The following is a 72,089-nucleotide window of genomic DNA, read 5'->3' as shown; positions in this document are numbered from 1 at the left end:
TGCACATTGTTTCTATTTAAATAATCATCTAATGCCCTCTTGAATGCCTTGATTGAACCTGCCTCTACCACACTTCCTTGCAATGCATTCCAGACCTGTGTGAAAAAGTTATTTCTCACATTGTATTTGCTTCTTTTGCAAATCACTTTAAATCTGTGCCCCGTTGTTCTTGATCGTTTTACGAGTGGGAACAGTTTCTCCCTATCTACTCTGTCCACCCACCTCACGATTTTGACCACCTCTATCAAATCTCCTCTTAGCCTTCTTCTTTTCTCCTCTCCCCTTTATAGGAACTTGCTGTGGCCAAATAGGTTGCTGTGTATTTTGTTGGCCGCAAAGTGCTTTGGAGCATTGTAAAAGAGGCTATGTAAAAGGAAGTTCAACTTTGACAGTGATGTGCATTTCATCTGACAAGAGGAAACAATCAGATGGAACTATTTTCATGGTTTGGCTCCTGACAATATGTAACGTCACGGCATCTTTTTGATGTTTTAAAAGAAAAAATGCTCATTGAGGTTAATGCTGCAAAATGCAGATCTTCCCATTTAGACACCCAGTGTTAGCCCTCCGTCCCTCCGTTTGGGAGGATGCACCTCCCAGATCAGGTGTAGCATAGCGAAATGTAGTTTCACTTAGGCGGTGGAAGTTAAAGTTCCATCTTTTGTCCTGCTTTGAGGCCATTTGTCACCAGTTTTTGAAGGTGTTTAAATGAAAATAAATTTAAATGTTTGCATTTCAATTATGCTTGCATGTCCCTGGACACAATGATATGAAGCAGAAAGATAAAATTAATATGAGAAGGTAAAAATTCAGAAAAAACAGCCTTAGTTCTATTTTACATGTTAAAATATCTGCCAGAACACATTGAGAGGAATGAAAATTACTATGGTGTTTGTGTTGCACCATGTAAACATAGTCATAAAGATTTCCTGTGAATGGAGATTCTAGTGAAATTGGAAAGAATACATTTAGAATTTTACTATAAACTTTAACCAAGAGAATTCTTTCCCCTTAAAGGAGAATCGATAATTAGAGATTGAGTTTCACAATAAGAGGTTGTCCATTTAGGACGAAGATGAGGAGGAATTTCTTCTCTCAAAGTCGTGAATCTTTGGAATTCCCTGCATCAGACAGCTGTGGAAGCTAAGTCATTGAACATATTCAAGGCTGCGACAGACAAATTTATGAACTATAGGGATGTCAAGGTAATAAGGAGCAGGCTGGAAAGTGGAATTGAATCAGAGCAACCATTGTTTTATTTAATGGCAGAGCAGCCTGAGGGATCATCTGGTGGTCTCCTGCTCCTAACTGTAATGTTAAGCCTTGAAGCTGTACTGTGTGATAGTGTGTAAATGATTTAATGTATTTATATGAAATAGACCCACCTGAATACACTTAAAATGTTGCTGCACAGAGCAACCAGCAATTTTCCTCACCCATGACCTTGTAACAGCTAAATCTCTGTGTTTAAAGAAGATTGCATTGTCACCTTTTAAGGAAGGCATGATGAACACATGAAGAAGGGAATAGAGAGATATTAGGTCGGATGGGAAGTGGGTTGTTTTGTGTATAAACACCAGCCTAGACTAGCTTGGCCGAATGACCTGTTTCTGTGCTGTGGATTGTGATGCTGGGTCTTCTATTGAAATTGGCAATTATTCTTGTTGAAACAGTGTTCTGGAAAAAAGTCATAATTAGTTTAAAATTTTTCTTGATCCCAGCTAATACAAATTGTATCCCTATATTCCCCCCTAACAGTGAACACGATGAACCAGAGCCAGACATTTTTTTAATTCAGTTATAGGATGTGAGCATCACTGACAATATTTATTGCCCATCCCTAATTACCCTTGTGTGGGTGGTGGTGAGCCGCATTCTTGAATATAGCAGGCTTTCTAGGCTATACCAGAATACAGAATAGATGGTTCCTTTACACTGGGTCTTGAGTCACATATGGACTAGCCTGGGTAAGGATGCCAAATTTCTTTTCATGAAGGACATTAGTGAACCAGATGGGTTTTTATGACAATCCAGGAGTTACATGGTCACCATCATTGATTCTAGATTTAATTAATTAAATGAATTTAAGTTTTCCAGCTTCTGTGGTGGTATTTCAACTCTTGTGTCTGGATCATTAGTCCATGCTTATGGGTTGCTTCTCCACTATACGACCATTGCTCATTGTCCCAGCCTGCTGCTTTGTACCATTGAAGTACAGATCTCAGATGATGTGTACTGAGGGCCACAAGACAGCAATAACATGGCAATTTGTGGATGGTAATTATGAAAAATTAAAGTTAGAGTGAGAGTAACTGGGAAACACGGTTGTCTCACTATCCCACCAATTGTTTTCAAGTCACCAGAAAGCTACTTGTTAGTGGAGGTCAGTTGATGATGGTCCTTCATAAGTTTTAGTGTGTATGAGAACTCTGCCTTCCACATTTCACAGTGACATGAGCAAGCAGGGATAACTTGCTGACCAGCAGCTTCACTGTTTGATGCACACTAATTCTTGCAGGACAAAGGGGTCTTAGTGCAGATAACCTAATAAATAAAAGATAGAATGAGTTCCCATTGGCAGTAACCTCATGTTTTTCCTACCTTTCTCCTCCCTCCTCTTCTAAGAGACAGACATCTACCACATCACCAGTACCTCATCGACATGTACGTTTAGACACTGGCTGTCACCAATTATTTAACCCACAGGAGACAGGTAACTTATTCTGTCCTCTCAGGTGGTCGTGAAAGATTCCCTGACACTTTTGAAAGAAGAGCAGGGTAGATCTCCCAGTGTCCTGGCCATCATTTATCTCAACTAACATTACTGAAACAGATGAAGTAGTCATTTATTTCATTGGTGTTTGTGGGACCTCGCTGTACACAAATTGGCTGCATGTTTCTAACATTATTACAGTGACTACACTTTAAAATGTACTAAACTGGTTGTAAAGCACTTCAGGATTGACCGAGGGTGTGACGGATGCTTATATAAATGCAAGTTCTTTCATTAAGCAGGATAAATAGAAACAAATGGATGTCAATAATCCTAATTATTCATGTGATTTCCATATAAAGAGTTAAAGATTCAACATTTGACTATTGAAATATGTGCAAACAAGATATTGTAGCAAGAGTTCAAGCAATAAATACATGTTTAAAGATCTACCTTGTTCAGCATTTTAAATTGAACTGTGTTCTTTACCAGCATATTTATAATTTCTTAGGAAATAGGAGCAAAAGTGTTCACAAACAGTTATGAAGTTGTTGCTGCATTTTTGCAAATGCGTTTCCCTCAGTGTAACAATCTTTTATTGCTGCTTTATCTTGGACATATCTTTTTAAAAATTATGCTTGGGGGAGCTTTATTTTGATCTAGACCAAGGCAAGTGCTGCAGAGAAGAATATTTTCTTTGATAGAGCTTCAAACACTTCTGAATCCAATTAAGAACACACAAACACACAAAATAGGAGCTGGAGTAGACTATGCAGCCCATTGAGCCTGTACCGCTATTCAATATGATCATGGCTGATCCTGTGCGTCAGCTCGACATAACTATGATGCAGAGTAAATGCTTTTAACCCCATCTTTATGAGAGCACCATCAATTATACCTATGGCATTTTTTCACTCCTATTAGCCAACCTTATGGATTATTTAATTGATATAACCTATTATTGCTAACCTGGACTGAATCGTGGACAGTTTTAGCCCACACTAACCAGGAACAAGTTTGAGATTCTTGCACTCATTACACCCCACGAAGAGTAAATTTATGGGTTTGACAGTCATGAATCAAATCCGTTACGGCCCAAGAGCAGTAATTGGAATATTGGGTGTGAAGACTGGTGTTCTGTATTTGTACAGGAAGCATAAATTCATAACATCACCCATCTCGAGCCTTCAGAATGAGCTAGGTTTTGAGAGGTAAATTAAGAACCTGCTAACATACTGTACCATTGTTTCCTTCTGAAAGTGAATGATTATGTTTTCGTTTTGCATGTGTCTTGCAGAAAATGACTCCAATCCCACTTTTCCTTGGTGGATCTACCTCTGTGGAGCAATAGCTTTACTGCTTCTGATTATTGTACTGGTACTTTGTTGTGAATTCTGTTGTTGCAAAAAATCTAAAGGTAAGGAGGAGCCAGCTCACTACATTTATGGTTGGATTTCTTGAGTTAATATTCATCAATTATACAAATACATAAATGATAACAGATTGATAAGATATGTGAACTAATTTATTAATCTGCAATAAATAAACTTTAGGACAAAAAATACTACTTCAATTCTTAGATGATATTTTATACAATTTACTTTTGAGCTCATCACGGTGAATAATGTTAATTTTGCAGATCGGAACACTTCCATTCTAGGCACTAAGAACTTCCAGATTAGGTATAGCATATTTAAAGCCAGATAAAGCTCCTCCGACTCTCTACAGAAATGTGGTACAATTCAGAGGGTTGGATTTTGAATCGCCCATGGGAGCAATATTAGGTGCGGGTGCACTTTGAAAATGGTACTCCCAGCTGGTGTGTCAATCTTCCAATGCCTCAGGATTGTGTCTCAATTTTGAAAGTGAAGGTGAGGGGGTGAGCAGCCAGCAACCCACAGGCCTCCAATTAAGAAAATGAAAGAGGAGCAGGAGGCACAAGTGTGGACAGCTGACTGGGAGACTCCGCAAAGGTCACCCACCGACCCCTGGAAGGAGCCAGAGGCATAGAAGTTGAGGGCAGCCATGACCTTCAATGCCACTGGCATGAGGTGTCCACCCACACAGTTGGCGCAGACCTCAGGGCCTATCAGCTGACAGTTGGTGATGACTGTCTCCCTTGAGAGATGGAGCCTCCTTCGACACTGCACCTCAGACATATTGAGGTAGCTGCTTCACCGCCTGTAAACCCTGGCAGCAGGATAGTGGCGTCTCCTGCGGCCCCTTCCACCTTGGACTTCTTGTTGGTCCTGCGCCCCTTGTGCCTGCACCTCTCCTCCCAAAGGTGGCTCCCCTGGAGGCTGAATGTGGACTCCTAGCCTCCTCCCCCTTCTGGCTCTCCCTTTCTCCTCAGAGGAGGTGCCTCCAGTGGATAGCACAACTCCCATTCCAAGGCTAAAGGAATACTTCCTGAAACATGCAGGCCCCAAAAATGATCTTTACTGCAGAGTCCTGACCTGAAGCCTGTTACTCCTGTCCAAGCAGCTGTGAAGTGTTTTGAAGTATTCCTGCTGACACAGGCAAGTGTCAGTAACTTTCATAATTAAATATCTAACACATACCACTCGTGACCCTGCTCACCCCTTTTATCCCACCAGTGGATGAGGTTTATACAAATGTCTCCTACCCGCCTGCCCGTTGCGCCCATGCGATGTCCTGAAGATTGCACGGGCCCTGAAAAATTGCAGTAAATTGCTGCCTCAAGGGCCTTAACTAGCTGATTAATTAATGGTGGGTGCGCATCCGAGAACATCGCGTGCCCGCTCACCTAAATATCGTGATGGCACGTTTCTAGGTCTTGGTGGTTGTTTCCTAATTTATGAGCAAAACATTTGATTATCAGCATTATTTTCTTAGTGTTTCACTTTTTCCCCTTTACTGTTCAGGTTTCTTTGTACTCCTTACTCTTCCTGAACCAAGAATTCACCTGCTTCCCCAGCTCTAAAGGCTAATGCTCCCTCCATTTAAAAAAAAAATCAAATTTCTTGCAGATAGGTTTTGAACCCCACTCAACATTTCTACATCAGCACACTGTGAAGATAATGCTGAGATAAGGATTGCACCACTAGAAAACTATGATACACCACACGCTTACATTGAACTGTTGTATTGCTCTGCACATTGGCACCTGTGCAAATTTTCATTTAAAATTCCTGACAAGATGCTGAACAGATTTACAAGCATAGGCTGGAGTTTCCCTTCATTCACAATTGATGAAAAAGTGTTCTGACCAACAGAGTCTGGATAAGAAGCAGATTTGGAAATAAGGAGCATTGAGCAATTGAGGCCCTATATTCCTAAATTCAAACTTAAAGCATAAGTCATAATATTTTTTTTTTCTGTTAAAAAGTCATCCATCTAGAAACATCTGTACTATTACTGCACCAAAATTTAAAAAACATGTTGAGAAATCTATTTAGAGGCTATTATGTGATTTTATATGTTCAACTTCAGAAACATAAATCTACAGAAGGGCCTTTTTCTGTGCTGTAGACCTCTATGACTCTATACCATACAGCCTGTTGAGCCTGCACTGCTATTCAATATGACCCTGGCTGATCTTGGGCTTCACTCTACTTTCCCACCTGCTCCCCCTATCCCTGGATTCCCTGAGAGACCAAAGATCTGTCAACCCAGCCTTAAATGTATTCAATGTTGGATCATCCACAGCCCTCTGGGTAGAGAATTCCAAAGATTCACAACCATTGGAATGAAATAATTTCTCCAAATCATAGTCCTAAATGATCAGCCTCTTATCCTGAGACTGTGCTGCTCGTGTTTTAGATTTCCTGACCAGTGGGAAAAAATCTCTCAGCATCTGCCCTATCAAGCCCCCTTCAGTTTCTTGTATGTTTCAATGATTTGCCTCTCATTCTTCTAAACTCCAGGGAATATAAGCCCAATTTACTCAATGCCATATCATAGGATAACCCTTCATCCCAGGGGCTAATCTAGTCAGCCTTCCCGGTATTGCCTCTAATGCAAGCCGATCCTTCCTTCAATATGGAGATCAAAACTGCACAGTGTTCCAAATATGGTCTCGCCAAAGTCCTGTACAATTGTAGCAAGACTTCTTTATTCCAATACTCCAATCACCTTTCAATGAAGGCCAATATGCCATTTGCCTTCCTAAATGCTTGCTGTACCTGCATGCTAATTTTCCACATTCCTTGTACAAGCAGACCCAGGTCTCTCTGAACATCAATATTTACAAGTTTCATATCTTTCAAAGAATATCCTGCTTTCCTATTCTTACGACCAAACTTCTGGACATTATACTCCATCAGCCACCTTGTTGCTTACTCACTTAACCTGTCTTTCTCTCTTTGTAGCCTCTCAGTTTAATTACCTTCTTGCCTGGCTTTGTAACATCGGTGAACTTAGATACGTTATTAATAACTGAGATGAAGAGAATGTAGATTGTAAATAGCTGAGGGCCCAGCACTGATCCTTGCGGTACTCATGAGTCAGTCTGCCAACTTGAAAATGGCCCATTTACACCCATTCTTTGCTTCCTGTCCATTAACCAATCCTTTATCCATTGCCATGTATTGCCCGCAACCCCATGAGCCCTTGCCTATTAACCTTTTATGTGGCACCTTATTAAATGCCTTTTGGAAATCCAAGTATATGACATATACTGGTTCCCCTTCATTTACCCTCCTAGTTACATCCTCAAAAACTCTGATAAATTTGTTAAATCAGATTTCCCTTTCGTAAAACCACATTGACTTGCTCTAACTACACTACACTTTGCTAAGCGCATTGCTAAAATTTCCTTACACTAGATCCAAATAATAGATTAGCTGTGACCTGGTAGAGGTCACAGGTTTGGAAGGTGCTGTGGAAGGATCCTTGGTGAGTTCCTGCAGTGCATCTTGTAGATGGCACACGCTGCTACCACTGTGTGTTGGTGGTGGAGGGAATGAATGTTGAATGTTGTGGATGAGGTGGCAATCAAACAGATTGCTTTGTCCTGGATGGCGTTGAGTTTCTTGAGTGTTGTTGAAGTTATACTTCTCCAGGGAAGTGGAGGGTATTCCATCATAGTCCTGACTTGTGTCTTGTAGATGATGGACAGGCTATGGGGAGACAGGAGGTAAGTTACTCACCACAGAATTCTCTGTCTCTGACCTGCTGTTGTAACCACAGTATTTATATGGCTCATCCAGTTCAGTTTCTGGTCAGTGGTAACTTCCAGGATGTTGATAGTGACTAGCAGGCTGATCAAGACTTAGCATTGGCCAAACCTGCCAAATTGCTACTAACCTTTCTGCAGGCCCTGGTACACATACCTGGCAATGATTATGGAAGCCAATCTTTTTAAGGTCTTGGCCAACAGGCAAATGCAGAGCTGTACCATCATCTACAAATACATTCAGCTTGAAACAGCAACACACAAGGATAATAATGGCCAGTTGTTTCTCGAAACTTGGCTGAACCTCTTTGCAGACCTGTTTGCAATGCTAGTCTATGGAAAGATGCTACAAAAGAGTGGTACAGAGGGCAACTACCTCTTCAATATCTCAAGCAGCATCACCACAAGTTACACTAACATCAGACAGTAGAATATTATTTAAATGGAGAGAAGCTGCAGAGTTTTGCTGCACAGGGGAATCTGAATGTCCTTGTCCAAGAAGAAACAAAAGTTAGCATGCTGGTACAGCAAGTAATTAGAAAGGCGAATTCAATGTTGGCCTTTATTGCAAAGGAGATGGAGATACTGCAACTGAACAGGGCATTGGTGAGACCACATCTACAGTACTGTGTATATTTTTGGTTTTCTTACTTAAGGAGGGATATACGTGCAGTGGAGACAGTTCAGAGAAAGTTCACTAGCTTTATTCCTGGAATGAAAGGGATGAAGGTGTAGTCTTATGAGGAACATTTGAACAGTTTGGGGCTTTAGTCAATGGGGTTTAGAAGAATGAAAGGTGGTCATAGATGCTGAGAGGATGTTTTCTCTTGTTGGGGAACCTAGAACTCGGGGGCACAATTTAAAAGCAATTGGTCTCCCAATTAAGATGGAGATGAGGTGGAATTTCTTCTGCCAGAGGGTGGTTAATCTTTGGAATTCAGTATTCCGGAGGGCAGTGAAGACTGGGCCACTGAATACATTTAAGGTTCAGTTAGACAGATTTTTGATTTACAAGGCAGCCAAATATTATTGGGGGCAAGCAGGAAAGTGGAGTTAAAGCCACGGCCAGATCAACCATGATCTTATTGAATGGCAGAGCAGGCTCGAGGGGCCAAATGGCCTACTCCTCCTTTTTCTTATGAGGTTGGGTGTTTATTACCCCATCTTTGTTCTACAGACTCTTACAGACTCCTAGGATTCCATTTCCCTTTCGTTTTGCAGTGTGTTTTTAAATCCCCTTTCCCTACAGCCTTGGCAAAGATTGCTAAGTGCCTGAAATGGCTTTTGAACTATCTCAAGACTTTCTGAATTGTTGTTGCCTATTGTGACACTGCCTTTAATTGTTCCCATCCCCTTAACTCTGAGTTGCATTCAATTTTTCACTCCCACCATTACTGTCCTTTTTAGACCTGTTTGACTCTACGTATTTTCTAGTGATTAATTATGCAAATTAGTTTACAACAGAGCATTCAGTGCGACCAAAAATTTGTTTGTTTCAACTATTTAGAAACAGTTTTTTTATGTTGCTTCCAAATTATCTGACAAATCTAACCGCTGACCTTTTGTTCAATATTTAGACCTTCATCCACTGGATTATTTATCTACATTCTCCACTGAAACTTTATATTACACCACTAAAAGTTGCCTCCAAGATTAATATCCACTTTAAGACTGAACACATGTTTTCAATTATTTTTAAGGTTTAAATCCTGCTATATCAAAAGAGGCTTTCTTGTGACCATTCTTATCTCTTAGTTCATCCTTCGCTCCCTTCTTGTCTCCAACTTCTCTCTACCTTTCCTTGTCTATCTTTATTTTGAAGATAGCACAATGGTCATTTATCCATTGAATTTCCTCTCTTGTTTTGTCCAAGTTCAAAATAAGTCATCATAACACTGTACTTCCTCCCTGTAACCTCACTTTGCTGAAATGAAAATTCATGGCACTGTCTCAGCCACTAATTGTGAAACGGCCTACCCCTGGCAGTTTTCACTTCCTCTAAAAATCTACAGGGATTTGAAAGCCAAGCTTGACATTGACTAATTACTACTTCCTGAATCAGATTTTTTCCATTTTACTTTCTTCAGCTTTAGTTGTATCCTATACTGAGTCTTGGTCTGTAACGTAGTTTCCCCAATTTGTAATGAAGTCTGTCTACTCTGAATATAGTGATAAATTATTATTTGCATTCATTCAAATTATGAAAGAAGAATCGCTTTGTGAGCATTTCTCTGAAGAGAGCAAAAACAGAAACCAAATCCCAAGTTTGTCAGTCATTGCAGATGTAAATTAATTTTCAGCCAGCATCTGTACAACTCACAAACAACAGATGCTCCATGGGCCTTTGGCCCATAGCTCAAAAGTCTCAATTTAATTAGGAAGTGCTGATTCAGTATTTGAGACCTCTTTTTGCATTTAATTTTTCTTCTGACACTATTGCAACTTCCAAGATTTCTTTTTATTGTTATGAAGGTTGCTGGATGAAGCAAGTATGGTATGTTATTACCTATATTTCTCAGTCAGAAGGATTAATATTCTATTGTATTTCAGCAGTATACTGTTGAAGTCTTAAGCTAAGCACTGCCATAATAAGTTTCGGGCGGGGTGAATTTCTACATATTTTCTCCCACGTGAAGCTTCCACTGCAATACCATGGAAACGCTAGTAAGAAGGCATTTACAAAGTTGTTCCAGGGTTCCCATTGCTCTTCTGCTGAAGTTACAGTGGCTGAGTGAGAGAACATATTTGATGCTTTACAAACTGGGAGGCCACTCTCATTTGTCGTCTTGATGACATTAGCTGGCAAGTTCTCAATGAACTAGCACACACAGGGAGACCACATTTCGATTGTCATCAAGATGCCCCTGGTATTGATGTCCCTCAGGGCTCAAGTGAATCTGGACTGGGCATGGATGATGCAGTTACCTGCTCTGAAAGTGGACTTGGAGGGGTGACCCAAAGTGCAATTGTGGCTGTTCATCGCAGAGCATGGAACACATCACATCAACCTGCTCACTGAGGCCTGTTCACCATCTGGCATTTCAGGAGGCTATCGAATGGATAACCAAGCTAGCCATCACATGACAAACTTTTCCCATCAAACAAAAGTAGTTGTGGTAGTGGAGAACCTGAGGGAAAGTAACCCCATTAGTTTTCACTTACATTTATGGAAACCTTAATGCTTTAAAATACTTTAGAAACAAATTGTACAAACTTTTAAATAATAGGTTATTTTAAATATACATAATGTTACTTTTTTATCCTTTTATGGGATGTGACCACCATTGGCAAGGCCAGCATTTGTTGTCTGTCTGAGAGGTGATGGTGAGCCGCCTTCTTGAACCACTGCAGCCTATCTGATGTAGGTACATGCACTGTGCTGATAGGAAAGGAGTTCCAGGATCTTGACCCAACGACAATGAAGCAACAGCAGTTTAGTTCAGGATGGTGTGCAGCTTGGAGGGGAACTTCCAGGTGGTGGTGTTCTCATGCCTCTGCTGCCCTTGTCCTTATAGATTATAGAAGTTGTGGGTTTGGAAGGTGTTGTCGAGTTTCTGCAGTGCATCTTGTAAATGGTACACTCTGCTGCCAGTGTGTGTCGGTGTCGGAGAGAGTGAATGGTTAAGGTAGTGGATGGGAACCAATCAAGTGGGCTGCTTTTTCCTGCATGGTGTTGAGTTCCTGAGCAAAGATGGAGCTGCAGTCATTCAGGCAAGTGAAGAGTATTCCACCTTACTCATGATTTGTGCCTTGTAAATGGTGAACAGGCCTTGGGGATTCAGGAGGTGAGTTACTTTCCACAGACTTCCCGGTTTCTGACCTGCTCTTATAGCCATAGTATTTATAGGGCAGGTCCAGTTCAATTTCTGGTCAATGGTAACCTCCAGGATGTTGATGGGGAGGCATTCAGCACTGCTAATGCTGTTGAATGTCAAAAGGATTTGGTTATATTTTCTCTTATTGGAGATGGTCATTGCCTGGCATTTGTGTGGCATCAATGTTACTTGCCACTTATCAGTCTACATCTGAATGTAAAATAAAAATGTTCCTCCCTTTTAGAGCCTAAAGTGTTGATATCTGGTTTGTAGGTTAGGGTACACATTGACTAGATTTTCTGGTCCACAATATGTTTTCAGAATATTGTGCTTTTACAGCATCTCTCCTGCAACACTATTTCAGCTTCATATTCTGTGTCCATTATCCTGCATTAGAAGGATTGATTCACTTGTTTAGGGCTTTATGACAAATTGGTTATCATATGTTGCACCACAGTTAACTAGAAAGAGACTTGAGAATCAGCCAACATCACTAAAACAGGTAAACTAGTGATTATCTCATTGCTGTCCATGGGCAATGCTGTTGGAAAATTGATTGTTTCTTATGATACAGTGGTAACTACATTGCAAAATATACTTGTGGAATGCTTTGGGATGTTATGAAAAGTTCTACATAAATGTGTACCTTCTTAGAAAATGGATGCATTCAATAATTTGACAAACACAAAACTCCCTGGTCAACATGGTTCAAAATACCAATCCAGGCAATAAAGTTGCTGACATATCTGAGGTGTTCCACCAACTTTTGTCCCTTATATTTCATGCTGTTTCTCTTGCAGCTCGTGAAACCAACATTTGAATGAGGCAATGTGTTCGCTGCTCTGAACCAAGAACACAAAATCTCAAATGCAAAAAACAAGGAGTAAGAGACCACAACACTCAGACGCCATCTCAGAGGAATCCAAGCAGAGTAGAAAAAGTTAACAAAACTGCACCAAAGCACAAGAAACACTATAAAAGAGACAGTGACCCCATGTGTGCCTGATAGTGGGAAACAAATCTGAAAAGTATTTTATAAGAATCATAGGTTCCCTTTAAAGAACACCTCCATAATATTCTTCATATGTGATTCAACAAGAGAATTCCAGCAAGACTCAAGATCATAAAATTACTGCATTTATCTGTACGTGTTAACTCACTAAAATATTATTTCTGTCCTGTGAATTAATATTTGACTTGATAATGTTTTTTTTATCTCTGATCACTTTTGGTTGTTATGACAGGGTCTTCAGAAGGATGTTCATATTTCACTGAGAATCGTTGTGAGCGAATTAATTTCTGAAGGAGTCCCACATGTTGAAAAATGTGATGAACATAAATTTAACTCCATTCCAGTGCTCTAGCCACACACACTCTGGAATTTGTGTCTATTCACTTAGTTCATAGAATAAATTGCCTCATTCATATCCAGCACACAGAATTTGAGTCTGCCACTGACAGCCAGAATATAAAACTTCAGTCCCCATTCATACCCCTTCCATGGAATTCAGGGCCATATGTGCGCCTGATTTGGGTAATTTGGAATTTCTGCGTTAGTATAAAATAGGTGATAGGGAATCAACACCTCATTTTACAATGCCTCCAATTTTTACCACCACTTCAGAATTTTAGTGTCCATTTCCATCCAATATATTACATTTTATTGGCTCCTTATTTAACTGCTGTTTCAGGTACCGTACATCTCATAATATTTCAGTGCTCTAGTCATATACACAATGTAGAATTTTAATTTCCTTTTACAGTCAGTGGATTGAATTCCAATTCCTATTCACACCATGTGCACAGTATTCTAGTACTCATTTAAATCTGTTGTCTAGAATTCTGTATGATTTATTTCTAGTTTGCAAGACTCCACTTTATATCCAATTTCAGTTATCAATTTCTGTCAATACTTCACCAAATTACACGTTTGATCATGTTCTAAATTTACATTATGCAAATGCTTATATTGTTATGGAAATCAAGCTATAAAACCATACCAACCTAAAAGTGGTAGCAGTGGAGGGATAACCAAGTAATGGTTAAAATCAGAGGAGGCCTAGGCGTAAATAGTGTCAACCTATTTACCTTAGCATAGGGATCAAAAACTGTCAGGGCTGACGGCCTGAAGGTGCTGGGGATATGGTTCGGAGGGACCGGGGCATGCGTTAGAAACTGGAAGGAGCGAGTGGCTATGGTGAAAAGGAAACTGGGCATGTGGGAGCGACGCTCCCTCTCCATTGCGGGTAAGAACCTGGTCATCAGGTGTGAGGTACTCTCGCTGTTGCTGTACGTGGCGCAGGTCTGGCCCATTCCGCACTCCTGTGCGATGGCGATCACTCGAGCCATCTTCCGCTTTATCTGGAGGTTGAAAATGGATCGTGTCTGCAGGGACGCGATGTACAAGCCTCTAGATAAAGGGGGAAAAAACGTGCCCAACATCGCCCTCATACTGATGGCCACCTTTGTGTGTGGCTGCATCAAGCGGTGCGTAGACCCTCAGTACGCAAACACCAAGTGTCACTACGTGCTGAGGTTCTACCTGTCCCCGGTGTTGCGAAGGATGGGTCTGGCCACGCTGCCGCGGAACGCTCCAAGTAGTTGGACCGTGCCGTACCACCTGTCCCTGGTGGAAAAATTTATGCAGAAAAACACCTTTGACCACAAGTCCATCAGGCAGTGGTCAGCACGTAACGTCCTAGAAGCCCTGAGGGAAAAGGAGAGGGTGGACCCTGTGGGATGGTTCCCCGAGCAGACTGTCAAAGTCATTTGGCAGAATGCCTCATCGCCAGAACTTTCCAACAAGCACCAAGACGTAGCTTGGCTGGTGGTGAGAAAGGCCCTCCCCGTCAGATCCTTCCTACACGCCAGGAGTCTCACCCCCTCTGCACGTTGCCCTCGAGGTGGCTGCGGTGGGGAAGAGACCGTTGTTCACCTCCTTGTGGATTGTGCCTTTGCAAAGAAAGTCTGGAGAGAGATGCAGTGGTTGCTGTCGAGGTTCATCCCGAGCAGTTCTGTGACACAGGACTCTGTGCTCTACGGGCTGTTCCCAGGGACACACACCGAGACAAACATCGACTGCAGCTGGAGGATCATCAACTCGGTGAAAGAGGCGCTTTGGTCTGCCCGAAACTTGTTGGTCTTCCAGCACAAAGAGTTGTCCCCGACCGATTGTTGCGGACTGGCACAATCCAAAGTCCAGGACTACGTGCTGAGGGACGCACTAAAGCTTGGGGCAGCTGCCGCAAAGGCGCAATGGGGAAGGGTCGCTGTCTAAGACCTTCCTACCACAGCGCACCGAGAGACTGGGAACTGTTTAGAGCCCCTCGGGCTGTACAGATCAAAATGAAAGGCTGTAAATGATTGTAATATTGTTTGTACTGATGCACCTGGTGATACATTTTGTAAAAGTTTAACCTGGATTGTACCCTTGTAATGTTGTTTTTGAAATGGTTTGGAATGTGATTGAAGATTGTTTATGAATAAAGTATATTTTTACAAAAAAAAAAAAAAAAAATAGGGATCAAAAACTTGTCCCCGACCGATTGTTGCGGACTGGCACAATCCAAAGTCCAGGACTACGTGCTGAGGGACGCACTAAAGCTTGGGGCAGCTGCCGCAAAGGCGCAATGGGGAAGGGTCGCTGTCTAAGACCTTTCTACCACAGCGCACCGAGAGACTGGGAACTGTTTAGAGCCCCTCGGGCTGTACAGATCAAAATGAAAGGCTGTAAATGATTGTAATATTGTTTGTACTGATGCACCTGGTGATACATTTTGTAAAAGTTTAACCTGGATTGTACCCTTGTAATGTTGTTTTTGAAATGGTTTGGAATGTGATTGAAGATATTTTATGAATAAAGTATATTTTTACAAAAAAAAAAAAAAAATAGGGATCAAAAACTAGGGAGCATGAATGTATAAGTAATTAGTGGAAGGATTAGGAGGGAGATGAGCAAACATTTTTTCACCTAGAGGTTGGTAGGTACCTGGAACACTCTGCCTGTTAGAGTGGTAGAGGCAGAAACCTTCATTATGTTTAAAAAGTATTTGCGTGTCTACTTGAAGAGCAATGACCTGCAGGGCTATAGAACAAGTGCAGGAAGGTAGGGTAGCTCTTCATTTACTGACATGGAGAAAATGGGCCAAGTGTCCTCCTTCAGTGTTGTAAATTTTCTATGATTCTATTTGATTAATTTCATATTCCAGTGACTGTCAGTAGTAAGTTATTTGTACTGTCATCCTGCACCAAATATGATTTGTTATTAAAGGACTGTGTTCTAAATATGTACTTCTGATACTGTAATGGTAATTGAGCTAAAATAATAAAAATATAACTAACTGCTTTGTTTTAAAAATGTATAAATGATGAAGTACAGCACAAGAAGTCACACCAGTTTATTGGTTGTATTAAATAGTCCCTCAGAGGCTTTTGCTACTTTTTATTTTGGGATATTGACCTGATACTAAAAGTCAATGAATAACTTATCAACCTATAATTTATGCACAAAAGTAAAGCTGCTCTCAATTCTGAAACATACTTGATGAAAACCTACTTTAAACTCTATTTTTGTAAGCACAATTTTCCATTCTATCTCATGCCACAGCATCTCTGTTACCTCATCCTAGTGGTAGAATTTTCTTCACTAAGCCTATTGCTCCTTGAGTCTCATCACAGCTGATGTGTATAGCCATGCAATTTCTAAAATGGGGTCAGTCTATAGAAATTGACAGATGAACCCGATCTGTTTTTGTAACCACTCTGGAGCCTGGAAATGCTGAGATAAGTTGTGGTTGATGATAACTAATAAAGCACGACCACCTAATTACGTATTCACTCCCACGAGACATGCTGTTTCCATGGTGGGCGGGCTCTCATTTGCCCGGCTTGCCATCATCCTGGCTGCTATCTTTAGAAGGCAGCCGCCAGCAAAGTGCTCATCTCCACCAGCTCACTATCACTGCTTGGCAGACACGGCCAGCAAAGGAAAAAAGGCTGCAGCCCCCCAACTTTGACGACGGGTCCCTCAAGCAACTGTTTGATGCTGTGGAGGCTCCCCAGGATGTGCTCTACCCCCATTCTGGCCGCAGGATGGGTAGCAATGTCACCAACCCAGCTTGGAAGGTGGTGGCAGCGGTGGTCAGCGCAACTGCCCTGCAGAGGAGGACAGCACCCAGTGCTGCAAAAGGATGAATGATCTCCATTCCGCCAGGGTAAGTCACTGTTTTCATCACTCCCAACTCTCACATTTCCAAAGCAATCACACACCCACAGGGCCTTCACTCACTACCAGTGCAAGGGACATCACCTTTCACTCTCTCACAATCATCATCATTGTCCTCATCCCACCCAGGGGACCACTCATCACCCACACATTCCAGGCATACTTATCATCTGGCCTGGCAGGCATCCGGCTCCACTCTCCCCATCTGTATCTATGCAGGACAAACTGATTCACAACAGGAGGGAAAGGTTGCAGACAGGTGGAGGGTTGCTGGAATTCAAAGTTCTCTCAGAATTTGAAAACAGAGCCATCCAGCTGGCCAGCGATGACCTGGACCAGTCCTGTGCAGACAGTGAGGTCGGCACTGCTCTACCAAGTGAGGATCCAGCAGTGCAATATCCATCAGACAACCATACCGTGAGTGATGTGTCCTCATTCACAGGTCACTGCCATACATTAATTATCTCCCCTTGCTTTTGCAGGCACATCTAGGAAGCGGCCGATGGAGTCCACGGGCCCAGAGCCTAGAAGCAAGCTCCAAAGAAACCTCTGACAAGGAATCTGAAGGCATCCTTCCTGAAGTCCCGTCACAGCGCTCACCCACATTGTCCAACTGCGCAGGGAGAGAAACCTCGGTGGGACCTAGCATTTGAGTAGCCTTACAATCACAATCTGGTGAGCACATCATACTTTCTGATCCACTGCAGGCGGAGGCAAGGACTTCCCAGATCCCTGGCACTCGGAGGATTGCTGGAGGCCAGAACGTTGCTGGGTCTGGGTCAGATGATGAGCCTCTGGACTCGGTCATGTCACAGTTGCTGGAGCTGCAAAGACAAGCTGGGGAACAACAGGAAGCAATGTCCACTGCACTCCTCAGATTCCAAAGCAGGATGGAGGAGTCCATCTGTCTTCAGGCTGAGGTGATAGCACCGGCATTGCAATGCACCAATGTCAACACTAGCAGGATAGTGGCCGCTATGGAGACCTTGGACCAGGAAATCACTCCCACTGGGGACCTCCGCCAATGGATAGCGACAAGGTACACCAGGGCATGTCCGGGTGGTGGGTGAGGGCAGGAAGTGAAAGGTGTGCAGCAGCAGCCCATACAGGAAACCCCTCCGTGCTGCGCTAAAGGACACAGAGGGCAATTCTGCGAGGTAGCTCAGGTTGCGACACTGGCTTCCAAGGGAGAGTTTGGGGCTCGGGGTCAATGTGGAATTCTGTCCGAATAGTGGTATGCTCAGATGGAAGACCACTGCGCACCTGTGCCACCTCGAGACCCAGGATGAGATCAGGGCTGAGCACAACCATCCAAAGGTCATGACTGGCATTGGCCGCAAGCCGGATGTTCATGGGCATGCGATGCACCAACTCCTGTGGCAGTTGGCTACCCAGCATGTCCCCAATTCTGGTCACCCTGGCAGCCACAGCTCTCTTCTCCACCAGCCACTGAAAAGAGTGGAGGGGTAGATTCCTGAGCAGCGGCTCTCTGATGATAGCCGCTACTCCTGATGGTGGAGAACTGCGTCACGAGGCGGCCATGTTCCAGATTTTGATCAGGTCCTGGTAAAAGACGGGCAACACCTGCAAGGAGTCACGAAGGCCCCTCTGGTCTACAAACAGGAGCTGCCCATCATAAATCAGGCCATGCACCTGGCGGAAAAATTACGTCATCAGGGCACACCATCTCAGAGGGGGCTTGACATAAAGGCATCGCTGCAGGGCCTGAAAGTGGAAAGTCGCCACCTGGGTGCGTAGGCACACCTGTGCCTGACCGCCCTCCCTAAGTGGGAGACTCAGAACCTCAGCAGTGATAAAGTGCCTTTTGTCCCAGAAGAAGAAGTCGATGAGCATTTTCTGGATTTTTGTGACAAAGTCCGGAGGAGGGGTTAAAGTGACCAGCCAGTCCCACAACATGGTGGCAATCAGCTGGTTTATGACCAGAACTCGACTCCAGTAAGACAGCATTCAGAGCAGTCCTGTCCAGCACCGCAGGCAAGAGGTGGCTTCCAGCTCCCGCCAATTCGCCGGCCAGGATTCCTCAGCAGGGCAGAGGTGGACCCGCAGGTACAGGAGGCTGGTCCTTCTCCAGGTGAAAGGCCTGCGCACCTCAGGTAGGGGTTCCATCTGCCACTGACTGACCAGGAGGCCTGAACATTTTCCCCAGTTGATCCTGGCAGACAACGCAGCAGACTAGACCTCCTGGCACTCGCACATCCTCCGCAGGTCAGCCTGGTCGGTGAGGATGAGGAGCATGTCATCGGCGTGAGCTGAGAGGACCACCCTGATGCCTGGCCTGTGCAAAACCAATCCCGACAACCTCCTCTGCAAGAGGCGCAGGAAAGGATCCACAAGATAGAATACAATTGGCCAGGCAGGGGCAGCCCTGATGCACCCCTCTCTCCAAAGCAAAGGGGTGCCGTTAACCTTAACTAGTCACTCTGCGGCAGCGAACAGAACTTGGACCCGGGCACAAAATATGTCCTGAACCCGAATGCTCGCAGAGTCCCGAATAAATATTCGTGATCCACCCTGTTGAACAGCTTCACCTAGTCAAGAAACAGGAAGGTGTTCGACAGACTAGTCCTCTGGGAAAAGTGGAGAATGTGCCAGACCAGATGGACGTTATCGAATATAGAACAGCCCAGGCCATGTAGGACTGGTCAGGGTGGATCATGAGGTCCAGCACAGCACCAAGGTGGGAAGACATTGCTCTGGCAAAGACCTTGTAATTTGTGCTGAGGAGGGAGACCGTGTGCCAGTTTTTAAGTAGGCGGAGATCCCCCCTTCTTATGCAGCAGGGCAATAACTGCCCTCTGCCACGAGAGGGGCATCTTCCCAGTTGTGATACTCTCCCCCTGGACCCCCACATTGTCACTCCCCAAGTTGCCTCCAGGATCAGCCCGTCTAGCCCCGGGGATTTCCCCTTGAAGACATGGTCGTGGGTGCTGGTCAGCTCCCCCAGACTTATAGGGGAGTCAAGCTTTCCGGCGGCCTCCAGGCCAACCTGCGGCAGGTGCTCCCACAAACCTCTGCAAGCCTCCTCGCTGGATGGATCCGGAGAGAACAGGGCAGTGTAAAGGTCTCAGGCGATGGTCCTGATGACCTCTGGATCCAAGGGAAGGGATCCGCCGTTGGCCAGCAGTGTAAGGAGCTGCTGACGGACCCGGTGCCTTTTTTCCAGCGAGTAGAAGAAGGGGAAGCTGCAGTCCAGGCCCCGGAGGAACCGGATCCACGACCTCATGTATGCACCACGAGACCCAATGAATTGCAGGTCCCACAGAGCACCCTCCTTCTCTTCGTATGCCAGCCGCAGGGCCGGGTCCGCATGGGGCTGACGGAGATGTGGCTCCAGGTGGATCATCTTCTTCTCCAACTCCTTGACCCTGGATTTCTGCCTCTTTGTTGACTTCCTCTCATACTCCTGACAGAAGATGTGGATGTGAGCCTTGCCCATGATCCACCATAGCCTCAAGGAGGGGAAGCCCCCCGCTTCCTTCTCCAGCCAGCCCAGAAATGAGGAAACGAGTCCAGGAACAGCTCGTCCTCCAGCAGCAGGTTGTTAAAGTGCCAGTATGCGGACCCTGTCCGAGCGCAGAACGGAGTGAGCTCCTCCCACGCCAGATGGTGATCCGTGCATGGCACCTGCTACACAGAAGCAGACAGAACGCAGGACACAAATGCTTGGGAAACGTAAAGGCAGTTGAGTCTGGACGCTCCGACTCCAGAAGACATGAAAGTAAAAACGCCGGAGTCGGGATGGAGATGTTGCCAGACGTCCATCAAGTCGAAGGGCCTGACCAGGTCCCGCAACTTACTCACACCTTAGTGTGATAGTTACAAGTGTAGTGCTGAGCACCGTGACGGTCCCAGTCCTCGGGGGTACAGTTGAAATCCCCCCCGAGGACGATGCACTCACTCTCATTGATGGAGCCCAGATGAGTGGACACTTCCTCAATGAAGCTCGCTTGCTGCTGCACACCCAGGGAAGCGTACACATTCACAAAGTGAAGCGCCGTGCCCCCAAGGTGCACAGTAAGGTGCAGCAACTGGCCTGGCACCGGCTCCTTGACACCCAAGATCTCTGGCTGAAAATGTGGGGCCAATAAGGTAGCCACCCCGCCAGAATTGGAGGCTGGGTGACTCATGTGGACACCCCCTCACCATTCCAGGAGCCAGGCAGCTTTGTCTCCTGGAATGGTTTGGGTTTCCTGCAGGAACCACACCGCATACTTCCTCTCCCTGAGGACCGAGAGGTTCTGGAACATGCGTTATGTGTCCCTGCTCCCTTTGGTGTTGAGGCTGGTTATGGTAATCTTTGTTGTCAGAAGTATGTGCTACCATCACCCAGAAAAAGTGCAAGAAGGAGAGGACATTTTTATATCTTTCTCTCCTTCAGAAACCCAGCAAGAAATGTATTGACCCTCTGCCGGGTGTTCTGGTCCATCTCAAGGGCTTTTAGTGCCTTGCGGGTGGGCCAGAACACCAGTGGATACGAATGCCACCGGTCCAAGGCCAATTTGGTGACTCTGATTGCTCGCCAAAAAAATCCCAGAGCTCCCCAACGGGGATGAGGGGGGAATCAACAATAGGAACCAAAGCCCCCATCACCTCACCGGGCTCCAATGACTCTGGGTCGGCAGTGGTGCTCGCTATCGACTTCTCATCCTCTCCCCAGCTCGCCCTCTCCTCCCCACCTCGCCCCCCTCCCTCCCCTCCCCCCCACCTTGGCCCTCCCCAAGCCTTGCTCCCCCACCTCCCCCTTGACCCCTCCCCACCTCACCCCCTTCCCCCTCCCAACACCCCTCCTACCGCCTTGGCCTCTCGCCCCCTTGCCCTCCCAGCTCGCAACGTCACCCTTGCCCCCTCCCCCTCTCCCTAGACCCCTCCCCCTCTCCCTTGACCCCCTCCCCCTCGACCCCTCCCCTGCCCCTCCCCACCTCACGCCCTTCCCCCTCCCAACTACCTCATCCCCTCCATGCTTCCCCCTCCCACATCCCCTCCCCGTACCCTAACCCCTCCCACCTCATTCCCTCCACTGCCCTCTCCCCACTCTCATGTCTCCCTTCCCCCCCACCTCGTCCCCTCCCACCTCGTCCCCTCCCATCTTGATCCCTCCCCTCTCGCCTCCTCTGCCCTCCCACCTCTCCCCCTCCCTCCCACCTTGCCCCCTTCCACCACATCACCCCCTTGCTCCCCACATCACCCCTCCCCACCACCTCACCTCCTACACCCTCCCTCCCATCTCGCCCTCCCCTCTCCCTCCCACCTCCCCTCTCCTCCACCTCCTCCCCCCACCTCGACCCCTTCACACACCCTCCCCTACCCCCCACAAACCCTCCCCTTCCACCCCTCCCTCTTCCCACTGCGCCCCCACCCTCTTCTCCCCTCTCCTCCCCTTCCCCCTCCTCCTCCCCCTCCCCCCTCCCCTCCTCCTCCCCTCCTTCTCCTCCTCCCCCTCCCCCTCCCCCCTCCTCCTCCCCTCCCTCCCTCGCCCCCTCCCTCCCGAGGGTGGTGGAGCCTCTTGCACGTTTAGCTTTTGTGCAGCTGTGAATTGTGCAGCTAACGTGTGTGTAGGTGTGTGATGCCCGCGGCACGGGCTTGAAGAGAGGAAACCGAGTGGACAACACAGCTCCCCCCTCTCAGACTAATATCCCCAACACCTCTTCTCATGCATGACGTGACCTTTGATTTCAGGTTTAGACAATAGGCTTTCAAAACTTGGTGAGATCTAAACCGCTGCAATTTATGCTTACAGCTCACACCGTGGCTTGCAGGTTTTATTTACAAAATGCACCCAGTATTAAAACCGCAAGATTGTAAGCCTGATATCGAACGATTGCACATCGCATTAACTGGAAAACAAAGTCACCTTCCTCTCCCCGCGCCCCGCCCAAACCAGCTGAGGGTCTGGTGCCCAGCCGGTACTCAGTTCCAAATGTCAGTATGTCTGGAAGAACCCACCTTCAGCCCATACTCATCCTGGCCCTTTCTTGCACAGGTACGTGTCTTCAGTTTAACAACCCCTACATCGAAAAGGCTGTAAATTAAGCTGATGGGAATATTAGAATGTATATGTGTTAAATTGCATCGCAAGTTAGAGTGGAAGTAGTTTTATATTGTTCTTTATAGAGTTTCTTCTGGTCGCTCTATATTCAAGAAAGGAGATATATCGAATTCAATTATAAAAGTCGCTCGTCAGCTCTGATTATTTTTGTCCCGTTTCCTTCCAGAGGCATTCCACTCGCCCTCTTCCTCCCAGAAATACATGTTTTGTGTTTTTGTTTTTTGCAGTAGTCGCCGGCAATGTGGGACAATTACCTCCTAAGAAAAATGCAATCACAGGACAGACAGTGACTTTTCACTGCTCGTTCCCGCTGTTCAGAGATAAAGATAAAATCGTAGTGCGCTGGTGGAAAGGTGGCGAACGGGAATTCTTAAACTCGCAGCACGATCCCAGGAGAAGCTTCAGGGTTGAGAGCAAAGCGAGCGCCATTCTGCGCTTCCAGAAGGTGCGTTTTGGAGACGCTGGACTCTATTATTGCAGAGTGGAAGGAGAATTTACTGGAAATGGGACCGGCACACAGCTGAATGTAAACGGTGAGTGATCATTCACAGCGACGTGGAAAATATAACAGTTACATTTACAAATAATAGCAATCGGGTCCAGTGATATAGGACAGAGGGATGGCGTGAGGAACGGCTGGGATGGATAAAGCTGTCATTAATTTCTCATTTGTGACCCTTCCTTATGGTACATTTACAATGCACAGCCGGCCATTGTGATTGTGGTTTGAAGCTGGCAGAATTTGGCCACAGAAGGTCAGCGCTTTTGCTGTTGGAAGTTCAGAACAAAGAACAGAATGCTGAGTATTGCGCAAATCGGCTCATACCTCGGCATTTTTCTATTGGGTTCTGGGGTTTCCGTGAGCCCCTGCTTTAGCTGCTATTTCGAAATCATTTACTGCAGAAAGTGACATTCATTTTCAAATATATACTTCACAATCTTCTCTGGCAGTTACAAGATGTCGTTGAGAAATATAACAAGTGTTTGCAATTATCTATCACCTCGCGTTCGGTGAAATCGCTAATTAACCCTCCAGTCTTGTGTCCTTTACGTTTAGAACAAAATCCGCTACTTTTAATACACCTTTTTAAACCTTTCATTATTACTCCCCTCAAAAAGTTAGTCGGGGTTTTCTGAAATGAAAATCGAGGGCTTGGCAACACAGAAGCGTAAACCTGGGCTAAGGTATTTGCTGGGCGGCTGCAGGACGGAATCTTTTTTTGTAATAATAACAGAAGGTGTTAGAAATATTCAGCCAGTTTGGCAATGTCTGTGGTGAAAGAAACAGAGTTAATGATTAGAATCGAATATGTCTCTTCAGAAGAAGAATACTGAGAATTTCAGAGTTCTTGTCCAGGATACATTGGAGGTATTTCCGCGGAACTGAACAAAAACAGATCCGAATAACATGGAAACTTGTCCACGGGAGGGTGAAGAATGTTTCACGTTAAACGATGTTGTGTAGGATTTGTCTCTTAGACACGAGTGGAGATTTTTTTCTGATTGGGAATCTGGAGCGAAATGGTCGTCAACGATGTTATTTTGAACCAATTGTTCCAGTTCGTCAATTCTCCCAAACTCACAATGCCATTTCACTCGGATCAGAGAGATTCTAAAGATAGAGGATTATAACCGCATTGTGGCATTCCGCCGACTCCAGTTATTGCTCGACTCTTGAGCATCAGACGGTGTTGTAAATCAAACATGAAAATATTACCGCCACCTGTAATTGATACAGTCTGCAATTTAATGTATCCGCAGCTCTCCTCCCTTTGCTTAATTTGTTTAAGTATGCTCCGACTAGGAGTATCAAAGGCATTTTAAACAAGAGGCCAAAATTAAATTACCCTCTATGTAGTCAGAGGTACATTACTGAACAGAGGGTTGATAGCGAATCGACAAGCCCATGTTACATCTCTCCAAAGTTTTATTCCATTGATATCCTTCGTTTAGCATTATTGCCAAAATCACTCCCAGTCGCCCTAAAGTATTGTTGCGAATTATTACAACAAACTGCAACTTTCCCCACAGATGCTGCTAGACTTGAGTTTTTCCAGCATTTTCTGTTTTTGTTTCAGATTTCCAGCATCCGCAGTAATTTGCTTGTACCCTGTATTAACTGGCCATTTTGTTTTAAACTCACGGGCTACACACAAAGAATGAGATTAGCAAACGCCGAAATTTCGGGAGTACACATGAGCGAAATGCGTCCCTAAATGAAGTTATTAAAACTATTAGAAGGCGTGTTGGTGCTGCGGCTGTTATTTCAGGAGCGATCTTCAACAGGACGCGTCTCCTCATGGAGAGAGTGTTACAAGGGCTCGTCTGCCGCATCTGGCCCGCCGGCTCTTCCTCTGGTCTAAGTGAAATACCCATAAAATTAATCCCAAATCTACATAACAAACTCTTCTATCCCTGTAAAGTAAAAGTATTTAAATGTTAAAACTTATTTCAACTTTGTATCAAATGTATGTTCTTGTTAAGTTGTTAACAGACAATTCAGTGGGTTTAAACCCAACCATTCACTTCAACCTTGACGCACACGAATAAATAGCTAATACCCAGCTAATAACTGGGTAAGAAAATTCAAAGTCTGAGTCTGAGGCGAATCTTTAATCGTCGTTTGAATCAAGGGTTAGCCTTGGGATTTAATTTGTGGTGCACATTGTGCCCTATAATTTATGACCTTAGCTAACAAACAGTATTTCTGAATTCTAATATAAATTGGGATGTTTGGTGTATTTTAAAAATGCTGTCACTAACCTGAAGTTAGATGGCCCTTCACGCGCCTGCCGTTGTAAATGCAAAGAGTGCAACGACTTTTATCTAGTCGTTTTCTTCAACATTCCAGATATTTTGAACCTTACAACAAAACAGGAAAGGTAAAGAATGACAATTTCAGTTTCATCCAGCGACTCGCCTTTTACCCATAGCACCAAGCTATTGTTTAATTATTGCATCATATTGCTGAACGCAAATTATTTACAGCATAGATATACCGGGAAAATGGACCGTCTGGCTTATCTAGTCGATGTTAAGAACCTAAGATAAGAAAGTAAGAAATATGACCTGGGGGAGGACATTTGACCCTTCCAGCCTGCTCCGCCATTCAGCTAGATCTTGACTGACATTTTACGCCAACTCGGCCTTCACGCGCTATTCTATTAGCCCTTCCATCCCTGTCCCAATATCACTTCCATCCCTGGCCCAATATCCCTTCATTCCCCAGGTACCCAAAAACCGATTGATCCCTGCATCAATACAATCAACGACTGAGCGTCCACCGCCCTCTGGGGTAGATAATTCCAAAGATTCACAATCCTTTGAGTGAAGAAATTTCTCTCCATTTCAGTCTTAAATGGTCGACCTTTATTTTGAAACTGTCACCCCTTGTTCTAGATTCCCCAGGCAAGGGAAACACTCTCTACCCCATCAAGCCTCTTTTAAAATATTTTACAGGTTTCAATTAGATCAACTCACATTCTTTTAAATTCTGGGAAACATTGGGCAAGTCCACTCAGCCTCTCCTCATAGGACAATTCCCTCATCTTTTTCTGAGCCCCTGTTGCACTCCCTCTAGGGCAAGTATGTCCTTCTTTAAGTACGGACAGCAAAACTGCACATGCTACTCCAGGTGTGGTCTCACCAATGCCCTGTATAATTGTAGTGAGACTAATTTTACTTTTATACTCTAATCCCTTTGCCACAAAACTTAACATATCATTGGCCTTCCTAATTGCTTGCTGTACCCGCATGTTAACTTTGTGTTTCTTGTACAAGAACACACAGGTCCCCCTGAAAGGAAACATCTTCCCAGCCTCTCACCATTCAAAAAATATTCTGCATTTCTATTTTTTTTACCAAAGTGGGCAACTTCACCTTCACCATATTATGTTTCATCTGCCTTGCTCTTGTCCACTCACCCAACTTGTCTATGTTTCTCTGCAGCCTCGTGGCTTACTTCTCTATCTAACTTTGTATCATAAGCAAATTTGACTACGTTGCACTCACTCCCCTTATCTAAGTTGCCAATATAGATTGTAAATAGCTGAGATCTAAATATTGATCCTTGTGGTACCCTACTAACTGCAGCCTGTCAAACCAAAAATGCCCTACTTTTTTGTTTTCTCTCCATCCATGCTAATATATTACCACAAATCCTATGAATCCTAATTTTGTTTAATAACCCCTTGTGCAGCACCTTATTGAATGCTTTTCGAAAATTCAAATGCACTATCTTGCCTTTATCCATCTTCCTAGTCACATCCTCAGAAACCCTTAACAGATTTGTTAAACATAAGTTTCCTTTCCTAAATCCACGCTGACTCTGCTTAATCATATTATAATTTTCTAAGTGCCCTGTTACCATGCTCCAAACAATAGATTCTCCATTCTGCCTACTAATGATGTTATAATAACTGGTTCATTGTTCCCAGCTTTATCTCTTTCTCATTTATTAAATAGTTGGGTTTATGTTTGCTACCTTCCACTCCTTCGGAATTGTTTTCAAATCTAAGGAATTCTGGATGATCAAAAATTCATCCATTATCACTTGCAGCTCCCTCCTTTACAACCCAGTATGCAGGTTATCAGGTTCAGGGATTTGTCACCTTAGTCCCATTAATTTCTCCAGTACTATTTTTCTACTCATACTGATTTTCAAGTTCCTCATTTTTGCTAGACATTTGGTAGCTCATTATTTGCAGAATATTTTTTCCCACCGTGAAGGCAGATACAAAATATCTGTTTAATGTCTCTACCATTTCCTTATTCCCCATTATAATTTCAATTTTCTCTGCCTCATATGGACCCGCATTTACTTTCACTAATCTCTTTCAATTTACATATATGTAGAAAGAAAACCACAATCGGTTTTTATGAATTTAGTCATAGAGTTATACAGCACAGAAACAGGCCCTTTGGCCCATCATGTCTGTGCTGTCCAACAGTCACCCATGTATTCTAATCTCATTTTCCAGCACTTGGCCCGTAGCCCTGCATGCTATGGCATTTCAAGTGCTCATCTAAATATGTCTTAAATGTTGTGAGGGCTCCTGTCCCTACCAACCCCTCAAGCATGGTGTCCCAAGTTTCAATGACCTTCTGGGTGAAAAAGAAATCCTCAAATCCCCTCTAAACCACCTGCCCCTTCCCTTAAGTCTATGCCCCCTGGTTATTGACTACTCCGCTAAGGGGAAAAACTTCTTCCTATCTACCCTATCTATGAACCCATAATGTCCCCCCTCAGCCTTCCCTGCTCTAAGGAAAACAACCCGAGTCGACCCAGTCTCTCCTCATAGCTGAAATGCTCCTGCCCAGGCAATGTCCTGTTGAATCTCCTCTGCACCCTTTCCAGTGTGCAATCACATCTTTCCTAGAGTGTGGCAACCAGAACTGCACACATTACTCCAGCTGTGGCCTAACTAGCATTTTATATAGCTCCAACATAACCTCCCTGCTCCTATATTCTACTTCTCGGCCATTGAAGGCAAGTATCCTATCTGCCTTCTTAACTACCTGAACTACCTGTGCTGCTGCCTTCAGGGGTCCGTGGACATGTATACTAAGGTCCCTCTGATCCCCTGTACTTCCTAGGGTCCTACCATTCACTGTGTATTCGTTTTCCAAGTTAGTCTTCTCAAAATGCATCACCTCACACTTTTCTGGATTAAATTCCATTTGCCACTGCTATGCCCATTTTACCAGCCCATCTACATCATCCTGTAAGCTAAGGCTTTCCTCCTCACTATTTACGACACCAATTTTTGTGTCATCTACGAACTTACAGATCATACCTCCGATATTCATGTCTAACTCATTCATGTATACTACAAACAACGAGGGTCCCAGTACCGATTCCTGCAGTACACCACTTGTCACAGGCTTCTAATCACAAAAACAACCTTCGACCATCACCCTCTGCCTCTTGCCATTAAGCCAATTTTGGATCCAATTTGCCAGATTGTCTGGATCCCATGGGCTCTTAACCTACTTGACTATTATCCCATGCGGGACCTAGTCAAAAGCCTTACTGAAGTCCATGTAGATGACAGCAACTGCACTACCCTCATCTACACAACTAGTCACATCCTCGAAAATTTCAATCAAATTTGTTAACCTCTTTTTTCTTAGTCTCTTTTCTCTCTCCTTATCAATTTCTTGGCCCTCCTTTTCTGAATATTAATACCCTTACTAATACTCAGGCTTACTGCTCATTTCCAACTTTGTAAATTTCTTCCTTGACCTTTTCTTATCCTTAGCTCCTGTGGTTAACCACGGTTGAACCACTTTTTCTGTGGATTTTTTTGTGCCTTAAGGGAATTTATAGTTGATGCAAACCATGTCTCAATTCTTGAAGTGCCAGACATTGCTTGTCCACTGTCATCACGTTTAATGTAGTTTCCCAATTTATCTTCGTCTACATAGTTTATTTTAAAATTTAAGACCCTAGTTTCAATCTTAACTAAATCATTTTCAAACTCAATATAAAATTCTATTATTTTATGGCCACTCTTCCTCAAAGGTCCCTACAAGTCTATTAATCAACTCTTTCTCATTGCATAATATTAAATCCAAAATAGCCTGTTCCCTGGTTGGTTCCTTACCATACTGATTTATACAACTATCTTCTTTACATTCCATGAACTTTCCCCGTCCACACTGTTACTGCCAATTTGGTTTGCACAGCCTAAATGAAGATTACTGTTCCCCTGACTACTGTATTATCTTTATTTTATGCACGTCTAATTTCCTGATTTATAACCTGCCCTACACCATAACTAAAGCTAGGTGGCCTACAAATAACTCCCAACAATGTTTCTGCACCTTGCTTTTTCTTAGCTCCCCTTTCTCCTTCAGGCACCATGTCCATGGCGACCATGGGCTTTCATTGTATTGCTCGATTGTTATGTTTGGCAAAGTACTGCAGTAGTTTGCTGTTGCCTTCTGCAGTATGACTGACCAGGAAACTCTCCAGCTCTTTCCGCCTGCCATCAGGCGTATTGGAAAGATTTACAGGTTGATGATCAACCTCTTTGGCCACATCATGAATACACCTTCCATGTTCTTAGCTCTACCCTAACTGATTCCACTTCTTGATTTTCTGAGTTAAGATCCATTTTCTCTCCACTGACTTCACCCCATTCTTTATTTTCAGGGCTATCCTCCTCCTTTTCTATTTTGCCTATGTCTTCTAAAAGTTAAGTATCATGAATATTTAGTTGCCAACCATGGTCACTTTGCAATCACACCCCTGTAATAGCTATTAGGTCAAACCTATGAATTTCTGTCTGTTTTTCCTGTCCTTTTTCTTAAACTTTTCACATTCAATCAAAAATCTTTATCCTCTGGTTCTAGACTGATTTCTTATAATTTCATAGATTCGTTTTAATTGTAGATTAGGATAACCTTATTTAACAGCCTTGGGTTTGAATTCAAGCAGCACTTCAGAGGCTTGGGCACATGGGCTGAAATTCGGTGCAATCCAGACGGAACAATAAGCTAAGTACATGACTACCCACTCGGGTGCAAGTATAAAATCTCATGGCACTATTTAAAAAAGTCGTGTTGTCCCAGTGTCCTGGTCAGCATATATCCGTCAAGCAATATCATCAAAAAGCTGATCTCATTGTCTATCACAGAATCGCAGAATTGTTATGGTGCAGAAGGAGGACATTTGGCCCATCATACCTGCACTGGCTCTCCGAATGAGCATTAAGACTCAGCGCCATTATTCTCCCTTTTCTCCGTAACCCTGCACATTGTTTCTATTTAAATAATCATCTATTGCCCTCTTGAATGCCTTGATTGAACCTACCTCCATCACACTTCCAGGCAGTGCATTCCAGACCTGAGCCACTTGCTGTGTGAAAAAGTTTTTTCTCACATTGCATTTGCTTTTTTTGCAAATCACTTTAATTCTGTGCCCCATTGTTCTTGATTGTTTTACGAGTGGGAACAATTTCTCCCTATCTACTATGTCCACCCACCTCATGATTTTGAACACCTCTATCAAATCTTCTCTTAGCCTTCTCCTTTTCTCCTCTCCTCTTTATAGGAACTTGCTGTGGCCAAATAGGTTGCTGTGTATTTTGTTGGCTGCAAAGTGCTTTGGAGCATTGTAAAAGAGGCTATGTAAATAGAAGTTCAACTTTAATAGTGATGTGCATTTCATCTGACAAGGGAAACAATCAGATGGAACTATTTTTATGGTTTAGCTCCTGACAATAAATAACATCACAGCATCTTTTTGTGATTTTAAAAGAAAAAAATGCTCTTTAAGGTTAATGCTGCAGAATGCAAATCGTCCCATTTGGACACCCAGTATTAGCCCTCCGTCCCTCCGTTTGGGAGGATGCACCTCCCAGGTCAGGTGTAGCATAGCCAAATGTAGTTTCACTTAGGCAGTGCAAGTTAAAATTCCACATTTTTCCCTGCTTTGAGGTCATTTCTCACCAGTTTTGTGAATGTTTAAATGAAAATGAATTTAAATATTTGCATTTTAATTATGCTTGCATGTCCCTGAACATAGTGATATGAAGCAGAAAGATAAACTTAATATGAAAATGTAAACATTCAGGAAAAAAAACAGTCTTAGTTCCATTTTTTATGTTAAAATGTCTGCTAGAACACATTGAGAGGAATGAAAATTCTATGGTCTTTATGTTGCACCATGTAAACATAGGCATAAAGATTTCATGTGAATGGAGATTCTAGTGAAATTGGAAAGAATACATTTAGAATTTTACTATAAACTTTAACCAAGAGAACTCTTTCCCCTTAAAGGAGAATCTATAATTAGATATTGAGTTTCACAATAAGGTGTTGTCCATTTAGAACGAAGCTGAGGAGGAATTTCTTCTCTCAAATTCGTGAATCTTTGGAATTCTCTACATCAGACAGCTGTGGAAGCTAAGTCATTGAATATATTCAAGGCTGAGACAGACAAATTCATGAACTATAGGGCGTCAAGGTAATAAGGAGCAGGCTGGAAAGTGGAATTGAAATCAGAACAACCATTGTTTTATTTAATGGCAGAGCAAGCCTGAGGGATCATCTGGTGGTCTCCTGCTCCTAATTGTAATGTTAAGCCTTGAAGCTGTACTGTGCGATAGTGTGTAAATGATTTAATGTATTTATATGAAATTGACCCACATGAATGCACTTAAACTGTTGCTATACAGAGTAACCAGCAATTTTCCTCCCCCACAACCGTGTAAGAGCTAAATCTATTAGTGTTTAAAGAAGATTGCACTGTCACCTTTTAAGGAAGGCTTGATGAACAAATGAAGAAGGGAATAGAGAGATATTAGGTAGCATGGGAAGTGGATCGTTTGGTGTATAAACACCAGCATAGACTAGCTTGGCCGAATGCCCTGTTTCTGTGCTGTAGATTGTTGTGCTGGGTCTTCTATTAAAATTGGCAATTATTATTCTTGTTGAAACAGTATTCTGGAAAAAAGACATAATTAGTTAAAATTTTCTTGATCCTAGCTAATACAAATTTAGAGCAACAGAATAGAATCATAAAATGGTTGTGGCACAAAAGGACACCATTCAGCCCTTCATGTCTGTGCCAGCTCTCTGCAAGAGCAACTCCTGCTCCCCTGCCCTTTCCCCAAAGCTCTGCATTTTTTTTTTTACAAATTTAACAAAGTGAAATGTCACATTGTACACAAGTAGTTTACATCATTTACCATTAACATTCAGCTCCCTCTCTTTTATCTGTTGAACAGCAATGGTGCTTAAATATCCAATGTGTTAGCCTGGGCAATGAGTTTCATGAAACATTGCAATTAAACCCAATTGTAGCCTGGACTGATGTTCTCAGTTGACATTTCCACAAGCACTGTTAGGTAGCTATTTGAAACGTGGGCTGATTTAATTTTCTCTATCTAGCTCTGGGATGCTTAGCCAAATTTTAATTATGCAAAAATGATACTAGTTAAGCCAGAGCAGACCAGAGATTGAACCAACAAACAACATATTCACTGAGTAAATTCTTGGATAACCTACATTTTTGTATGCAGTGTTATTGCATGACAATGTGTTGTGAACACACCATGTTTCTCATTTTTGCTTGTTCTCGGTTGCCCAGCTCTGAAAATTGATGCAACATAATTGACAGCCAGAATGCAGTTTCGATGAACTACGGAACAGTTAATATTCATAGGTAAAGCACAGCTGCAATATTGTGAACTGCTGTCCAAGAGGAATATATCAGTATATCGTATCCAACTTGGAAATTCAGAAACTTGTTTGTTTTTTAATTTTTCTATAGCTTCTCCACACCCTCTGACGATTTTGCCAAAGTTTTCTGCAAATGGCTCTCTAACGTGTTTGTGTAAAACATCTGAGTTCTATCCTGCTGATGTCACCATTGTTTGGCATAAAGATGGTCAAAAAGTTACAGCTGGAGTCAAGACATCCAGCGAGAAGAATGCTATGGGACTATATGAAGCTTCCAGTTATTTGGAAGAGCCACAGCCTCCTCAGAGTGGGACTGTTTATATCTGTGAGGTATATCACTCGACCCTCAAGGTTCCAACTTGTGTCAATTACACTGTTCGCTTTGCAGGTAGGAACAAAACCTATTTAATTGTAAAAGCATTGTATATTGTGGTTTCACTGCATTTGGTAGGAAATATTTTCACGGTGATGCCAGGAAGGCAGTAAGTGCAGTGCTGGTGATTTTTCAGTTATTGTGAACTCAGTGGAGCTGGTTCAGACTCGCAGTCTATCAGCTGCATCTGCTGAGCTCAGTGATATGATTTTACACAACTTTTAAAACTTAATTTTATTCAACGTTTTCCTTTGTTCTCCCTGTTCCTTTCCTCAGCGCCCAGAGCCTTGCTGATGTAATCTCATAGCACCTCACTTAATTGCTTGATCTTCATGTGTGATCAGGACACATATGCATGCTCACATGCACGTACACATGTAATTGTCAATGGAAATCAATTAGGCATTTTGGCTGATCTGTTCTTTTATTCTCCTTAGAAGACTAGTATTAAGACCAAAAACAAAAATACCTGCAAAAACTTAGTGGGTCTGACAGTATCTGTGGAGAGGGACACAGTTGACGTTTCGAGTCTGGATGACCCTTCATCAGAACTAAGACATATAGAAATGAAATGAAATATAAGTTAGAAGAAGCGGGTGGGACAGGAGAGCTCGATAGACGGCCAGTGATAGGTGGAAGCCAAGAAGAGACTGCCAAAGATGTCATAGACAAAAGGACAAAGGAGTGTTGACGGTGGTGGTATTATCTAAAAGATGTGCTAATGGGGACATTAAGGGTAGCAAACAGGACAAGCTAGTGGCAGATGGCCCTAGTGGGGGTGGGGTGGGGGGAAGGGATCGAAATGGGCTAAAAGGTGGAGCTGAAACAATAGATCGAAATAAATTTAAAAACAGGAGGGAAAAGAAAAAATAGTGTGTAAAAAAAAAAAAATTATAATTAAAAAAAACTATAAATTATTGGAATAGTGGGGGATCGGAAAGGGGGTGGGGATGGAGGAGAGAGTTCATGATCTGAAATTGTTGAACTCAATATTAAGTCCGGAAGGCTGCAAAGTGCCGAGTCGGAAGATGAGGTGCTGTTCCTCCAGTTTGCGTTGAGCTTCACTGGATCATTGCAGCAGGCCAAGGACAGAAATGTGGGCATGAGAGCAGGGTGGAGTGTTGAAATGGCAAGCGACAGGGAGGTCTGGGTCATGCCTGCGGACAGACCGAAGGTGTTCCGCAAAGTGGTCACCCAGTCTGCGTTTGGTCTCTCCAATGTAGAGGAGACCACATTGAGAGCATCGAATGCAGTAGACTAAATTGAGGGAAGTGCACGTGAAGTGCTGCTTCACTTGAAAGGAGTGTTTGGGCCCTTGGACGGTGAGGAAAGGGGAAGTAAAGGGACAGGTGTTGCACCTTCTGTGGTTGCATGGGAAGGTGCTGTGGGAAGGGGTTGAGGTGTAGGGGGTGATGGAGGAGTGGACCAGGGTGTCCTGGAGAGAACAATCCCTGCGGAAAGCCGCCAGCGGGGGGTAAAGGGAAGATGTATTTGGTAGTGGAATCATGCTGGAGTTGGCGCAAATGGCAGAGGATGATCCTTTGAACGCGGAGGCTGGTGGGATAATAAGTGAGGACAAGGGGGACCCTATCATGGTTCTGGGAGGGAGAGGAAGGTGTGAGGGTGGATGCGCGGGAGATGGGCCGGACACGGTTGAGGGCCCTGTCAACCACCGTGGTTGGAAAACCTCAGTTAAGGAAGAAGAAAGACATATCAGAGGAACTGTTTTGGAAAGTGGCATCATCAGAACAGATGCGACGGAGGCGAAGGAACTGAGAGAATAGGATGGAGTCCTTACAGGAAGTGGGGTGTGAGGAGCTGTAGTCAAGGTAGCTGTGGGAGTCGGTAGGCTTGTAATGAATATTGGTGGACAGTCTATCACCAGAAATTGAGACTGAGGTCAAGGAAGGGAAGGGAAGTGCCAGTGATGGACCACATGAAAATGATGGCGGGGTGGAAATTAGAAGCAAAATTAATAAATTTTTCCAGATCCAGAAGAGAGCATGAAGTGGCACTGAAGCAGTCATCGATGTACCGGAGAAAGAGTTGTGGGAGGGGGCCGGAGTAGGACTGGAACAAGGAATGTTCCACATACCCCATAAAGAGACAGGCGTAACTGGGGCCCATGTCCCAGTACATTAGTATTAAGACCACTTGCAGCACATCAACAGATGCTCCCTCTGGCTAGCCTAACACAGATTATGATTTAAATTTGGGACTTTTTGACTGAACATGAGTGAAAAGACAGAAGACAAAAAAGGGCAAAAAAAAAACAAAGTAACAATTTAAGTCAACCCAGGAGTTACATGGTCACCATCATTGATTCTAGATTTAATTAATTAAATGAATTTTAATTTTCCAGCTTCTGTTGTGGTATTTAAACTCTTGTGTCTGGATCATTAGTTCATGCTTATGGGTTGCTTCTCCACTATACTACCATTGCTCATTGCTGCAGCTTGCCGTTTTGTATGATTGAAGTACAGATCTCAGATGATATGTACTGAGGGCTACCAGACAGCAATAACGTGGCAATTTGTGGATGGTAATTATGAAAGATTAAAGTTAGAGTGAGAGTAACTGAGAAACATGGTTGTCTCACTATCCCACCAATTGTTTTCAAGTCACCAGAGAGTTACTTGTTAGCGGAGGTCAGTGGATGATGGCCCTTCATAAGTTTTAATATGTTTGCAGAACTCTGCCTTTCACATTTCACACTGACATGAGCAAGAAGCGATACCTTGCTGACCAGCGGTTTCACTGTTTGATGCACACTAATTCTTGCAGGACAAAGGGGTCTTAGAGCATATAACCTAATAAGTAAAAGATAGAATGCATTCCCATTGGCAGTAACCTCATGTTTTTCCTACCTTTCGTCACCCTCCTCTTCTAAGAGACAGACATCTACCACATCACCAGTACCTCATCGACATGTAAGTTTAGACACTATCTGTCACCAATTATTTAACCCACAGGAGACAGGCAACTTAATCTGTCCTCTCAGGTAGTCGTGAAAGATTCCTTGACACTTTTGAAAGAAGAGCAGGGTAGATCTTCCAGTGTCCTGGCCATCATTTATCTCAACTAACGTTATTGAAACAGATGAAGCAGTCATTTATTTCATTGGTGTTTGTGGGACCTCACTGTACACAAATTGGCTGCATGTTTCCAACATTATTACGATAACTACACTTTAAAATGTACTAAGCTGGCTGTAAAGCACTTCAGGATTGACCGAGGGTGTGATGCATATTTATATAAACGTAAGTTCTTTCATTAAGCAGGATAGACAGAAACAAATGGATGCCAATAATCCTAATTATTCATGTGATTTCTATATAAAGAGTTAAAGATTCAACATTTGACTATTGAAATATATGCAAACCGAGATATTGTAGCAAGAGTTCAAGCAATAAATACATGTTTAAACATCTACTCTGTTCAGCATTTCTAATTAAACTGTGTTCTTTACCAGCATATTTATAATTTCTTTGGAAATAGGAGCAAAAGTATTCACAAACATTTATGAAGTTGTTGCTGCATTTTTACAAGTGTGTTTCCCCCAGTGTAAAAATCTTTTATTGCTGCTTTATCTTGGACATACCTTTTTTAAAAATTATGCCTGGGGGAGCTTTATTTTGATCTAGACCAAGGCAAGTGCTGCGGAGAAGAACATTTTCTTCCTTTGAGCTTCAAACACTTCTGAGTCCAATTAAGAACACACAAACACACAAAATAGGAGCAGGAGTAGACTATGCAGCACATTGAGCCTGTGCCACCATTCATTGTTATCATGGCTGATCCTGGGCTTCAACTCTACATGACTAAGATGCAGAGTAAATGCTTTTAACATCATCTTTATGAGAGCACCATCAACTATACCCATGCCATTTGTTCACTCCTATTAGCCAAACTTGTTTAATTGATATAACCTATCATTGCCATCCTGGACTTAATCGTGGACAGCTTCAGCCCACACCAACCAGGAACAAGTTTGAGATTCTCACACTCGTTACACCTCACGAAGTGGAAGTTTATGGGTTTGACAGTCATGATTCAAACCTTTTAAGGCCCAAGAGCAGCAATTGGAATATTGGGTGTGAAGACTGGTGTTCTGTATTTGTGCAGGAAGTGTATATTCATAACATCACCCATATAGAGCCATGAGAAAGAGCTGGGGTCTAAGAACCTGCTAACATACTGTACCACTTCTGAAAGTGAATGACTATGTTTTTGTTTTGCATTTGTCTTGCAGAAAATGACTCCAATCCCACTTTTCCTTGGTGGATCTACCTCTGTGGAGGAATAGCTTTACTGCTTCTAATTATTGCATTGGCACTTTGTTGTAAATTCTGCTGTTGCAAAAAATCTAAAGGTAAGGAGGAGCCACCTCATTACATTAATGGTTGGATTTCTTGAGTTAATATTCATCAATTATACAAATACAGAAATGATAACAGATTGAAAGGATATGTGAACTAATTTATTAATCTGCAATAAGTAAACTTTAGGATGAAAAATTATACTTCAATTCTTAGATGATATTTTATGCAATTTACTTTTGAGTTCATCAAGGTGAACAATGTTAATTTTGCAGATTGGAACACTTCCATTCTGGGCACTAAGAACTTCCAGATTAGGTATAGCATATTTAAAGCCAGATAAAGCTCCTCCGACTCTCTACAGAAATGTGGTACAATTCAGACGGTTGTATCTTGAATCGTCCATTAGAGCAATATTGGTTGTGGGTGCACTTTGAAAATGGCACTCCCAGCTGGTGTGTTAACCTTCCAATGCCTCAGGATTGTGCCTCAATTTTGAAAGTGAAGGTGAGGGGGTGAGCAGCCAGCAACCCACAGGCCTCCAATTAAAAAAATGAAAGAGGAGCAGGAGTGTACCATACAGCCCATTGAGCCTGCACTGCCATTGAATATGACCCTGGCTGACCTTGGGCTTCAACTCTACTTTCCCACCTGTTCCCCCTATCCCTGGATTCCCTGAGAGACCAAAGATCTGTCAACCCAGCCTTAAATGTATTCAATCTTGGAACATCCACAGCCCTCTGGGGTAGAGAATTCCAAAGATTCACAACCATTTGAGTGAAATAATTTCTCCTCATCTCAGTCCTAAATGAGCAGCCTCTTGTCCTGAGACCGTGCCGCTCATGCTTTAGATTTCCTGACCAGTGGGAAAAAATCTCTCATCATCTATCCTATCAGTTTCTTGTATGTTTCAATAAGTTGCCTCTCATTCTTCTAAACTCCAGTGAATATAAGCCCAATTTACTCAGTCCCTTATCATAGGACAACCCTTCATCCTAGGGGCTAATCTAGTGAACCTTCTCGGTAGCGCCTCCAATGCAACACCTTAAATTCCTTAAATATGGAGATCAAAACTGCACACAGTGTTCCAGATAGGGTCTCTCCAAAGTCCTATACAATTGTAGCAAGACTTCTTTATTCCAATACTCCAATCACCTTTCAATGAAGGCCAATATGCCATTTACCTTCCTAAATGCTTGCTGTACCTGTATGCTAACTTTCTGCATTCCTTGTACAAGCACATCCAGGCTTTGCTGAACGTCAACATTTACAAATTTCATATTTTTCAAAATATATCCTGCTTTCCTATTCTTACGACCACACTTCTCCACATTATACTCCATCAGCCACCTTGTTGCCTACTCACTTAACCTGTCTTTCTCTCTTTGCAGCCTCTCTGTGTCCTCTCCATTTGATTACCTTCTTACTGAGCTTTATATCATCAGTAAACTTAGACGCAATATTAATGACTTAGATGAAGAGAGTATAGATTGTATATAGCTGAGGCCCCAGCCCTGATCCTTACGGTGCTCCATGAGTCAGTCTGCCAACTTGAAAATGGCCCATTTACACTCATTCTTTGCTTCCCGTCCATTAACCAATCCTTTATCCATTGCCATATATTGCCCCAAACTCCATGAGCCATTGCCTATTAACCTTTTGTGTGGCACCTTATTAAATGCCTTTTGGAAATCCAAGCATATGACAAATACTGGTTCCACTTCATTTACCCTACTAGTTACATCCTCAAAAACTCTGATAAATTTGTTAAATAGGATTTCCCTTTCGTAAAACCATGTTGACTTGCTCTAACTATGCTATACTTTGCTAAGCGTATTGCTAAAATTTCCTTATAATAGATACCAAATAATAGATTAACTGTGACCTGGTGGAGGTCACAGGTTTAGAAGATGCTGTGGAAGGATCCTTGGTGAGTTTTTGCAGTGCATCTTGTAGATGGTACACACTGCTACCACTGTGTGTTGGTGGTGGAGCGAATGAATGTTGAATGTGGTGGATGAGGTGCCAATCAAGCAGATTGCATTGTCCTGGATGGTGTTGAGTTTCTTGAATGTTGTTGGGGCTATACTTCTCCAGGCAAGTGGAGGGTATTCCATCATAGTCCTGACTTGTGTCTTGTAGATGATGGGCAGACTATGGGGAGACAGGAGGTAAGTTATTCGCCACAGGATTCCCAATCTCTGACCTGCTGTTGTAACCACAGTATTTTTATGGCTCGTCCAATTCAGTTTCTGGTCAGTAGTAACTTCCAGGATGTTGATAGTGACTAGCAGGCTGATCACAACTTAGCATTGGCCAAACCCGCCAATTTGCTACCAACCTTTCTACATGCCCTGGTACACATACCTGGCAATGATTATGGGAGCCAATCTTTTTAATGTCTTGGCCAACAGGCAGATGCAGAGCTGTACCATCATCTACAAATACATTCAGCTGGAAACAGCAACACACAAGGATAATAATAGTCAGTTGTTTCTTGAAACTTGGCTGAACCTCTTTGCAGACCTGTTTGCAATGCTAGTCTATGGAAAGATGCTACAAAAGAGTGGTACAGAGGGCAACTACCTCTTCAATATCTCAAGCAGCATCACCACAAGCTACACTAACATTGGACAGTAGAATATTATTCAAATGGAGAGAAGCTGCAGAGTTTTGCTGTACAGGGGGATCTGAATGTCCTTGTCCAAGAAGAAACAAAAGTTAGCATGCTGGTACAGCAAGTAATTAGAAAGGCGAATTCAATGTTGGCCTTTATTGCAAGGGAGATGGAGATACTGCAACTGAACAGGGCATTTGTGAGACCGCACCTACAGTACTGTGTACATTTTTGGTTTTCTTATTTAAGGAGGGATATACGTGCAGTGGAGACAGTTCAGAGAAATTTGACTAGCTTTAATCCTGGAATGAAGGGCATGAAGATATACTCTTATGAGGAATGTTTGAGCAGTTTGGGGCTTTAGTCATTGGAGTTTAGAAGAATGAAAGGGCCATAGATGCTGAGAGGAATTTTCCTCTCGTGGGGGAACCTAGAACTAGGGGGCACAATTTAAAAGCATTGCGTCTCCCATTAAAGTTTGAGATGAGGTGGAATTTCTTCTGCCAGCGGGTGGTTAATCTTTGGAATTCAGTATTCCAGAGGGCCGTGAAGACTGGGCCATTGAATATATTTAAGGCACAGTTAGACAGTTTCTTGATCTACAAGGCAGCCAAAGATTATTGGGGCAGGCAGGGAAATGGAGTTAAAACCACGGTCAGATCAACCATGATCTTGTTGAATGGCAGAACAGGTTTGAGGGGCCAAATTGGCTACTCCTCCTATTTCTTAAGTTCTTATCAGGTTGGGCATTTGTTATCCCACCATTATTCTGCAGGCTCATACATAGACCTCGGGTTCCCTTTCCCTTTTGTTTTGCAGTCTGTTTTTAAATTCCCTTTCCCTACAGCCTTGGCAAAGATTGCTAAGTGCCTGAAATGGCTTTTGGACCATTTCAAGACGTTCTGAATTTTAGTTGCTGATTGTGACACTGCTTTTCATTGTTCCCACTCCCTTAACTCTGAGTTACATACAATTTTCCTCTCCCACCATTACTGTCCTTTCTAGACCTGTTTGACTCTACATATTTTCTTGTGAATAATTATGCCAATTAGTTTACAACAGAGCATTCAGTACAACAAAGAAATGGTTGTTTTCAACTGTTTAGAAACAGTTCTTTTATGTTGTTTGCAAATTATGCAACAAGTCTAACCTCTTCTGTTTTGTCAATATTTAGACCTTCACCCACTGAATTAGTTATCTACATTATTTCACCACTAAATTTTGCCTCCAAGAAGATTGATATCCACATTAAGACTGAATACTTGCTTTCAATTATTTTCAAGATTTAAATCCTGCTATATCGAAAGAGGCTCTCTTATGACCAATCTTATCTGTTAGTGCATCCTTCTCTTTCTTCTTGTCTCCAACTTCTCTCTATGTTTTCTTGTCTATCTTTATTTTGAAGATACTACAATGGTCATTTATCTATTGAATTTCCTCTCTTGTTTTTTCTAAGTTCAAAATAAGTCATCATACACACTGTACCTCCTCCCTGTAACCTCACTTTGTTGAAATGAAGATTCATGGCACTGTCTCAACCGCTAATTGTGAAACTCCCTATCTCTGATGGTCTTCACTTCCTCTAAAAATCTACAGGGATTTCAAAGCCGAGCTTGACATTGACTAATTATGACTCCCTGAATCAGATTTTTTCCCTTTTACTCTCTTCAGCTTTAGTTTTATCCTACACTGAGTCTTGGTCTGTAACTTAGTTTCCCCAATTTGTAATGAAGTCTGCCTACTCTGAATATAGTAATAAATTATTATTTGCATTCATTGAAATTATGAAAGAAGAATCGCTTTATGTGAGCATTTCTCTGAAGAGAGCAAAAACGGAAACCAAATCCCAAGTTTGTCAGTCATTGCAGCTGTAAATTCATTTTCAGCCAACATCTGTTCAACTCACAAACAACAGATGCTCCATGTGCCTTTGGCTCATTGCTCAAAAGTCTCAATTTAATTAGGAAGTGCTGATTTAGTATTTGAGAGCTCTTTTTGCATTTAATTTTTCTTCTGAGTTGATTGCAACTTCCAAGATTTCTTTTTATTGTTATGAAGGTTGCTGGATGAAGCAAGTATGGTATGTTCTTACCTGTATTTTTCAGTCAGAAGGATTAATATTCTATTATATTTCAGCAGTATACTGTTAAAGTCTTAAGCAAGCACTGCCACAATAAGTTTCGGGCGGGGGAATGTTTTCTCCCACGTGTAGCTGAAGTTTCCACCGCAATACCACGGAAACGCTAGTGAGAAGCCATTTACAAAGTTATTCCTGGGTCCGCGCTGCTCTTCTGCTGAAGTTACAGTGGATGAGTGAGAGAACATATTTGATGCTTTCATGCTTTATAAACTGGGAGGCCACTCTCATTTGTCGTCTTGATGACATTAGCTGGCAAGTTCTCAATGAACTAGCCCACACAGGGAGACCACATTTCAATTGTCATCAAGATGCCCCTGGTATTGATGTCCCTCAGGGCTCAATTGAATTTGCACTGGTCATGGATGATACAGTTAGCGGCTCTAAAAGTGGACTAGGAGGGGTGACATAAGTACAATTGTGGCTGTGCATCACAGAGCATGGAACACGTCATATCAGCCTGCTCACTGAGGTCTGTCCACCATCTGCCATTTCAGGAGGCTATCAAATGCATAACCAAACTCGCCATCACATGGCGAACTTTTACCATCAACCAAAAGTAGTTGTGATAGTGGAGAACCTCAGGAGAAGTAACCCCATTAGCCTCAATTCATATTTATAGAAACCTTAATTGTTTAAGATACATTAGAAGCAAATAGTACAAACTTTTAAGTAATAGGTTATTTTAAATATACAAAAGGTTACTTTTTTATCCTTTTGTGGGATGTGAGCACCACTGGCAAGGGCAGCATTTGTCTGTCTGAGAGGTGGTGGTGAGCTGCCTTCTTGAACCACTGCAGTCCATTTGATGTTGGTTACATGCACTGTGCTGATAGGAAAGGAGTTCCAGGATCTTGATCCAACGACAACGAAGCAACAGCAATTTAGTTCAGGATGGTGTGTAGCTTGCAGGGGAACTTTCAGGTGATGGTGTTCTCATGTCTCTGCTGCCCTTGTCCTGATAGGTTTATAGAAGTTGTGGGTTTGGGAGGTGTTGTTGAGTTTCTGCAGTACATATTGTAAATGGTACACGCTGCTACCAGTGTGTATCAATGCTGGAGGGAGTGAATGTTTAAGGTGGTGGATGGGAACCAATCAAGTGGACTTCTTCGTCCTGGATGATGTTAAGTTCCTGAGCAAAAATGGAGCTGCAGTCATCCAGGCAAGGGAAGAGTATTCCATTTTATTCATGATTTGTGCCTTGTAAATGGTGAACAGGCCTTGCGGAGTCAGGAGGTGAGTTACTTGCCACAAACTTGCCAGCTTCTGACCTGCTCCTATAGCCATAGTATTTATGGGGCAGGTCCAGTTCAATTTCTGGTCAATGGTAACCCCCAGGATATTGATGGAAGGGCATTCAGCACTGCTAATGCTGTAGAATGGGATTTGGTTATATTTTCTCTTACTAGGGATGGTCATTGCCTGGCATTTGTGTGGCATCAATGTTACTTGCCACTTATCAGCCTACATCTGAATGTAAAATAAAAATGTTTCTCCCTTTTAGAGCCTAAAGTGTTGATTTCTGCTTTGTAGGTTAAGGTGCACATTGGCTAGATTTTCTGGTCCACAATATGCTTTCAGACTATTGTGGTTCTACAGCATCTCTCCTGCAACACTATTTCAATTTCATATTCTGTGTCAATTATCCTTCATTACAAGGATTGATTCACTTGTTTAGGGCTTTATGACAAATTGGTTATCACATGTTGTACCATAATTAACTAGAAGGAGACTTGAACCTCAGCCAACATCACTAAAACAGATAAACTGGTGATTATCTCATTGCTGTCCATGGGGAATGCTGTTGAAAAATTGATTGTTTCTTATGATACAATGGCAACTACATTTAGAATATACTTGTGGAGTGATCTGGGATGTTATGAATAGTGTTACATAAATGTGTAACTTCTTAGAAAATTGATTAATTCAATAATATGACAAACACAAAACTCCCTGGTCAACATGGTTCAAAATACCAATCCAGGCAATAAAGTTGCTGACATATCTGAGGTGTTCCGCCATCTTCTGTACCTTATATTTCATGCTGCTTTTCTTACAGCTCATGGAAACAACATTCGAATGAAGCAATGCGTTCGCTGCTCTGAGCCAATAACACAAAATCCCAAATGCAAGGAACAAGGAGTAAAAAAAGACAACACTCAGACGCCATCTCAAAGGAATCCAAGCAGAGTAGAAAAAATTAACGAAACTGCACCAAAGCGCAAGGAGCACCGTAAGAGAGACAGAGACCCCACGTGTGCCTGATAGTGGGAAAACAAATTTGAAAAGTATCTTGTAAAAATCATAGTTTCTCTTTAAAGAACACCATCATTGTATTCTTCATAAGTGATTCAACAAGGGGATCCAGCAATAAAATTACTGCATTTATCTGTACTTGATTACTCTTTGAAAGATTATTTCTGTTCTGTGAATTAATATTTCTGAATTGATAATATTTTTTATCTCTGATCACTTTCGGTTGTTATGACAGGGTCTTCAGAAAGGTGTTCATATTTCACTGAGGATTCTTGTGAGCGAATTAGTTTCTGAAGGAGTCCCACATGTTGAAAAGTGTGATATACACATTTCACTCCATTCCAGTGCTCCAGCCACACACACTCTGGAATTTGTGTGCCTATTCACTAACAGCTTATAGAATAAATTGCCTCATTCATATCCAGTACACAGAATTTGATTCCATCGTTGACAGCCAGTATATAAAATTTCATTCTCCATTCATACCCCTTCCATGGAATTCAGGGCTATATTTGCACCTGATTTGGGCAATTTGGAATTTGTGTGCTAGTATAAAATAGGTGACAGGGAATCAACACACCGTTTTACATCTCAAATTTTACCACCACTGCAGAATTTTAGTGCCCATTTCCATCCAATATGTTACATTTTATTGGCTCCTTATTTAACAGCTATTTCAGGTGCTGTACATCTCATAACATTTCAGTGCCCTAGTCAAATAAATGATGTAAAATTTTAATTTCCTTTTACATTCGGTGGATTGAATTCCAATTCGCATTCAAACTTTATGCACAGAATTCTAATACTCATTGAAATCTGTTGTCCAGAATTCTGTATCATTTATTTCTCGTTTGCAAGACTCCAGTTTATATCCAATTTCAGTTATCAATTTCTGTCAATACTTCACCAAATTACATGTTTGATCACGTTCTAAATTTACATTATGCAAATTCTTATATTGTTATGTAAATCAAACTATAACACCGTACTAATCTAAAAGTGGTAGTAGTTGAGGGATAACCAAGTAATATTTAAAATCATAGGAGGCCTAGTTGGAGTAAATAGGGACAACCTATTTACCTCAGTAAAAGGATCAAAAATGAGGGAGCATGGAGTTAAAGTTATTAGTGGAAGGATTAGGAGGGAGATGAGGAAACATTTTTTCACCTAGTGGTTGGTAGGGACCTGGAACTCTCTGCCTGATGGAGTGGTAGAGGCAGAAACCTTCACAATGTTTAAAAAGCATTTGCATGTCTACTTGAAGAGCCATGACCTGTAGGGCTACAAAACAAGTGCAGGAAGGTGGGGTTATGCTGGGTAGCTCTTCATCGACTGACACGGAGGAAATGGGCCAAATGCCCTCCTACCGTGTTGTAAATTTCCTATAATTCTATTTTTATTAATTTCATATTCCAGTGACTGTCAGTAGTAAGTTATTTATACTGTTATCCTGCACCAAATATGATTTGTTATTAAAGGACTGTGTTCCAAATATGTACTTTTGTACAATACTGTTATGGTAATTGAGCTAAAATATAATTAAAATATAACTAACTCCTTTGTTTTAAAAATGTGTAAATGATGAAGTACAGCACAAGAAGCCACACCAGTTTATTGGTTGCATTAAATAGTCCCTCAGAGGCTTTTGCTTCTTCTTGTTTTGGGATATGACCTGATACTAAAAATCAATGAATAACTTATCAATCTGTAATTTATGCAAAAAGAAAAGCCACTTTTAATTCTGAAACACACTTGATGAAAACCTACTTTAAGCACGATTGTTTTATTCACTATTTTCCATTCTATCTCATGTCACAGCATCTGTTACCTCATCCTAGTGATGGAATTTTCATCACTAAGCCTATTGCTCTCTGAGTCTCATCACAGCTGATGTGTATAGCCATGCACTTTCTAAAATGGGGCCAGTCTATAGAAATTGACAGATGAACCCGATCTGTTTTTGTAACCACCCTGGAGCCTGGAACTACTGAGATACGTTGTAGTTGATATCTAATAAAGCACGAACACATGATTGATGTTGGGATTTTCCTTTCCTTCCTCGGTCCCCATCACACTATTTGATTTACAACTCAGTTAGATACATTGGGCTGAATTTCCCCAGAATTGCACTAATGCGGTAGCAGGCGGGTAAAATGGAGTCCTCCCCACCGTTGAAAATGGCGGGTTTTCACGCCGTATTTTTCCAAGCCCACCTCATTATATATTCACTCCTGTGAGACACGCTGGACGAGCTCCATGGTGGGCAAGCTCTCATCTGCCCGCTTGCCATCACCCCAGCTGGCATCATTAAAAGGCAGCCACCAGCAAAGTGCTCATCGCCACCAGCTCACAACCACTGCCTGGCAGACATGGCCAGCAACGGAAAAAAGACTGCAGCGCCCCCCCCCGCCCCCACACTTCAACAGCGGGTTCCTTGAGCGACTGCTTGATGCCGTGGAATCTCCCCAGGATGTGTTCTATCCCTGCTCTGTCCGCAGGAATGGTAGCAATGTCATCAATCTGGCTTGGGAGGCGGTGGCAGCGATGGTCAGCACAAATGCCCTGCAGAGGAGGACAGCCACCCAGTGCCACAAAAGGATGAATGATCTCCATTCCGCCAAGTTAAGTCACTCTTTTCATCATTCCGAACTCTCTCACTCACAAACCCATCACATACCCACAGGGCTCTCACTCACTACCAGCGCAAGGAGCATCACCATTCATTCTTACACACACCATCATTGTCATCATCCTGTCCATGGGACCACTCACCACCCACACAGGCCATGTATACTTATAATCTGGCCCGGTAGGTGTTCTGATACACACTCCCCATCACTATCTATGCAGGACAAACTGACTCACAACAGGAGGGAAAGGTCGCAGACAGGTGGAGGGATGCTGGAATTCGAAGTTCTCACAGAATTTGAAAACAGAGCCATCCAGCTGGCCGGCGATGACTGGGACTGTTCCTGTGCTGACAGTGAGGTCGGTGCTGCTCTACCAAGTGAGGATCCAGCAGTGCAACATACATCAGACAACCATGCCATGAGTGATGTGTCCTCTTTCACAGGCCACTGGCATGCATTAATTATCTCCCCTTGCTTTCGCAGGCACATCGAGGAAGCAGCCGATGGAGTCCACGGCCCAGAGCCTCCAATCGAGCTCCGAAGAAACCTCTGGCAAGGAATCTGAAGGCACCCTCCCTGAATACTCGTCACAGTGCTCACCCACACTCTCCACCAGTGCACAGTCACACCTAGATGGGACATAGCTTTAGAGTAGCCCCGGGATCACAATCTGGTGAGCACATCACACTTTCTGATCCACAGCAGGTGGAGGCAGGGACTTCCCAGGTCCCCGGCACTCGGACGACTGCTGGAGGCCAGGACATTGCTGAGCCCGGGTCAGATGATGAGCCTCTGGACTCGGTCATGTCTCAGTTGCTGGAACTGCAAAGGCAAGCTAGGGAATAACAGGAAGGGATGTCTACTGCACTCCTTAGATTGCAAGGCATGATGGAGGAATCCATCCGTCTTCAGGCTGAGGTGATAGTACTGGCATTGCAATGCACTGATGTCTACACTGGCAGGATGGCAGCCGCCATGGAGACTTTGGTCCAGGAAGTCACTCCCGCTGGGGACCTCCACCGCTAGACAGCAACAAGGCACACTAGGGCATGTCCAGGCAGCGGGTGAGGGCAAGGAAGTGAAAGGTGTGCAGCAGCAGCCCACTCAGGAAACCCTTCCATGCTGTGCTAAAGGACACCAAGTGCAATCCCGTAAGGTGACTCAGGTTGCGGGGCTCCGGCTTCTGAGGGAGGATTTGGGGCTTGGGGCCAAGGTGGAATCCCACCCAAACAGTGGTACTCATGACCCAGGATGACATTGTGGCTGACTGTTCTAAGGTCATGAATGGCATTGGCTGCGAGCCAGACATCCATGGATGCGCAACGCGCCAACTCCTGTGGCAGCATCCAGTCCACTCCTCTGCTACCCAACACACCCCCAACCCTGGTCATCCCGACAGCCACAGCCCTCCACTCCGCCAGCCACTGAAAAGGGTGGAGGGACAGATTCCTGAGCAGCGGCTCTCTGATGACAGCCGCTACTCCTGAGGGTGGAGAGCTGCCTTGAGGGGCGATCATGTTCCAGACTTTGATCAGGTCCTGGTAAAAGACGGGCAACACCTGCAAGGAGCCAGGAAGGCCCTTTTGGTCTACAAACAAGAGCTGCACGTCATAATTCAGGCCGTGTACCTGGCGAAAAAAATACGCGGCACACCATCTTGGAGAGGGCTCGATGTAACGGTATCGCTGCAGGGCCTGAAAGTGGTAAGCTGCCACCTGGGTGCGCAGGCACACCAACGCCTGACCGCCCTCTCTAAACAGGGGACTCAGAACCTCAGCAGTGACCCAGTGCAGCCTTTTGTCCCAGACGAGCATTCTCTGGATTTTTGTGTCAAAGTCCGGGGGAGGGGTTAAGTGACCAGCCGGTTCCACAACATGGTGTCAATCAGCTGGTTAAAGGCCAGAGTTCGACCCCGGTAAGACAGCACTCGGAGCAGTCCTGTCTAGTGCCGCAGGTGGGTGGCGCCTTTGGTCTCCAGCTCCTGCCAGTTCGCCAGCCAGGATTCCTCAGCAGGTCAGAGGTGGACCCCCAGGTGCAGGAGGCTGGTCCTGCTCCAGGTAAAAGGCTGGGCTCCTCGGGTAGGGGATCCATCTGCCATTGATCAACCAGGAGTTCAGAACATTTGCCCCAGTTGATCCTGGCGGAGGACATGGCAGAATAGACCTCCTGGCACTCGCGCATCCTCCGCTCTTATAAAATAAAATAAGGTACTCTCCGACTCTGGGGACTTGCGGTGGGGGTTTCTGGTTACCATAAAAGCCAAGGACGGAGTAGGGACAGTGATGGTCGCATGCTCAGAGAAGAAAAAAGAGAGACAAAGAGGTGATCCCCAGGCTCAGTAACTCACAGGCTGTCCTAGGAATAAAGGACAAAATGCGTTCCTTAAGGGACATGAGATAAACAGACAAAATAAGGGACAATCCCTTAAAATACTGGACAGTTAGTCACACTGTCTTATGGCGGGCAGGGAAGGTGAGGCCTGGAGCATTGGGGTGAGATGGGTAGGGGTCTTAATGGAGAGGCCAGGAGGGTGAGAGAGCAGTGGGCAAACCTTGGCGTGGGGCGGTGGGGAGGGCCTGATATGGAAAGCAGGCTGTTGAGGGAGGACTTCCCCCTTCACACCTGAGGTCTGAGCAGGGTGACATGCCTGACATCCCTCCTGTCCCTGAGCTCCTCCTGCTACCCTCAAAATTGAGGGTTGGTGGGAAATGGCCCATGAGTGGTCATTAATCGCGCACTTGAGAGTCAATTGTGGCAAAGGTGGGTGGTCTGACTTCGGCCTTAAACAACCTTGTAAAATTGTGGTCAGGCCAGGGCGATGGACAGGCCATCTGGGGAATTTTACATGCCAAACATCGCCTGCTAAGCCGCCAACAGAGGACCATAAATTTCTGCCCGTAGGTTGTCATTTTTAAAATTAATTGATAGAATGTGGGCTTTACTGATTAGGCCAGTATATATTGCCCATCCCTAATTGGCCCTGAGAAGGTGGTGGTGAGCTGCCTTCTTGAACTGCTACAGTCCATGTGATGTAGGTACACCCACGGTGCTGTTGGGTAGGGGTGTCCAGGATTTTGACCCAGCAATAGTGAAGGAATGGTGATGTATTTCAAAGTCAGGATGGTGAGTGGCTTGGAGGGGAGATTCAAGGTGTGGTGTTCCTATGTGTCTGCTGCCCTTGTCCTTCTATATCATGGTGGTCATGGATTTAGAAGGTGCTCGGTGAGTTCCTGCATTGTATCTTGTAAATGGTGCACACTGCTGCCACCTTGTGCCGTTGGTGGAGAGAGTAAATGTTTGTATATGGAGATCAAGCGGGCTGCATTGTCTTGGATAGTGTCAAGCTTCTTGAGTGTTGTTCGAGCTGCACTCATCCAGGCAAGCAGGGAGTATTCCATCACATTCCTGACTTGTGCCTTGTAGAAGGTGGACTCACTTTGAGGAGTCAGGAGGTGAGTTACTCACTGCAGGATTCCTAGCCTCTAACGTGCTCTTGTAGTCACAGTATTTATATGGCTAGTCCAGTTCAGCTTATGGTCAATGGTAACCCACAGGATGTTGATATTGGGGGATTCAGCGATGGTAATGCCATTGACTGTCAAGGGGCAATGTTTAGGTTCTCTCTTGTTGAAGATGGCCATTGCCTGGCACTTGTGTGGCACAAATGTTACTTGCCACTTGTCAGCGCAAGCCTGAATATTGTCCAAGTTTTGCTGCATTTGGACATGGACTGCTTCAGTATCTGAGGAGTTGTGAGTGCTGCTAAACTTTGTACAATCATCAGCAAACATCCCCATTTTTGACCTTATGATGGAAGGAAGGTCATTGATGAAGCAGCTGAAGATGGTTGATCCCAGGACACTACCCTGAGGAAGTCCTGCAATGATGTCCTGGAACTGAGATGATTGACCTCCAACAATGACAACCATCTTCCTTTGTACTAGGTATGACTCAACTGCCTACCTAACAGCTACTCAGTTGTTACTTGCATAAGCTCCAAGTTCCAACATTAGTGCTGCTGGTGTTAGTGTAAAAGTGCTTATGGTTTGCCCATGTGTAAATATTGGGATTGGTTTTCAGCTGCCTGTTTCTCGCATAGAAATTGAGCGAAGCACACCAATGCCTGATTCAATTTTCAGGTCGGTTTGTAAATGGGTGAGCAGGTGCCTTGTCTGTTTTCAGTCAGAGGTTTCCTTACTTTGTGAAATAAGTTCCTGCACCAACCTGAAAACCCCAGTTGCAATTTTGTGAAGCAATTGGGTGCGTGGCATCACCCACATTCTACATGCACATGATATGTGTTGAACAACCTTTAACTATCCATTGGAGGCCACTGAAAATGCAATGAAAGAAATTTCTAACCTTTATTTTTGTGAGCCCATGAAGAGTAGGCTTGCACTTCCTGTATCCAAAATATTCCGTTCCTTGGCTGGCAATGTGAGTACCACCCTCTGGCCTCCTGGATTTTCTCCAACTCTTCATGCTCAGCACAAAAACTGGCCGATTTCCTACCTTTTCCTACCTACCAGGAGAGCTGCAGCAACTTTGCTGTTTGGTACCTGCAGCTCTCCATTGGCATGAGGCCTGGGCCTAAAGATTTGCCCCTTTCTCAAGTGGAAATTGAAGATTGCCCCATTGCATTTTAGTGGCTCCTTGTCACATGGGTGCACTTCAGCTGCCTGCCAACAACTGCTGATATTGGTATTGTTCCATTTTCTATTTACTATTGTCAACTCCATACCCAGGTTTCCCAATCACAGATAGATGTTGATTAAATTAACGTTTACCCAATCTTTGTACCCGAGGTTACTCACAAGCCTTTTGAACAGTGTAAATCATTAATGTATGACTTGCATGCTTTGATATATGTATTGGAACAACTTGTGCTGTCAACAATTGGTTGAAGTTGGTATTGTGAGAGCCAGTAGATGATGGGAACCTAGTGTCACTTTGCTGAGCTGACCTGCCCTGCCAGATCCTTCAGACATGAGGCGCCCTCTTGAGAATGACATACACTTTGGAAGGCTGTTCCAATGTTACACAGCTCAGCTGATAATTTGATCCATGCAGGTCCAGGCAATGAACTTGTACATTACTTTGCAAATGACAAACATTAAGCTGTGAGATGGGACATGCACTAGCATTCCTTAAATGGCCAGGTGGCTATATTGCAGGTAAGGTCATTTTGAAGGATTTGAAAAAATTTCATTCATGGGATTTGGGCTTTGCTGGCTGGGCCAACATTTATTGCCCATCCCTAATTGCCCTTGAGAAGGTGGTGGTGAGCTTCCTACTTGAACCACTGCAGTCCATGTAGTGTAGGGGCACCCACAGTGCTGTTAGGGAGGGAGTTCCAGGATTTTGACCCAGTGACAGTGAAGGAATGGTGATATATTTCCAAGTAAGGATGGTGAGTGACTTGGAGGGGAACTTCCAGGTGGTAGTGTTCCCATCCATCTGCTTGTCCTTCTAGATGGAAGTGGTTGTGGGTTTGGAAGGCGCTGTCGAAGGAGCCTTGGTGAATTCCTGCAATGCATCTTGTAGATGGTAGACACTGCTGCTACTGTGCTTCGGTGGTGGACAGAGTGAATGTTTGTGGATGTGGTGCCAATGCAGCCGACTGCTTTTTCCTGGACGATACCAAGCTTCTTGAGTGTTGTTCGAGCTGCACTCATCCAGGCAAGTGGGGAATATTCCATCACAATCCTGACTTGTGCCTTGTAAATGTTGGACAGGCTTTAGGGAGTCAGGAGGTGGGTTACTTGTCGCAGGATTCCTAGACTCTGTCCTTCTCTTGTCCAGGTCTTGCTGCATTTGGACATGGACTACTTTGGTATCTGAGGAGTCGTGAATGGTGCTGAACATTGTGCAATCATCAGTGAATATCCCCACTTCTGACCTTAAGATTGGGAAAAAGATCATTGATGAAGCAGCTGAAAATGATTGGGCCGAGACTGCTACCCTGAGGGGCTCCTTCGGTGATGTCCTGGAGCTGAGATGACTGACCTCCAACAACCACAGCCATCTTCCTTTGTGCTAGACATGACTCCAACCAGGGGAGAGTTTTCCCCCGGTTGCATTGGCTCCAGTTTTGCTTGGGCTCCATGATGACACACTGTCAAATGTGACCTTGATGTTAAGGGCAGTCACTCTCACCTCACCTCAGGATTTCAGCTCTTTTGTCCACGTTTGAACCAAGTCTATAATGCAGCCAGGAGCTGAGTGGCCAAGGTGGAGCCCAAGCTGGGCATCAGTGAGCAGGTTATTGCTATGCAAGTGCCGTTTGATATCACTGTTGATGACCCCTTCCATTACTTTACTGATGATGGAGAGTAGACTGATGGGATGGTAATTGGCTGTGTTGGATTTGTCCTGCTTTTTGTGCACAGGACATATCTGGGCAATAGCCGGGTAGATGCCAGTGATGTAGCTGTGCTGGAACAGCTTTGCTAGGGGCATGGCAAGTTTTGGAGCACAAATCTTCAGTACTATTGCCGGAATATTGTCAGGGCCCATAGCCTTTGCAGTATCCAGTTTCTTGATTTCACATGGAGTGAATACAGTTGGCTAAAGACTGGCATCTGTGATGCTGCAGACCTCCGGAGGAGGCCAAGATGGATCATCCACTGAGGACTTCTGACTGAAGATTGTAGGAAATGCTTCAGCCTTATCTTGCACTGGTGAGCTGGGCTCCTCCATCATTGAGGATGGGCATATTTGTGGAGCCTCCTCCTCCTCTACTATTGCAAACTGTCTGTAGTTCTCTGGAGTTATTTTGGAGGTGTTGTGGTGAGTTGTGGTGAGTTTCTGGATTGCCAGAAAGTGTTGTTGCATCCCCACTGGGATGGAGAAGTAGGTGTCCATTCCACACAAAGGATGTACTAGTTATGGCAGTGCCTCTGGATCCACAGCATGACAGGGAGATGGATTCAAGGCTGTGTAGAGGGCAAGTTGTGCCTGATGCCCCAAGTCAAGTTGGAGTCGGACTCTGCCATGCTCCTTGACAGTGACTGGAAGCTGTCTGACAGGCCAGCCAATGGACCCAGGAGCATTGCGTGCATGCACATCAGCACTCTGATTGCTTGCCCTGTTGAAATACCTATCTACATTTTTTTTTTTTTTTTTTTGTAAAAATATACTTTATTCATAAAAATCTTCAATCACATTCAAAACCATTTCAAAAACAACATTACAAGGGTACAATCCAGGTTAAACTTTTACAAAATGTATCACCAGGTGCATCAGTACAAACAATATTACAGTCATTTACAGCCTTTCATTTTGATCTGTACAGCCCGAGGGGCTCTAAACAGTTCCCAGTCTCTCGGTGCGCTGTGGTAGAAAGGTCTTAGACAGCGACCCTTCCCCATTGCGCCTTTGCGGCAGCTGCCCCAAGCTTTAGTGCGTCCCTCAGCACGTAGTCCTGGACTTTGGATTGTGCCAGTCCGCAACAATCGGTCGGGGACAACTCTTTGTGCTGGAAGACCAACAAGTTTCGGGCAGACCAAAGCGCGTCTTTCACCGAGTTGATGATCCTCCAGCTGCAGTCGATGTTTGTCTCGGTGTGTGTCCCTGGGAACAGCCCGTAGAGCACAGAGTCCTGTGTCACAGAACTGCTCGGGATGAACCTCGACAGCAACCACTGCATCTCTCTCCAGACTTTCTTTGCAAAGGCACAATCCACAAGGAGGTGAACAACGGTCTCTTCCCCACCACAGCCACCTCGAGGGCATCGTGCAGAGGGGGTGAGACTCCTGGCGTGTAGGAAGGATCTGACGGGGAGGGCCTTTCTCACCACCAGCCAAGCTACGTCTTGGTGCTTGTTGGAAAGTTCTGGCGATGAGGCATTCTGCCAAATGACTTTGACAGTCTGCTCGGGGAACCATCCCACAGGGTCCACCCTCTCCTTATCCCTCAGGGCCTCTAGGACGTTACGTGCTGACCACTGCCTGATGGACTTGTGGTCAAAGGTGTTTTTCTGCATAAATTTTTCCACCAGGGACAGGTGGTACGGCACGGTCCAACTACTTGGAGCGTTCCGCGGCAGCGTGGCCAGACCCATCCTTCGCAACACCGGGGACAGGTAGAACCTCAGCACGTAGTGACACTTGGTGTTTGCGTACTGAGGGTCTACGCACCGCTTGATGCAGCCGCACACAAAGGTGGCCATCAGTATGAGGGCGCTGTTGGGCACGTTTTTTCCCCCTTTATCTAGAGGCTTGTACATCGCGTCCCTGCAGACATGATCCATTTTCGACCTCCAGATAAAGCGGAAGATGGCTCGAGTGATCGCCATCGCGCAGGAGTGTGGAATGGGCCAGACCTGCGCCACGTACAGCAACAGCGAGAGTACCTCACACCTGATGACCAGGTTCTTACCCGCAATGGAGAGGGAGCGTCGCTCCCACATGCCCAGTTTCCTTTTCACCATAGCCACTCGCTCCTTCCAGTTTCTAACGCATGCCCCGGTCCCTCCGAACCATATCCCCAGCACCTTCAGGCCGTCAGCCCTGACAGTGAAGGGGACAAAGGATCGGTCAGCCCAGTTCCCAAAGAACATGGCCTCGCTCTTCCCACGATTTACCTTGGCTCCCGAGGCCAGTTCGAACTGGTCGCAGACGTGCATCAGTCTGCGCACCGACAGCGGATCCGAGCAGAAGACGGCGACGTCGTCCATGTACAGGGAGGCTTTTACCTGAGTACCTCCACTGCCTGGGATCGTCACTCCTCTTATGCCCGGATCCTTCCTGATGGACTCGGCAAAGGGTTCTATGCAGCACACAAAAAGGACAGGCGAGAGAGGGCAGCCCTGCCTGACTCCAGATTTAATCGGAAAGCTATCTGTTTCCCACCCATTGATTGAGACTGCGCTACTGATGTTAGTGTAGAGCAGTTGGATCCAATTTCGAATTCCCTCCCCAAAGCCCATTTTGGAGAGCACATCCCCCATGTAGGTGTGCGATATTCTGTCAAAGGCCTTCTCCTGATCCAAGCTGATGAGGCAGGTATCCACACCCCTGTCCTGTACATAGGCAATCGTATCCCTGAGCAGCGCCAGGCTGTCAGAGATCTTCCTGCCTGGCACAGAGCAGGTCTGGTCAGGGTGAATCACCAATTCCAGAGCGGATTTGACCCGGTTGGCGATGACCTTGGACAGAATCTTATAGTCCATATTCAACAGTGAAATGGGTCGCCAATTTCTAATTTCCTCCCTTTCCCCCTTGTGCTTGTAGATGAGGGTGATGATGCCTTTCCTCATGGATTCTGACATGCTGCCGGCCAGGAGCATACTCTCGTACACTTCTAGCAGGTCCGGGCCGATCAAGTCCCACAGAGCCGAATACAACTCCGCCGGCAGGCCGTCGCTTCCGGGGGTTTTACTCTTCTCGAAGGACTCGAGGGCCTTAGTCAGTTCGTCAGGAGTTAGCGGTTTGTCTAGGCTCTCCCGCGTACTGTGGTCTAAGACCTCCGTGATAGAGGACAGGAAGGACTGGGAGGCCGTGCTGTCCGTGGGCTTCACGTCATACAGTCCGGCATAAAAGGATTTGCTGATCCTCAGAATGTCGGACCGTGATGACTTTACTGAGCCGTCTTCTTCCTTCAGGCTGCTGATCACAGAGCGCTCTCTGTGTACCTTTTGGAAGAAGAAACGTGAGCACGTCTCATCCTGCTCCACGGAGCGGACTCTGGAACGGAAGATGATCTTGGAGGCCTCCGAGGCAAAGTGCGAGGCTTGCTGGCCCTTCACCTCTTGGAGCTCCTCCTTGACATCGACCCCCATCGACTGCAGCCGGAGCAGATTCTGCATCTTTTCCTGGAGTCGGGACATTTCCCTCTGTTCCTTTCTAGCTTTCTGGGTGCCTTTGAGGATGAAAAACCTCTTGATGCTTCCCTTGATCACTTCCCACCAGTGTGTCAGGGACTCAAAGAGGGGTTTCACGGTTCTCCAACCTTTGTAATCCCTCTTGAGCTCCTCAATGTTCTCTGGGGTCAGCAGTTGCACATTTAGCTTCCATGCCCCCCTGCCCACCCTCAGGTCTTCCTCCAAGTGGCAGTCCGCCAGTAGGAGGCAGTGGTCAGAGAAGAACACCGGCTTGACGTCGGTGGATCTGACTGTGAATGCACGGGACACAAACAGGAAGTCTATCCTGGAACGAATGGACCCGTCTGGCCGCGACCAGGTGTATCTACGCTGCGCTCCGTCTGCAGGGTTGCTGAAGACGTCGTGCAGCTTGGCATCCTTAACTGTTTCCATCAGGGATCTGGACGTAGCGTCCAATCTGCTTCCGGCCCTGCCGGATCGTCCAGCCGCATCGATGATGCAGTTGAAGTCCCCGCCCAGAATGACCGGCCTGGAGGTCGCCAGCAGCAGTGGGAGCTGCTGAAAAACCTCCAGCCGCTCAGCCCCTTGTGCCGGGCCGTACACGTTAATTAACCGGAGTGGAGCGTTCTTGTACATTACGTCTGCTACCAGGAGTCGCCCGCCCACCACCTCCTTGACCTCGGAGACGGTGAAGTTGCCTCCCCGCAGCAGAATACCCAGGCCGGAGGAACGAGAGTCGTTTCCGCCCGACCAGATCGATGGCCCGTGGGACCACCATCGTGACCATTGCCTGTAGGAGCTGAGGTGCGGTATCGCACACTCCTGCAGAAACAACAGGTCAGCTTTGACCTTGGCTAGGTAGTCCAAGGTCGCAACACATCGCGTAGTAGATTTAATGCTACGCACATTTATGGATACAATCTTTAAACCCATATTAAAGCATTTATTCTCCTACCAAACCCACTGTCTCTGAGAGTCCCAGACCTTTAGTCTGCTCCTTCATACCCGTAGTGAGCTCAAATTCCTTCACTTTGGATGGGCTGAGGTAGATCTCCTTGGCCGTGTTCTGCTCCAGTGGCATCTGGAGGTTCACGTAGTGAGCGGATTTTGAGATGACCTTTGCTGGAGAAGCTTCTCCAAAACTCACCCCCTCTGGGGGGTTGCTGTTCCCGGCTTCCTGGAGCTGGGGTGCGATGATTGCCTCACTGCTCCCAGATTCCAGGGGCTGTGGTGCACTGGCCTCCTCAGGTTGCAGGCCAAGTTGGGGTGCGCTGGTCTCCTTGTTGTCTCCAATTTTCTGGAGCTCGGGTGTCTCGTCCTCCAACGCCCTGGAGCTTTGCCGCCTCTTCTGTCGGTGCCGCTCTGGCACTTCCTCATCCGAAGAGCTGCTGCCCTTGTCATCCGTGTCGGATGGGAGACGCCTCTTGCCGCTTCTCTGGGAAACGCCTTTGCTTCTTCTTCGCTCCCTCTTACTTTTCTTGTTCTTCACCGTCCGCCACTCCCCCTGCTGCTTTTCCACTGCTGCCTCCTCCTCCATTGATTCGCTGTCCTGAGGACTGGAAGGTTCAGGGGGTAGTGCTGTTGATTGGCTCTCTGTTGCCTCAATCTCTTTCTCCACCTTGTCTCTCTCTGTGTCCTCCTTTGTCCCGTTGAGCTCCCTGGGGGCCTTGGTGGTTGGAGTGACACGGAACATTTCTTCTGCTTCCCCGTGGTCGGCTTTGGCTGCCTGTGCGTAAGTACGGCAGCGTTTGGGGCAGGTCCTGTAGAGGTGACTTGCCTCGCCACACAGGTTGCAGCACTTGGCCTGTTTGCAGTCTTTTGTCTGGTGCCCTTCCTGTTTGCAGATCTTGCAGAGGGAGGCGCTGCAGTTGGCCGCCACATGACCAGCCTTGCCGCATGAGCGACAATGCTTGGGTTGCCCAGCGTAGACCAGGTAGCCACGGTTTCCCCCGATAGCGAAACTGGAAGGAGGGTGGAAAATGGCTCCCTTACCATCGGTCTTTAGCGTGACCTTAAACAGGCGTTTGCCTGTCCAGATCCCCAAGTCGTCTCGAATCTCGGTGCCGCTCCCCACCTTATCGAAGTACCTGGTGAGGAAGGTGACCACGTCGGCGACAGGGACGAAGGGGTTGTACACATGCACCATCACCTCACGTTCCCGTTGCAACGGCAGAGAGAAGTGCGGCTCCGCCGTCAGGATCTTCATCTCCGGCAGGTCTCTCTTCTCCTCGAACACCCTCAGGAGCCGGACGCAGTCTGCCACTTGCTTGAACGTCACGTCAAAATAACCGCCTTTGCGGGAGTCGTGCAGGGTGAAGATCTCCGTAGCTTGGAAGCCGCACGCCTTCAACAGGATCCTCCTGGTGAAGAAGCCCCGATCCATAGGTGATCCTCCTTCGTCGCTGTGGTTCACCGTGACTCGGACGGTGATAGGTAACCCACGGTATGAATTCGGATTGCGATTGGTTTTCGCCCTTCCATCCCGACCTTGCCATGGCAGGACCATGGTGTCGCTCCTGCAACACTTGATCTTAGCCAAAAGGCCGAGAAGCGATTGAAATACCTATCTACATCCTGTGCAACAGGTCCCATCTCTAAACTCATCCTCTGGTGAGCTAAATAAACCACCCTTTCCCCTGACCTAGCTGCAACCCATTCATGGTCAGATGATTCACCACACGATGATCCCAACTCTATACTTGTCTCCATTGGTGTGCAGCATTAATATCTGAGCCAGTGGCCTCAGGTGTCAGGTCAAGGATGGGGCCTCTCCATTAGGACTGTGCAGTTGCTTTTCCCTCTCTCTTCCTCCTTGGGCTTTGTGTATTTGTGTGTGTGTGGGTGAGTAGATGACAGATCTTGGGCATCAAAAGCATGAATTCAGAAAGCGAAGGTTGTTGCGAGGAAAGGGTGGTGGAGTGGGAAGCAGTGGCCCATCGCCACATCATCAGTAGTTTACTCATCATGTCAGATGCAGGATGCGGGTGTGCTGGGTGTGGAGATGGGGCATAAGGCAGAAACATCCCATCATTCCTAGTGACGCAAGATGCCAGGGCCCCCACCGTAGCCAGCACCCATGATCCGGATAACAATCTACTCCTTAGCGTTCGAGACGCAGGCATCCTTATTCCCCACATGTTCTGCTCTGGTCCTTTGTATTGTGTGCCATATCTCACATGAGAGAAGGCAGAATGTCCTTGATTGTGTAGTGCTATGTTTGGACGATGTGCATGCCATAATCAAAATGCTGGAAGTTATGTAGCGGTATTGAGAGGTTAGTGTGAGGCTGGCTGCATTAGCAAGAGTGTGAAGTTGGTGGAGTATCTGAATGCCAGGGGATGCTGCTCAGTGAGTGATGAACATGCGGTGGATTGAGCAGCTTGAGAGGTTGGTACTGTGGTAGGTAGGAGATGTCATTTGAAGGTGCATTCACTGACCTTGATCATTTGTGCGAGGTCAGTAGACCTCTTGGGGCACCACTGCCAGTTCCTCAGGTCCAGTCATTTGTAGTTGACCTTCCTGGTCACCTGCTCTGACTCCCTTCTTAGGATGGTCCTTGGGGGACCCCTGGCCCCTTGTGAAACCATGACAATTCTCCTCCTGTCCGCCTTGACCACTAATGCGTCCAGCACTGCATCTATTGATAGGGAACTCTATCTATGCTCCATTTTTTATTGTTTAAGTTCCAGCAATATTATTCAGTGCAGCTTCTCTTTAGTAGGGACATCATGCCTTTAAGAGCAGAATGCTGCCTGCACCACATGCACTCAGCTGAACACTGTCTTGTTGAGTGCAGAGACAACCAGCAGAATAGAGAAACCAGCTCAGCCCCATGTTACAATCATGGCAATGAGGAGCTGCCTGCCTCCAATTGTGTGGGCAGGTCACATATAATGACCCCCATGGCCAAATCATGGGACAACAGAATTTTTAGCTACATATGGCTGAAAAATTGGACATCAGGAATCAAGGTAGCAAAACTCTAGCTGCAACTGGATAAATTTTACAAAGCAGGTGCTAAGGAAGAAATGGTTGTGTGATATTATCCTAGAACATTAATTGCATTGCCAATATGCACACCAAGCCCATATACCAATAAGTGGGCTAATAAATTAATTCATATAGCAGACATGTTGTCTTTATTTACTTTAAGAAAAGGTACGAGTCATTGAAAATCTCTTCTCTCCTCCAAAGGGAAGGCTGGCATGTAGGAATAAGGTTCCACAACATGACCTTACCTAAGTGGCCATTCTTCATGACTGAAAGTACATGGTGAATATCAAATTGCATCTCCATCATGGGTGGTGTCATGGCCAATTCTGATCCTGTTCCCACCTAAATATTTTGGCTGAATGAAAAACGTATTGCTGTGTTGCAACATTTGTGTTGCAACTAAATGAAACCATGTCATTCTTTCTTGGGTCATTCACTGAATATGGTAGCTAGCATGAGAGATTGTGCAATTGAAACCAGTAACATGTGAGATTGTGCAATTGAAGAATTGTAGGTCAGGAAATGAAGTTGCTGTTTCCTGTCACTCAGAACTATAGAGTAAGAGATATAAATTCCATGAAGTATGTTTCTAACCTAGAAGGGTGTGCAACAATATTTTGGTGATTATTTAAACTTGTTACATTCCAGGCTAACTTATGTGTATAGTGAATAGCATTCTGTGCTTCAAGATTAGCAATCTAACTTCACTCATTGGAGTATACATTGGAAGTAGCATAGAGTACCCAAAGTGTACTCGTAGTCTCCTTGATGAATTGAAAAATACTACAGCGTCAGTTTATATAATTCAGGCTGAGATAGGAGTAGTGCTTATTTTGAGTTCAAACTTTATACAGAAGCAAAATAAACCATCAAATAAATAACAATAGAGTACTGAACTGTCAGCCATACTCAAGACAATTTTCTGAAGCCAAAATAAGAATTTTTCAATTCTTGAGTCTGCAAACTGAACTGTAGGCATTCTATATGGAATGTGCCTTTGTCTTCACAGATTTGGATCTCACTGCTATGATGCTGAACCACAGGTCAATTGAATTAACTCAAGAGTTTAGGACTGATCTCTCCTGGTATATCTCAGTTGCTCTGAAATAGACAGAGAGTGGAATTGTCCCAGATTCGCACAAAGTGCGGTCACAGGTGGGAAAAAGGACATTTTACCCACCGGACACAATGGTGGCTTTTCACGCCATTTTGTCCCATTCCTGGTGCATCACAACTCATTAATAATACATTCCCGGGAAACACTCCGGATCGCTGGTGGGGCAGCCTCTGATTCGCCCGGCCCATCATCACAACAGGCCTTCAGTAATCCGGCGCCATATTTAAAGGGTGCCCCTGCGCAGAACTTGCTCTCTTTAAGGCATCAGAAGCTGCTGGAAAGTCATCATTGCCAAAGGGAGGAAACATGCTGCCCCCAAATTTAGCAACACCTCACTTGGGCGCCTACTGGACACTAGGAGGCCTGCCATAAGTCCTCTACCCCTGCCCTGGGCAAGGACCAGCAAGCAAGGTCACCAATCCAGCATGGGAGGTAGTGGCAGTGGTGGTTTGTGCCAATGCCCTACCAAATTGGACAGCCACACTGTGCTGAAAGAGGATGGATGATCTCCTCCATTCCACCAGGCTAAGTCACTCTTCTCATCACTCTCAAATCACAAACCCAACACACATCCACAGGGATCTCACTTACTGCCAGTTCAAGGGACATGACCATTCACTCTCTTCATTTGCCCTGCGGATCATGTCCTCATCCCATCCATAGCACCACTCACCACCTACACATGCCAAGCATCCTTATCACCTGGCCTGGCAGGCATCCTGCTTACACTCTCTCCATCTGTATTCATGCAGGACAAGCTGGCACACAACAAAAGGGAAAGGCCGCAGACTGGTGGAGGACTGCCTGACATCAAAGTCCTCAAGGATTTTGAAAATAGAGTCATCCGGTTGGCTGGTGATGATCTGGACCGTTCCTGTGCAGATGGTGAGGTTGGCAGTGCTCAACCAAATGAGAATCCAGCAGTGCAACGTCCATCAGACAAACATACTGTGAGCTAATTCCCCTGTTCCTCAGTCCCCTGCCTTGCCCATATTATCTCTTCTTGCTTTCGCAGGCACACCTGGGAAGCAGCCGAGGGGGCCATGGCCCAAGTTCTCGACTCAAGCCCCGAAAGCACCTCAGAAGAAGAATCTGATGACATCCTAATTGAAGACGCATCACAACATTCACCCACATTTTCCACCAGACCAGAGGCACACACCTCAGTGGGATTTCATTCTAGAGTAACTTTGTGGTCACAATCTGGTAAGCTCATCCATACTATCTGATCCACAGCAGGCAGCCGCAGGGACCTCCCAGTGCTCTGGCAGTCAGAGGACTGCTGGAGGCCAGAAATCTGCTGAGTCTGAGTTAGGTGAGGAGCCTCTGGACTCGGTCATCTCACAGTTGCTGGAGCTGCCACCAAGACATAGCGGCAGGGTTAGGAAAGTGTAGTTGCACAGCCTGGTGCAGGTGTTAATCATTTGTACTAATGTTCACTATTGTAAATAAGCTCCCAGGAATGCCTCCTTGCCTATGGCTCCTTGTTCATTGTTCATGTTTGTGTCACTCAGATGTGGAACCTTAGTTCCTGCACAAGATAAAGGCAGGTGACTCAGTCCAGGGCCTCTTTCCTGTGCAGTGTGTAACCTTCAGACAAAAGTGATGGTCTGACTTAACACTCACTGGCCACATTAATGATGCCTGCACCTCCATGATGCTTGTCATTGCTGCCAGAATGTTGTGCGCAGGCATGACAGAGTTCCATCATTCTCTCTGTGTGCTCTCAGCACCTTTGAGGTGGGGCTGGGCCCTATCTCTTCAGCATCTGTGACCGGTGTCACTGTGCTCCTGAAAGGGTCAGGTGCTGAAGGCTGCCAAAGGATCAGGTATATTTAAAGTTTCATGGTTGCGTCTCCATGATATGACCTTGATCACAGAGTGCAAGCGAGCTGCCCTCACCCAGACAGGAGTGAGACATTCACAGAGGCAGTGTGAAGTTCTATGGAGTGTCCGCACTGCATGTCATCATCATCCTCCTGGAAACTAATGACTATTAGGGCCTCCGCTATGTCTCCAGGACATAGGCCTGAGCATTGAGGGTATGTGTGCTGCCATCAGCCACACAGGAGTCAAACACTCACAGATGCAATGTGAGGATGTCCTCATTGCATCTCATCATCATCTTCCATGAATTTGCAGCAGTGAGGGCCTCCCTTGTGCGCTTGCCTCATCTGGCCAGTGCAAAGGCCTCATCACTGGCATCCCCGCCTTTAAGGACCTCATCACCATCATCCCCTTTGATGTCCTCCTCACTGGAGGATATGTGTAACTCCTCCATCTCCTCCTCAACCAGGTTCCCTCCCTGTTGCAGCGCCAGGTTGTAGAGCCCACAGCAAGTGATGATGGTGTCCAACACCCCCTGGGGGCTGTATTGCAGTGCTCCACCAGACCTGCCGAGGCACTGGAACCTCATTTTCAAAATCCCGATCGTTTGCTCCACCAAAGTCCGGGCCGTGGCATGAGCCTCATTGTCCCGTCACTTTGCTGCAGTCTGGGCCACCACACGGGCATCATCAGCCACATCCTCTGTGGGCAGCCCTTGCCCCAGAGGAGCCAACCCTGCAGCCTCTCTGGACCCTGGAAATATCAGGGACCTGAGACCTGCTAAGGATGTAGGAGTCCTGGATGGTCCCTGGGAAATGTGCGCAGATCTGCAGGATGTGTTTGTGGTGGTCGCGCACCAGCTGAGCATTGAGCGAGTGGAAGCGTTTACTTTTGATGTAGTTGACTGCTTGTTGCCACAGAGATCAAAGCATCACATGAGTGCAGTGGATGGCACCCTGCACCTGTGGGAAACATGAGATCAGTGCAAACCCCAGCGCCCTTGCATCCTGGCTTTCCTGACCTAGGGAAAAATGCATAGAGTTCTGTGCCTTCGCGAAGATCGCTTCCGTGATCTCCTGGATACACTTGTGCGTGGAGGCTTGTGAGATCCTGCACAGGTCACCTCTGGAGCCCTGGATGGAGCCACTGGTATAAAAATCATGGTCACTGACAGTGGATGCCCTCTATATCCCCGTGATGCCAAATCCTGCAGCAGGTGGCGTATGTGACCGATCAGTTCCCAAGACATGCACCATCTTTGGCAACACTGGTTTTCAGCCATCTGCAGGAATGACAGGCGCCATCTATAGGCCCTGTGTCTAGCGAGGCACCTACGAGTGTGTGTGCAGCAGACCCTGCTGCCCCTTCATCTTGATGGAGGTGCTCCTCCCTTTGTTGAGCCAGTCATCCCCGCTGCTCTCTTCTTCTTTTCTGGTTTCTGTAAACCAGGAGGCATACTGCTAAATCACCAGGCTCCATGATCATGCAGGATCAAAGAGAGAGATGCGCGGGTTAGCATGGATGGGGTGTACTAAATAACCTTTCATGGTTAAATCTGAAGGCCCCTTCTCGCATGCAGGAGAGTGCTGGCCAGCACTTGGGTGGCCAGTGTGTAGTGCTCTTCATGGCTTCCCAAAACTACACCAACCCCCGCCCCACTCCACTTGACCAATTGGCGGCAGCTTCGGCTACTGGACTGCATGCTGTACTCTCAGCTCAGGTGCTGGCATTCCACTATCCTGCACTGCAAGGCTGCACTGTTAGCTTGAACCATAATGGATGCTGGTCCAAACTTTAATAAGGCATTGCAATGGGATGTGAGCACCTCCACCAGTGATTGCGTCATGTCCACCTTTTGCAAGGGGATACTACAATATTCCCAGTCGACCAATTACTCTGCTGCCCCCTAAAACACACATTAATTTGCAGTCTGCACCCGAGGAGTGAAAAGCTTCAGAGCATTTGGTGGTACTTTCATGATTTTGTGTTGCTTTAGTGGGCAGAGAAGCTTCAGAGGCTCAACACGAAACATATCAATGGAGCAGCAGCTGAATGGTCTTTTGACAAGCTTTCTCAAGTGCATGGCCACTTCTTTCCTTCCCCTCCCCCCACTCCCCTGGCATGTGCCTGAGTCTTTCCTGCAGCCTGCCTGTGCTGCTTTGCACCAAACCCCATCCCTCACCCCATTCCCCTCCAAGTCTTGCTCGCACTGGAGCCCTTGCCCCAGCACTGCATTGAAAGGCAGCCAGGACAAAACAACTTGCCTGTGCCCCCTGCGAAGGCACAGTGCCTCACCCTTGATGTCCAATGGGCAGAAGTTCAGGTCACCAGGTGCACGTTTTTTAAAGGCAGTCATGAAGCATGACATTCTGAAGTCCCACCTACGTGGGTGGTAAATTTGAAGTGGGGGGATGTTTCCAGTGAGTGGGGCTTATAATTAGATGCAAATGTATTGAAATTACTGATGTCCAGTGACGTGAAATAAGGGCCATCATTGAGAGGTGGAATGGAGGATCGCAAACTGATTTCATGATGATGTAAAACTGATTTTTGGCCTTCTCGCCATATTGTTCCTCCCCCGCCTGCCATGATGCCCGACGCCAACAGGGCTGGAAATTCCTGCCAGATTCTGTGAAGAATAACCCTGCCCTTGACAAAGCAAAGTATATGTGTGTCACAGGTGTTACTCTGCAGACACACACTGCCTGCCCAGCACAATCCCATCAATAACCATTGCGGGTGACATTTATGTCTCATTTTCTCTGTGGCAAACTTCACTACATTCTCTGAGATGTTAGTCAATCATTTTTAACATAATGCAGGCTGACTGTAGACACTGGACTGAATTTTACATGAAGATTGATGGTGAAGCTCACAGCAGTTCCTGCTATTGTGGAGTAAATTGAACAGCAACTTCTGGAGTCTACATATGTGCAGATAAACATGAAAATCCAGGTGTTGCTGAACCAAGTTGCCTTGCCCTTCCACAAGCTTTGCTACATCTCAATTATGGCACTAAATGGGACAGTTAGGCCTCTTGAGTGTGTGCTGGCTCTCCATAGAGCAATCCAATCAGTTCAAATTTTTCATAAAAACAAAATACTGCGGATGCTGGAAATCTAGAACAAAAACAATAATACCTGGAAAAACTCAGCATGTCTGACAGCATCTGCGGAGAGGGATACAGTGGACGTTTCGAGTCTGTGTGACCCTTCATCAGGACTCAAAACGTCAACTGTATCCCTCTCCGCAGATGCTGCCAGATCTGCTGAGTTTTTCCAAGTATTTTTGTTTTAGTTCCAATTTTTCTCCACTCTATCCCTGTAGCTTTGCAAGTTTAGCAGTGAAAATTCTTCAATCTGATTAGTTGAAGAGCCTTGCTGTAACTTTCCCTGCTCACACATGCTACAGATTGCTTGTAGAAGATGCTGTGCTGGATGAGACTTTTGGTGACAGCAAGTTGGCACTCAAAAGCTTGCAAAAAGATCTGTGTGAAGCTGTAAGCATAGTGAATGGTGAGTACCGTTCCTTGTCCATTGACTACAAAATCCAGATAATAAATGTAATAAAGGTGGATAGTTTTCTTTTATTCTTGGATGTCAAGGCAATAAACATGGATTAGTTATACTCAGGGCAAAAGTCAATTTTTCCACAAACATCAGATACAGGTGCTTTTGAAAACTGACCAATTTGTCAAATAAAGGGCTTACATAAACAATTTTATAACCCATAAATGTACTTTATATAAGAATAGATCCCATGCCCCTTTGAACACTGTGAACAATTCCATTTATATAGCATACAAAGTAACATCATACAGATAGGTACAATTTTCAAAGTAGTTTCTAGGCTCTAAGCACATTCACAGGTGCTTTTGAAAACTGACCAATTTGTCAAATAAAGGGCTTACATAAACAATTTTATAACCCATAAATGTACTTTATATAAGAATAGATCCCATGCCCCTTTCAACACTGTGAACAACTCAATTTATGTAGCATACAAAATAACATCATACAGATAGGTACAATTTTCAAAGTAGTTTCTATGCTTTAAGCACATTCAGTGGAATCCCCTGTCAATTTTCTCCCCTCTCCTTTATGATTTGACTCATCTGGGGGATGTTTCCACAGGCATGGATCAACTTCCACTACCTTGGTTGGGTTGTAATTTATAAAGTCTTAATATAAATGCTGAAAAGCAATGGACTATTAAATTGTGGGGGGAGCTACCATTCTAATCTTGTTATCACTGAAGCTTTTATGTGATAGAATGAAAGATTTCCCTTTGTGATTAATATTTAGAAGCATGTATTTGATTAAAACCAAACTGTGGATCCGTTCCTTGTGTAATTGCCCTTAATTCGATGAAAAGGTAGTATCACATCCATGTCCAAAAGCACTGAGGTGAGCTCTAGTACCTATTTTGATTGAGGTAAGTTAACTCTAAGCATTGAAATTGGGACCTGTTTATTCCGTATGGTTCTGTTTTGATGGAGAGTTACCCACTGGGTTATGAACCATGGGAGGAGTGAATGAATAAAATCTAAACTGGTCTGAGCACCAGTGACCATGAAGCTGTTGGAATGTTGTAAAAACCAAGCTGTCATTATCTATTCTGGCCTATTTATGATTCCAGTTCCACAACATTATGGTCGACTCTTAACTGCACTCTAAAATATCCTAGCAAGTTACTCAGTTGTAACAAACTGCTGCAAAGAATTCCAGTGGTTCAAAAAGACATACCATCACATTCTCAGGAAACGAGCCATGTGTAAATCATGCTGGATTTACTAGCAAAGAGCCCTCCCAAGAATGAATAATAACAAACTGCACAGCAGCTCCTTCTCAAGAGGTTTTATGATAAAGCAAACGTTCCCATTTGATGTTACCAGAATAAACTTTAATTTTAACTGATCTTCCTGTGGCAAAAGCGTTAAATGTCAGAATATACTTCCCTTTACTGTTTTAATAAACTGCAATCCATCAAAAAGGGAAGCAGCTGCAGTTTCAACTTTAATATATGTGGTTTGTATGTCGCTTCAGGAGCCTTGAAACTTGTTTATGACTATTGCATGGAGATAATTATCTCAGGTTAAGAAAGGAAATATAATCTTGTGCTACCCGGCTTTTAGCAAATGGTCAATTATTTAGGTCACTTTGTTGCAACAGAGCGGAAACAAAATATATGCTCAATTGTCTTTGTTAGTGTTATCATAATAACATAAGAACTAGGAGCAGGAGTAGGCAATTCAGACCCTTGAGCCTGCCCAGCCATTCAATACGATCATGGCTGATCTCATTTCGGCCTCAACTCCAATTTTCCACCCTCTCCCCATAACCTTCCAAACCGTTATGAATTAAAAATCTGTCTATCTCCTCCTTAAATTTATTTAGCGTCCCGGCATCCACTGCACTCTGAGGTAGAGAATTCCACAGATTCATGACCCTTTGAGAAAAGTAATTCCTCCTCATCTCTGATTTGAATCTACCACCCCTTAGCCTAAAACTATGGCCTCTCATTCTAGCATGCCCCACAAGGGGAAACATCCGCTCCACGTCTGCTTTGTCTTTCCCCTTTAGCATCTTATATACCTCAATTAGATCTCATCTCATCCTTCTAAACTCTAGCGAGTATAGGCCTAAATTGCTCAATCTCTCCTCATACAACAAGCCCCCATCTCTGGAATCAATCTAGTGAACATCCTCTGAACTTCCTCCAGTGCAACTACATCCTTCCTCAAGTAAGGGGACCAAAACTGTGCACAGTACTCCAGGTGCGGTCTCACCAATGCCTTGTACAGTTGCAACAGCACTTCCCTATTCTTATACTCTATTCCTTTAGTAATAACTGCCAAAATTCCATTTGCCTTCCTTATTAACTGCTGTACCTGCATGCTAGCTTTCAGCGATTGATGCACGAGGACACTCAGGTCTCTCTGCACTGAAGCATTCTGAAGTTTCTCTCCATTTAAATAATAAGTCGCCTATCATCCCTCAATATAAATGCAACAACACGGTTGAGTCAACTTAAAAAAGGCTGTCCAACCTCCTGGAGCTGAGGTAAAAAAATCCGCTGTCCAATGGAATAAAGTAAGCACATATCACACAGAAAATTCAAACCCCGTATATAAAAATTCTAAGATCACGTATATAATCAGGACCTCCGCCACACAAAAAGTTAGACTACTGATTGAAACAAGAAGCAACCCTGCAAAGAAACATCAACACAAAACATCCACTCAGCAAATACGAAATATTAAAGCACTCCTCATTTCCTATAAGCCTGACCGTCACCGTCACCGTTTCGCCCTAACTGACGCTTCATTGACACTTTAAAATTGGGAAGATTCAGAGACATGCAATTTTTACTGAGTGCAACCCAAAGTCAGCCTTGGATATGTGCCCATTACTGTGCTCATGCAACCAATATTAATTTCTGTTCAAATTCCCTGCCAATCTCACCAGACTATTATGAGCATAAAACTGGAGATAAATTAGTGGAAATAAATTCCCCAAAGGGAATCACAAAAATAACATCATATACTACTTCTTCAAATATAGAAGCTGATGTTTCAATTCATTCATGGACATTAGACACAACATATTTAGGAATCTACAATCACGGATACTTTTCACTTTTTAACGTGACTTATGCTATAAAAACGAATTAAAAGAAACAGAAATTGGGCAGCTCTCAGTGAGGATAGGTTAAAAGAAATTAAAAATTGGAATAAAATGGCTTTATTGACTGCCGCACCTGAAATCAGGTCATAATTTCACGAGAGTCTCGAAGCAAGCAGAATTTCAGGAAACCCTTCTGAGTCTTTTTACGTGGGGTCAAGGCCAGTTTTCTGCTCAGCGATGCTTTTGGGTGGAGGGATTGATAGATGATCGTAAAGGGTCAAGGGCTATTGTGTGTACTGTAGTTATGCATCTAACTTATTTAAGTTCACATTTCCGTGATCTCTTAACTTACATAATCAGTTTGCGTCTCGGTACTCATGTGAGTGCAACTACGGAGGAAATTCAAGGGCCTGGAGTTTGGAGGGGCTTTGATGATTAACAGTCGGCGTTATCATTCCTCTGAATCCAACCGCGACTCCAGGATTTAGCACAAGCGCAGAAAGATGTGTAAGCCCTAAAGTTGTGGCCTGTCATTCACTGCTCCGCCACAGACTGCACAATGGCACTATGGACATTCTCCCAAACCTCCCCCTCCCAGAACTAACATTTAGTGAAATGAATTAACCTGTCGAGAACTTCCACTTTTCCGTTCTCATAAATCTTTGAGAAAACCTACAAGAAGTTAAACCTTTTTCAGTGACATGTAAGTGTTTTTTTTAAATGACAACCTGTGCAATAACTCCTGAAAAACCGATCCAGCCCCGAAAAAAAACTGTAATGGGATTGTAGGGAGGGGATGAATGAAACAGAGACAAAAACAAAAACAGGACTGCCTCACAACACGTTGTATAGCATCAATGCCGAGATGAGGAGTGACAGCGCGTAAGGGTCAGACTCTGTAATTGTGATTGTAGTGGAGAGCGAAAATGAAATGAGACTGATTCACACTTAATTATATAAAAGGTGATTTTAAATGGGATAATTTTGTAAATAATTGCAAATATGTTTAGGAAAAAGCAAGAATATTTTGGATCATCAATATCCTGAATTAATGCGAACCTCAGGTACATTTCTGCTTTTTAAAATGTTTGCACTATTTTAAATTATTTTGAATAATCGCTAACAGTCGCTTTATTGAAGCGATTAGGCTGCAGCGTAAAAAATACGATGAGAGATATTGAAGGGTAAGTTATATTTAATTAGTTAATTAAGCATGACCTTATTGGA

At 44.7% G+C, this 72,089-nt stretch overlaps 1 protein-coding gene across 1 annotated transcript; it reads left to right on the top strand.

Annotated features, from left to right (window-relative positions):
• Nucleotides 1–22,573: 22,573 nt before the first annotated feature.
• LOC144681891 (immunoglobulin lambda-1 light chain-like) lies at nucleotides 22,574–46,882 on the top strand. The gene is made up of 5 exons (XM_078544000.1): nucleotides 22,574–22,890; nucleotides 23,184–23,489; nucleotides 33,236–33,532; nucleotides 37,770–37,889; nucleotides 44,650–46,882. The coding sequence occupies exons 1-5, from the start codon at nucleotides 22,836–22,838 to the stop codon at nucleotides 44,853–44,855; spliced, it is 984 nt and encodes a 327-aa protein (XP_078400126.1). The 5' UTR covers nucleotides 22,574–22,835; the 3' UTR covers nucleotides 44,856–46,882.
• The last annotated feature ends 25,207 nt before the right edge of the window (nucleotides 46,883–72,089 follow it).

Source organism: Cetorhinus maximus, chromosome 6 (genome assembly GCF_964194155.1).
Source record: "Cetorhinus maximus chromosome 6, sCetMax3.hap1.1, whole genome shotgun sequence".
Lineage (NCBI taxonomy): Eukaryota > Metazoa > Chordata > Chondrichthyes > Lamniformes > Cetorhinidae > Cetorhinus > Cetorhinus maximus.
This window is presented reverse-complemented; position numbering and strand designations above follow the sequence as displayed.

What these genes read in the sequence shown, in the direction of transcription:
- LOC144681891 (XM_078544000.1), top strand. Translation starts at nt 22,836, where the DNA reads ATGTCTGGAAGAACCCACCTTCAGCCCATACTCATCCTGGCCCTTTCT. An exon ending in TTACACTGTTCGCTTTGCAG is followed by an intron (nt 33,533 to 37,769) that starts GTAGGAACAAAA and finishes TTTGTCTTGCAG; the next exon opens with AAAATGACTCCAATCCCACT. An exon ending in CTGTTGCAAAAAATCTAAAG is followed by an intron (nt 37,890 to 44,649) that starts GTAAGGAGGAGC and finishes CTTTTCTTACAG; the next exon opens with CTCATGGAAACAACATTCGA.